The sequence below is a fragment of the Amia ocellicauda genome, chromosome 1 (assembly GCF_036373705.1).
Source record: "Amia ocellicauda isolate fAmiCal2 chromosome 1, fAmiCal2.hap1, whole genome shotgun sequence".
NCBI lineage: Eukaryota > Metazoa > Chordata > Actinopteri > Amiiformes > Amiidae > Amia > Amia ocellicauda.
The window spans coordinates 44,549,116-44,621,204 of record NC_089850.1 but is presented as its reverse complement, the minus strand read 5'-3'; the positions used below and the strand labels follow the sequence as shown (position 1 = coordinate 44,621,204).

The window sequence follows — 72,089 nt, the reverse complement described above, 5'->3', positions numbered from 1 at the left end:
TGTTCACATTAACATTACACACGTCACAAGGGCTCAGTATGGACGGCAACACTTGTTCAGAGTCTGAGAGAGAAGAACAAGTGTATATATTTGGAGATCTGCAGTCTTCTGGTTTTTCTCAAATACTTAACTGCACCCTTAATTTGCTAATACATATGAGCCAAGTAACTATTATGTCTTGGTTCTGAGCAGGTGGAACAGAAAGAGACCCACACAACCTACAGGACTACGTACACAACCAGGGTGCCCCACCACTGCTACCTGCCATGGATCAGGGCCACATCTAAAGCAAATGAAACAAAAATACATTTTAATCAGTTTTCATAGGTTTTAAGATACAAATTCCTGGTTTGTTTACATTATGACACAGAAAGTGCTGTTTAAATCAATCGGGAATTATATCTGTTCAACAATGGAAATCATTAATAATAATAAAATACCTTGACATCTATAAATTACACCGCCCACACGCTGTTTCTTGACCTTGAAAATTCTAAAGGTTATCTTAAAGAAATACATTTGAGGGGAATATCCAGTTACTTGTTTTGGGTTAACCAATGAGTGTTGACCATTTGCAGGACTGAATAAGTGTGAATGTAGTAAATACATGGAAGCAATTATATTGATTAGAGAGGCTGGAAAAGACTTCAAATGAGTCCTGAAAGATGTAACTTAGCAACAGAGCATGGGCTTCGAGACACTGCAGACATTTACTGGATCTTGGCCGCTGTTGCAGTACTACAGTGAGGGAAAAAAGTATTTGATCCCCTGCTGATTTTGTAAGTTTGCCCACTGACAAAGAAATGATCAGTCTATAATTTTAATGGTAGGTGTATTTCAACAGTGAGAGACAGAATAACAACAAAAAAATCAAGAAAAATGCATTTCAAAAAAGTTATAAATTGATTTGCATGTTAATGAGGGAAATAAGTATTTGACCCCTTCGACTTAGTACTTGGTGGCAAAACCCTTGTTGGCAATCACAGAGGTCAGACGTTTCTTGTAGTTGGCCACCAGATTTGCACACATCTCAGGAGGGATTTTGTCCCACTCCTCTTTGCAGATCCTCTCCAAGTCATTAAGGTTTCGAGGCTGAAGTTTGCCAACTCGAACCTTCAGCTCCCTCCACAGATTTTCTATGGGATTAAGGTCTGGAGACTTGCTAGGCCACTCCAGGACCTTAATGTGCTTTTTCTTGAGCCACTCCTTTGTTGCCTTGGCTGTGTGTTTTGGGTCATTGTCATGCTGGAATATCCATCCACGACCCATTTTCAATGCCCTGGCTGAGGGAAGCGTTCTCATGATCATTGAAACTCCACGAGGTGAGATCTTGCATGGAGCCCCAGATCGAGAGAGACTGACAGTTATTTTGTGTTTCTTCCATTTGCGAATAATCGCACCAACTGTTGTCACCTTCTCACCAAGCTGCTTGGCGATGGTTTTGTAGCCCATTCCAGCCTTGTGTAGGTCTACAATCTTGTCCCTGACATCCTTAGACAGCTCTTTGGTCTTGGCCATGGTGGAGAGTTTTGAATCTGATTGATTGATTGCTTCTGTGGACAGGTGTCTTTTATACAGGTAACGAACTGAGATTAGGAGCACTCCCTTTAAGAGAGTGCTCCTAATCTCAGCTCGTTACCTGTATAAAAGACATCTGGGATCCAGAAATCTTGCTGATAGGGGATCAAATACTTATTTCCCTCATTAACACGCAAATCAATTTATAACTTTTTGGGAATGCGTTTTTCTGGATGTTTTTGTTGTTATTCTGTCTCTCACTGTTAAAATACACCTACCATTAAAATTATAGACTGATCATTTCTTTGTCAGTGGGCAAACGTACAAAATCAGCAGGGGATCAAATACTTTTTCCCCTCACTGTATGGGACCAAGCTGATTTCTTTCTGTCTGTTCCAATATTATAAGTTCACTCCAGTTCTACTGAAGTATCGCTAACTCCAGAATGTCCTCGAACCACTGAGACTAAGCAGCTTTGGTTGTGAATGGTCATTATCCTGTAACACAATGTGTGGAGGAATGATGTTAAGTGGTGGCCGGAGAAGATAAAAATGCTCTGGAGTGAGGAGTAGAATGGTTTATTGTGGCCTCTGTGTTGTTAAGACAAAACTATGTACAATCAAATCAACACAACTATCCAAAATGGAAACCATTTACAGTCAGGCAAAAAACAAAATATCTACCCTTTTACACTGCTATCAGCCATAGACTCTTCCTAGCCTAGCTAAACCTTAGCCCCCTTTGAAGGAGGCGGCCCAGGACACTCTCCCAGACACAAGACTACAAGAGTCAGGCATGTGCAATGCTGAGCACACAGCATATACAAATGGACAACATACAAATTTTAAGATTTAACCCCAGCCAATTTCATAGTTTTAACTTCTAAAGCAACACTATAAACTTAAACAGTATTATAATTTTCTGGTCATGTCTTTATGTTGAATATATGCATCTGTTCCTTACAATGAAGACAAGCAAACATGGGTAATGTATGCATGAGTAGCGAACAAAGAATTAGCCACGTTTGTAAATAAATAATGAAATCCTTATTGTATAATTATATTCCCTCAGAAGATCGATTTCACTTTTTTCCGGCTTATAGATTTTTCATTTTGTCTTTTTTTAAACACAAATGTGATTTCTAATTTCAGTAGGATTTTGTGTAATTATAAACAAGTAAAAAGAATATCCTGTTTGCTTCTCTCTCTTGAGAGAGAAGTTTCTATATTATTCAAGAGACTCATGTTACACATAACTCAGAGAGTAAGTCAGATTTGCATACCCATTTGTTAGTTTTGCAGTTGCTTGTAACCATGATCTGCCAGGGTCTATCCAGACAGATAAAGTGTCATAACATCAGCATGCTTCAGGCAAATAGACAATAAAAGGACATAGAGCCAGCTCATAACATGAAAAGAGGTTATAATCTTCCTGTTACAATGAGACAAAATGTTGTGTTATCAGATTTCCAAGGATACGTGTTGCTTTAGCTATTTCTGGTGAATACAGACAATAAAGTCATCATCTGTCATTGTTGTGTAGAAAAAACACTAACCACACTAAGAAACGCATTGTGGAAAGGTGACCTTTCTAATGCTGTGTATTTTTGATTGGAACAAAGTATAGAGTGAGGTGGTGATAGTGGTATTTACCAGCATAAATCAATATGTGCATTAAAGAGAGTTTAGTTTAATTTGGAAGAAGAAAAGAATGGAAGGAAAAGTGCATAAACAGAGAGAAATGTTAAGTTTTAAACATACATACACATACAAACATACCACTGGTTAATGTACTCACGATAATTACGGATGTTTGAGCAGGGCCATAGGCTGTGAATGATTCAGTTCAAAGCGGTGTACAAAAATCCAAAGGTAAGCAATGGCACCCCCTACTGTATGAATAATAAAGAAGACTACAATGGGGGGTTATTTATGTAGCAAATGAAACTCTTGCATATTCATGTATTTGCTTTAAATCTTAATGTGTTATCAGCATAATTGTATCATCTTATGATTTTGTCATAACGTAACACTTTCTTCACGGAAAATGTCATTATGGAAAGATTTTGTGTGTGTTTCTGTTTATTTAACTGATGGTGGTTGAATCCAGACTTGGTGCTATATTGAAATGGGTATAGTATTAGAAAGTAGTGGTCCGTGACATCCATTTCAATAGTTCCCTTTGACATTATCTGGAGAATTCAGGAAATATGCAACCATTTTTTAAAAGATACTTTCAATCAATAATGAATCAGTCTTACAAATTGTTTAATTTTGGTCTAATCTGGTCTAATGTTTTGGTATTTCACAATACATACATTAACAACTTAATATATTTCATGATAATTATGATATTATTCTTCACACGGTTATTTCTGGACATTTCCCATCAAAGTCATAATACTTTTCTACATAGATGTTTTTCCTGATTAAACACTTAGAATGTTATCTTGTCTGTGGGACTGCAACACCTGCAGTTTGTCTGCAGCAATGCCACAATCTTCTTTAAAACACACATTATATTGTAGAACTTCATTTATTTGGTCAATTTTCTCGGCTTTATTCCCCTCCTTGAAAATGTGTCTTTTTAATGCTCACTGATTTGATGTTTCTTGAATGCTCAGTCAACTGCCAGTTTAGACTGCCCTGGGCATCAGGGATTGTGCTGAGTGCAGGGGATAGCCTGTGAAGATATGGATTTTTATTCCTTGTTTTTGACTTGACTAAACATTTTGCCTACTGAAGCCCACTTAATAAGTAGGGAAACTCTTGATTACCTTACTAATTGGCCTGTGATTAACTCCAAGTCCACGGGGGTTAGGATGGGGTTAATACAATTTTGTTTCTAAATGCAATTACACTCTTGATTTTACAAAAAAACTTGCAGCAACCAAACGTTTTTATTCAGATGTTAAATACAAACCTGAATATCAGTGCGGTCAAAAGAAACCCGTTTCCCCACACCCCCCGAGCTACTAGTCCACAATTCATTGCACTTGATGTATTCAGACTCTCAGTGTTTATTGCAACTGACCCAGCACTTGTAATGATGTATAAATTCCAGGACACAAATTACATCCTTCTGATCTCTGGCAGGATTCTACACAGTAATTCCAGTCATTAGGTTTTGTGGATATATTAATTATTTAAATTTGCTCACTTTATCTAGACATAAAATGAGTATCTTCTCACATTTTATTTTGTGAGCTGATAGTGATTTATGTCAGCTGTTATCTAAGGGTAATTGTGTTGGTGTCTTTGTTTATCCTGAAACTAATTAATTGTTGTACAATTTCCAGCACCCCTTTATATTGTTACTATGTGTGGCAGAGATCAGACAGATAGAGTGACTATAAATGGAAAAATACTTTGAAATAAAAACACAAATGGAGCTCCAGTCACAGTTATAATTTCAGTTCCCATAGATTTTGTACATACCTTTGATGTACCCAAGCTTGAAGAAATAATAGCCGAAGACAATTCAGCATTTTTTTCTAATTATGCTTTTTCTTTTCAAGCTTCTTTCCCCACAGATAATATAGGATAGAAAGGGCCAAACACACAAACAAACACACACACACACACACACACACACACACAGCTAGGCAGAAATGTGGAAAATGTAATCAGTAACTTCACCTATGTGGTCTTTGTTGGATATTTGTAAACAACCTAAACTCACACATCCCTTTGGCAAAAAACAGAAACAATACTAGAAAAATTAATAAACATGTAACTAAAGGAGAAAATACATATTCAGTATACTGTAGAAGAAAAAACAAAAGCCTATAATGCTAAAGAATATGAATTTGCATACAAGAATGCATTAATTATATATTTTTCTTTCTTTCTTTATGCACTATAAACAGAAAAGCAAAACCTAAAGAGACAACGTTGTGACTGTTTGACATTCAAATATTACAATTGTATTAATGTTCTTTAATTCATATTAGGTGTCACTCAATTCAGTGTGGGCTATGTATAATTCTATAACATCACCTTTTATTTTTCTGGAGTTATAATTTAACATATCCAAACAGGAGAGAGTTGTATTATCTTCAAGCCCTATTGGGCAAGTTATATAATATAACTGTCTAAGAGTGGCACAGACTGCCAAAATAACCTTGAGGACAGTGAGACATTAAAGATATGAAGCTAGTGCCTCGACATGGCATTTTATACCTCAAGGAGCACTTGGCCAGTCTAAAAATAGACCAAGAGAAAGCATGTTTTCTAAATTCAGGATTAAACACGGACCAGAGAACATTCTAATTACTTGTTCCTTAAGCAGAAATACTTACAACTTGCTGTTGTTTTGCTCAGACAACACCTTTGCTATACTTGACACAATAATGATAGTTTATACTTGTTAATTTAGGAAAAGCTACTGAGATGCAACTGTCAATTCTATGGCCACCCAACATAATATAGCTGTGTTACACAAAATGCAATTGTATAAAAGAAAAAGTAAAAAGAAAAAATGTTTTTTTAATTAAATCATAGCAGTAACAGGGTATTTAACAAAGAACACAATGGAAGTAGAATGATATTATAGTTCCTCTACTTCAACTATTCATCCGTTTCGCAAGATCCTTGACTTCTCAACAGAGAAATTATGTTTCTTAAAGAGAATTCAGTGAGGAGCATTAAACAAGGTATTTTAATATATATCTACATTCCAACAGAAAAGTGTAACTAAACAGATAGATTATAGGCTCAACATTAATTGAATTGGCTGTGCAGAACAGAAAATAGCACAACATGTAGGAAGAATCAAAAGTGGCATACCAAGGGCTTATGATATGTGAATAATAAGGCATTTTAAGTGCTGTTTTAACCATCTTCCAAATCGTTTGTGTAGTGCATACCTTTACGCCATTTACCCCCTTCTCAAGATCCTACACTTTTCAACAGAGAAGGGGATTCTTAAGTGGGATTCAGTGAGGAGGGTGACTCGAGGTACTACATGTACCGTGTAGTAAGAGCATGTGCATTTGGCCCGAAGAGTTGAGGTTCAGTCTTTAAGCCTGCATGACTCTCACAGCCTATACAGCTATAAATAAATGCCCATGAATTTGAGTCTTTATCCACCTTGTGTAAGGACTAGTCCACTGTACTGCACTGACATGTGTACTATTCTGCCACTGTAGACACATGCAGTAACATGTAGATGTTATAGCTGAGTGCCTATAGCCTGCTACTTAATCCATATAGTAACAGCCTATTAGAATTATCTCTGGTTCTATTTTGAGAGACTATGAGATTAAATAAAATGAATACATGAATGCATAGATATCTACATGTATTTTTAACTAATTACCAGTGATCAATTTATCACAATGAAGGTGAAGACTCCAGCGCATACACACATAGGCTATATCTATAAAGACATTATGTGTGTGTGTGTGTTATTATTATTTTATCTGATTAGTTCGACACCAATATTTTATGTTTTTACCTCGCTGAGTTGTTCCCTTCTAGTGCATCAGAAAGAGAGGAATATTTTGAATGGACTGACTAAACTAAGCTCAATCAAATGAATCGAGTCAGTGAGATGAATTGAGCTGCTCATCAGTCTTGGTTCATTTCCTGCACACTGCTGGCTGTCAGCTGACTCCGCGCTGAGCGGTCATGTGACTTTCCAGGAAGCAGAGTGAAAACAGCAGCTCCTCGGCGCAGTCAACACGGATCAGGACTGAACAAGACCCGGCTGCCTTCATTGCTCTGTCGTCCTGAAATACTATCCGCACCAGCATGGCTTGGACGACGTACCAACTCTGCCTGGCTGTAATGATGGTCATCACAGGCTCAATCAACACATTATCTGCCAAGTAAGTGCCTAGGCAAACTGAGGCTGCCGATTCAATAGCTAACATAAGTCATGTAAATTAGTCTACTTGAATAATTAAAATCACAATGATTACACCCAAACAACTGTTTCGAAGTAATAAAGTTGTTGCAGTTATTCTAATACATTGCCCAGTAATATAAAACTCCACGATTGATGTGTAGCTGAGATATCTAAAGTATAGATACTTACTACAGCAGTAATCTGTTTCTCATATATGCACGTCAGGGCAGATGTTTATTGATGTCAATGAAAGTAAACTTGAAATGTGTTTGAAATCTTCCAAGTGTTAATATCCACACACACATACACACACGCATTCATACATGTATATATACATATACATAATGAACTGAAAATAAATAATAATAGGCTTTGGTCAAGTTGCACATCGGTAGTCCCGTGCTAGGTGATACCGCGCTATCTGCTCCATAAGCAATTTCCCACCGCAGCTCTCCACTGATTCATGCTCACCAGACTGCCAGAGAAAGCGCTCTTCACCATGTCTGTGTGCCAGACATCAAATAAAATGACATGCACTGGTTATGGTCATTTTCTCCTCAATTCAATCTTTCATTTTAAATGCACGGACCTATAACAAATTAAACCTCCAAAATCTTGAAGCAAAACAGAATTGATTACTGCAGTTATTTTAAACCTGGTTCATGCAAGATAATTCAGGAACATACCAAAGAAAAGCAGACATGAGGAAACTGATATGAGGAAATGCTTTCAAACAAAGATAGTCCACTATCAAGCCATGGCGTTGGATCCAGTAGACTGGGAATCTGTATGAGGACTGCTCATTCCTCAAACAAATCTACTTCTCCTCATGTTGATATTTTTATGTATTTTAATTTCTATTAATTTTAAGCCTTCAGTTAAAGCTTTAAGTTGATTCAACTTAAGTGGTTGTATGTTTTATATTCTTCTGTTACTAACTAACATCTGGAAGCTGCTTCCAAAATGTTCAATATGAAAAATGTATCTGTTTCTCCACCAAGTATTAAATCAGGGGGGTGCAGACTTATCCAATTATGATATTTCCATTTTGTATTCACAAACCTTTGTGTAAGTGGGAAATCCTTATTTAAATGCAAGACACTCTGAGGCAGTTATGCAACAAAATGTGGAAAAAGTTCAAGGGGGTGTAGACTTTCTATAGGCACTGATATATAATGTGTGTATGTATATATATATATATATATATATATATATATATATATATATATATATATATATATATGTATGTGTGTGTGTGTGTGTGCATAATTTAAATATTGGTAAAGGTCAGAAAATACATTGGTAGACTTCCGAAAGGACCATGGCCACTTCACAGCTCTTGAAGTTGTAAGTCAGTCAGTTCTGTAGTTTCTGGCACACTTTATGTTTCTGGTTTCACAGACTTGAAGACTCTTCATGCAACACTGGCTTGAAATAATACAAGAAAGAAAAATGTGTATATATATTACACATGCTTGAATGACTTTCAGATGTATGATTTCTCTCATTTTACATTGACATAGTAACAGTATATGTTTCCAGTTTAAAGATCTAGTTTCATTTGTCTGCCAGATAGCATAATCACAAGTCACACACATGAAAGACCAAAGTACAACAAGAACCTGCATAGATTCAGAATTTTGACAACATATTTTTTAATTTTTTTATCTCTAACTATTTACAGCACAAGAACATTATAATTAGTTGGTTATAGAGATTTTACCCAGTGTTACAAGTTATTAAATATGTATAGTAAATCTTAAAATCTAGTACTTATTGTATAATGCATATATCCTAACAGAGAGGATGAAACCTTATTTTATTTTTTTACTTTATGAGCTATTTACCTATTTCAGGTAGTCATTGTGTTGATGTAACTGCATTTCCAAGTTCTGATGTTGCACTGATGATTCAGATAAGTGTATACAACTTGCAGGATTTGGCTGCTCCATGATCCTTGCTTTAAAGAAGTTTCATTTTTTTAATTATTATTGCTTCGACCTAATGCACACACATTTCAGGGTAACCTATACAGTAATAAGAGTGCTTAAGGTTCCTCAAAGGGAGCATGTCAAATCATTGAAAGGTATCTAAATTTCTTGTTCATCTTGTATTTTCTTAGTTCATGGGATTGCAGACTGTTTCATATTGGTTTAGACTCATAAGTGTTTGCTTGGTTCCCCCGTGTGGACTTTGCCCATACAGAATCACATGATCAGGTTTTCAATACCAATCCAAGATAATGAGAAGAGACCGTCAAATGAGACTCGAAATATAATTCAATATTTGATGATCAGTAATCAATTTGCAACCACGAATACGAGTGTCAAAAAAGGTTAGGAAGTTCAAATGAATATTGACAGTTTTGTGTTTTTAAGAGGATGGCTCAGTCCTTTTGTGGAGCTTGCCGTCCTCACCAACTTGTGGACGCGGTTAGGAAATTTGTCTTGGCACCTCTCTTGACCATCTCTAATCAGTCCCACTATCAAGTCCCACTATGAAGCAGACCCGTTGAGTCAGGGTCTGTTGACCTTCTTTGTTTGTAGGTATTTGATGGCATTCTAGTCTGATTGAGGTTGTTATGTAAATGCCTGGGCATGATGTTTGAGGTGCCTGATCTGCCACCTTCTATTTTCAGAAACTAACCTGCTTAGAGGCAAAACAGAAATAAGGTCTAAGTCCTTATTTGCTTGTCACTCAAACATGTCAGGATACCAATGTTTCCACAGAAAACTAAAGTTTCTAATGCTGCTTTCCTTGTTTGTATAGATGGGCGGATATGTTCTCAGCAAAAGGTTGCCATGAATCTCCGGACCACAAGTTCTCCCATCCCTTCGTGCAGGTACCCGAGCTAGGGAAACAAAATAACTTGGCTCCATTTCTCATGTACCGTAGGCCTAAAAGATTATCTTTGGGGAAACAAACAAACACATGACATGACCGCAATTTGTCATGGATTCCAAAAGGGATAATTCAATTTTAATATTCATTTATTAAAACATATGAATCTAGTGAATAGAAAGCATTTAAAAGTAGTGTGTTCCTTCAACTGTTTCAGTTAATTAAATCTTTCCGTTTTTGATGTATCATATAGTGTACCTAAATCTATTAATCTATATGTACAATCCCTGTCCACCTTCAGGCAAAACCTGCCATAAGTGCCAATAGCTATGATTAAAACTTTGAATAGTGCATTGTATATATGTAAAAGGGTGTGCAGTTAGGATGTCCTCTGTCCCCAGGAGCGGCCCTAACATGTTGTCTCCTGTAGGCCGTTGGCATGTTCCTGGGAGAGCTCAGCTGCCTCGCGGTGTTCCACATCCTTCTGTGTCATGATCGGCGCAGCCCAGAACCCAAGATCAATCCCGGCCAGGCCTTCAAACCTATTCTCTTTTTCCCACCAGCCATGTGTGATATGACCGCCACCTCCATCATGTATGTTGGTAAGTGCTCAGTTCGTGCTTGCCTTCATTTTCACTGATAGCAGGGTTTACTGGAGTGGTTTCTAGCAGATGGTTTGAAAAGCATTTTTTTTTTTTTTTTTTTTTATCAACTGACATAATGTAAATGTATCAGATTATTTTAAATAATTTGCATATGTTTTCAGTTATGTGCTTCACTAGCACTAAGCCATCTGCTGCATCTGGGGTGAGGATATCTTGTTTGGGAATGGATGTAGTTATTTGCAGACAATGCTGATGTGTTATAACCCTTTTAAACAGTATCACATGCAGGGGCTTGTCATCTGTGTCCTTATAATTGCATAAAAGCTTTTGTCCAATAGAGTACAGGATGTCATCATCCTTGTTTTATCATCTCCTGTTCTTCACTTTATCCTTCTTATCAGTGAACTATGAATATTTTATTTTTCTAGCTCTCAATATGACCAGCGCCTCTAGCTTCCAGATGCTGCGAGGGGCCGTGATTGTCTTCACTGGGCTGCTGTCTGTAGCTTTCCTGGGTCGCAAGCTGGTGGCCAGTCAGTGGACTGGTATCTTCATCACCATTGCAGGGCTGGTTGTGGTGGGTCTTGCTGACTTTGTCAGTGGAGAAAAGGATGAAAAACACAAGCTCAGTGAAGTCATCACCGGTATGGAAACCTCTTTTCATGTAGGGGTGTTACATTGAAATGTCCAAAAACAAATTAAACATTCCAGAATGACAAATTACATTCTAGGAGAAGTATTGTGAGGATATTCATAATTATATCTGCCATAAACCCCTCATGAAGACATATAATGGCTTTGTTCCTTCTCTTATCCCATTGATAGTGTTTAGTATTACTAAATAAGCCCTTTTGTGGATTTTTCTAAGTAAGTTTTTACATCCAGTATGGGCTGTCACAATTTGTAATGATATTCTCCTCCTTCTGACCTTTCACCTTTGACCTGCAGGTGACCTCCTCATTATCATCGCCCAGATTATAGTTTCTGTCCAGATGGTCCTGGAGGAGAAGTTTGTTTACAAGCATGATGTCCACCCTCTGCGGGCGGTGGGTACAGAAGGTACTATTAATTTCTCTTTAAAGGAGGGTCACATTAGGGCCTAAATCACAGAAACTGCAGGAAAGGGTAGGGTAAAATTGGTCACTAATTTCTGTGATGCTCTAAACTCTCCTATGTACAGTGTGTCAGTACAGAGCTCATGCTTTCATTCAGCTTTAGGTAAAGTGAGCCTGGTGATTTAAGGTAACAAAACATGAATTTAGTTGTTTTTTATAATATATAAATAAATGTAAACCAAAATACAATTAAGTAAGTAAATCAATGTGCAGTATGGACAGAAAAAGCTGTTCCACTCCCCCTGGTGGTAATATGTTTACATGCAAGTAAAGACATTATTGTCCACACTTGCAACACAAAAGCAAGTATTTTTTTGTAAGTTTGGTTTATCTTTTAATTTAAATACAACATTAGCCCAGTAAGACAGTTATTATTTTATCCAGTGGAAATAATTCGTGTTTTTACAATTAAAATATATATTCAAATGATACCATAATACTTCAAGAAGCTGTAGAAGAAGCCATAAAGCTTGGTATCATATATCCTTTATTTTATATGACTTTTCTTCTCTGCGATGTCTGTGTGGCCAGTAATACATGAAGGCTGTCCTATAATGACCTGTTTGAAGAGACAAACATCATGCCTCTTCTATCTACTTCCCAGGTTTCTTTGGCTTTGTCATCCTTTCCCTCCTGCTGATTCCCATGTACTTCATCCCTGTGGGTAACTTCGGCAGCAGCCCCAGGCAGGTCCTGGAAGATGCTCTGGATGCCTTCTGTCAGATTGGCCACCAGCCCCTGATCATACTGGCTCTACTGGGAAACATCATCAGCATCGCCTTCTTCAACTTCGCGGGGATCAGTGTCACCAAGGAGATCAGCGCCACCACACGCATGGTCCTGGACAGCCTGCGCACCGTAGTTATCTGGGCTGTGAGCCTGGCTCTCAGCTGGGAGAAGTTCCAGGGGCTGCAGATACTGGGATTCATCATCCTGCTGGTGGGCGCTGCACTCTACAATGGACTGCACAAGCCTCTGTTCGCCCGGCTGCCCTGCTGTGCTCGCTTTCAGGACGGAAACGCCGATGAGGAGGGGCTGCTGTCTGGAAGCACATCATCTGTTAATGAGGACCACTGATTTTTACACTTTCTTTATATGGTGTAGGTGATAAATATATAATATATATATATCCTAGAAGATAAATGACGAAACCCAGATCTGGATCGAAAAACACTGATCTGGTAATACACTAATGCTATTTTTTTAAGAGATGAATGACCTCTGCTTACCCAATCAGATAACAGTAAATACTCCAGTTTGACGAAAACGATGAATACATTGCTCCATTTCTGTTTACACTATTATTCAGATGGCTCTGAGGCCTGGGTGACCTCTGGATGAGATTAAATATGTACGCAGGCTCAAGGGCAACTGGTTGCATCTACACAGCTGAAAATTGACTCAAAGTGCTGTGAAGATAAAGAAAAAAATCAAATTAGGTACGACATTCAAGAGTGTGGCCTTATTGTCACTAGTAGCTTATTTCTTAATATGCAAAACGCTTCCATTTATTATATATATATATGTGAAAAATACCACTACTCCAACAAGAAATAGACCGTTGTTTTTTATTTTATTATTTTTTATCGAATCTATTAATGGCTGGTTTCACAGACCTAGATTAGTACCAGTATTGGATGTCATTAAAAAAGTTTTATTGGGTAGTTTAAGATTAGCCTTAAGGATTAACAATAAGTGCTAAACTTTTGTTTATTCTGAAACAATTGCAGTGTTATTAATTTCTTACAACATTTAGATAATTTATCACGGCTGAAACTGTTCAATGAATACACACAATTAACCAGAAAATGTGTTTTTGTTATATTTTAATAGTCTAGTATTCTTATTGATTCATGCTTATCTCTGAGAGATCACAGTATTTGGAACTGTAATTTTTCTGAAAACTTTACTTTTTTTTCCATGCAAATTTGTTTTTTTTATGAGAGGAGAGAGTTCATACCAAGTAGACATGCATATCTTTTCCTCACAGAGTATTGCTTTCTGTGTATTGTGATATCACAATGTTATTGCTGTTCCTTCACACTGTAATTATTATTGTCCAGAAACACGTCAGATATCTTGACCACGTAATGGTCCTTGCAGTTATGTCTTGTTTGAAGCAATTAAGAATAACAAGGGTGACCACTTTTGCTTGGTTAGTGAGCAGCATTTTGAAAATGTAGCTCCACAGTGCCAATCTGACATAAAATGACAGTTTGAAAAAATAAATATATAAAGTAATACAAACAACATTCATCCCTAATGTCATAAATTAAATAATCTCTGTGAAAAGCAATACTGAATCCCTTTAAACCCTAAATCCCTCTTGACTTAAACCATCTTAACTTATTTTGGGTAAGTACTCCATTACTTGATTTACTTATTATTTTAAGAGATTTTGTATATCCGTTATTGTGTCCCTAATACATGAAGATAAGTTGTAACTCTGCACCTGGACATATATAATTCAATACAATATAATGCGTATCACACAAGGTACCTCGGAGTCTGGGCATGAACCTCGTAGAAAACATAACACACAAATGTCTTGTAAATGTGACCGGGGCTGAAGTTATACAGAACCAAAACTTGGCTATTGTGTCTAGCTTTATGTTTTGGTGAAAAAGTTTTCTGTGGTATGCCGGTAATACATCATTATTATTATATGTGTATGTGGTTATGTAATACCTTTTCTGTTCCTCTGGAGCAGCCCCGTGATTTATTTATTTGTCTAAACCTCACCCTTGAGTGTGTACTTCAGTTATTTACATGAATATACAAGTGGACAAGGTTTATTAGGTACAGCTTTCGGTACTTAAGCCAATCAGCTTTCAGTATGGAGTCAAAGTAGATCATACCAATCTTAAATCACATTTAATGGAGTATATTTGTTTTGAATCACTAGTATCCATGTTTCCTCCTGTGGGTCCTTCAACTGCATAATTTTAAATCAGTAACTGTTATATATGAGTAATAATGTATTGGGATTTAAACATTTAAATGTTTACAGGGATTAAACTCTAGCAAAATGATTAATGTCATATAACGCAGTTTAAATTAGGAACAAAGTTTGCATATGGTTCAGATAAACAAATAAAGGAGATTTGTTTGTATTTTTTTATACAGGCAATATATAATAAAAAAAAAAAAATCTGAAATCTCATCTGCATCGTTTGGTGTTGTAGACTAGTGGGTGTTAGGGTCAGGGGCTTTGTAATTGCTGCGTGGTGGGGGCGTGTCCTCTGGCCTGTGCGTGGGGACGTCTGGGAGCTGTTCCTGACGCGGTGTCCGGCCGGGGAAGTTTCTTGCGACACGTTTAGTTTTTGCGTCTTTGTTGCAGCTACCTGTGCGCCACATTTTTGGTTACATTGTATATTAACTGCGACTTTGCCAAATATAACAACTTGTCTTGTCAGTGGTGACTATAAAATGAACCGCATATCAGATCTAATTGATTTATGTGCTCAAAACAAAAAGGCTTTGCTTTACGCTGCAGCAGTGGGGTTGGGCACGTTAGGACTCGGCTTGTTGTTGAAATCACTGCACAAGAAAAGTCCCAGAAAAGTTTCCCAAGTGGGAGTCGTGTCGGAGCTGATTATCTATGCTGTCAAATCCTGCAAAGGACTCCATGTGCAGAAAGCCGAATGCCTGGAAATGGGCCTCAAATATGGGGAGCTTAAGGACAGGTAAGGAAATAAAAATGTTGTTTCCCTGGATAAGCAACACTTGTTAAGGGACGATTTGCACGGATCTAACTATTATTTTGCTGATGTTCGTCATGTAGTGAAAATGATCGGATGGATGGATTGATTTTCCAGAAGCTATCGGATCAGACGCTGCTACTTTCCAACGTTCAAAGACGATGTGGTGGAAAGTAGCCTACCTATAATTTAAACCGTTGTCAGTCTTTGAAATATTTTGATGACATTAAATACAACCCCCCTGTGACATTAAAATAGCGATTATAGGTGTAAAATATGTTATTAATTTCCTTGAATTCCTTAGGTGTAGTTGCTTAAAATAATCAGTAGTATTTGTTATTATTAAACCGCTGTATTGACATGAATGAGTTAGGAGTCTGTTTCATCTCATTTTCAGCCCTTGCAGTACATATTGGTCAATATTTTTTCTTTTGTTATAGCTAGTAAATATGGTACATTTTTAAGAGGATACAAGGAGTGTCAAAAGCAAATCCAAAATATGTGGATGGGATTCGGGACTTGATACTCTACCAAAAGCATTGTAACATCAGACAGCTAGAAAAAAAGATACACCTGTACCTGAAGAATTGCTTAACATCTTGGCTCTACCCTTGTACCTTGTACTCCACCGCCCTGCTCCCACTTTCTTGTTCAGTGAAAGTGTTTGCTGTAGAGATACAGGGCCAGGAAAGGTAATCCACACAAGTGTATAAACAGCTACAGGCTCCAAAATGTACCAGCCAAAAAAAGACATTGCTTTTTACTATTGCAATTTGTTATTCGTAGTATTTAGCATGTCATCTTGGTCTCGTATGCGATTCTCAATCAATATTATAGTAGTGTGCAGTAATAATGGTAGTAACATTAACTGTATGCAGAAATATGAATTCAACTCTTTCAACACTAAAGTCTAACACATTAGAACTAATAAATTCAGTGGTATTCGCCTTTAAGTGCAAGAAGGATCATTTATTAACGACTTAATATATAAAATAATATAAAGATATATGAATTCAATTTTTAAATTAGAGGAATTAACAATAACAAGTAAAAATAAATAACAGTAGTTATTACTAGTTCATAGTAATATGTTTGCTCAGTCTTCTTCAGACAGTTCCCTCTCAAAGGGGTTTTCCTCCTTGTCTCCCACTATGAAGTCTGGCCTTCTGCTGTGGATGGTGTCTGTGTGCCACAGGTCAATGGCAGCGGAGGGGTCATACTTCTTAATCTCTGGCGAGCTAAGTTGTACCATGAGGAGATCTGACAGGGAGGCAGATGTGAGGTTGGATCTCCAATCAGTCTTGACCTGTATTAAAACAAAAACAAGGAAAAGTGAAATTAGGTGAGTGAATACTTACCTTTTTGGCACTCACAGAGTAAGGATAAAAATGGTAGTCTTTACCTGCTTCATTGTGTTGAAGCCTCACTCGCAATCTGCAGTAGAAACAGGGATAGATAGGACCAGGTCCACCAGGTTGAGGATATCCGAACAATTGGCAAAGGGTGTCAACTTCTAAGTAAATAGCAGTGAACAGAGTATCCATGTTTATCTCACTCAAGGTACTCAACCTATCTAGAAGTTCACATTTCTATAAGCCATTGCAATTCTAACATAATGGCATATACTGCCTATTTTGGACACCTACCGCAACTGGCCAAACTGCCCTAATATTGTTTCAAATTCATATGAATATGTTTAATAATTCATCCTGTCTAATATGCAATATGTGGTGAACATGGGGTTTCTTATTCAAACCTATTCTGACACACTGAACAAACCTGCTGCATTTTCTGGATCTGTCCAGTTCCTAAAACTAGCCAACTTGGTTGCGCACAGGACTCCTGCATCAACGTCTCCAAATCGGTCATTCAAGCTCTGTCTGAGTTTTGAGAGCAGTGTCTACTCTGATGACTTTACTGTCCGGTTGTCATTCTTTGCCACTCCTAACTCCACTCCATCAAACATCAGGCCACTGGTGGCCTTCATCATCGTCCCTTCTCTACAGTAAAAAAAATCTACATTTAATTATTTAAAGATTTGTTCTCTTCTCAATTAATTGACTGGATAGTTTGTAGTCACTCACTCGCCGGGTATCCTATCAAGAAATGGTCCAGAGCTTGGAGGAGGTGGCCAACCCATCGAGTCCCCCCAATTCTTGTGGGTGTGAGGGCCGTTTGGTTGAGAGTCTGGTAGCTCCTAACCAGATTTGCTCTATTGAGTGGACTTGTGTGGTAGAATTCTTCCACTCTGCGAAACATGGGAGTGACCTTGATGGCATCAGAGAAGGCCAGCTCCAGATGGTGAGCCATGCAGTGCACACCCACAACATAAGCCTTGTATCCTCTCAGTCTGGTCACGACACCACTCTTCTCCCCAGTCATGACTGCAGCCCCGTCTGTGGCACAGGCTACTAGCTTTCCCTCCCACCCTTTGCAAGCAGCATCCATTTGACATTTAATAGCCTGGGCTATGTGGGCAGATCTACACTGCATGTCATTTCTGTAGGTGTTCCCCACATCCACCCCTTTCTTCTCATCCAAACTGCAAAAAAAAAAATAGATTATCAATTAACTAAAAAGTATTAACAATACTACAGTGGCCAACACTGTAAACAGAAAACAATTAAACAAAATTAACAAGGTGGATCACGTTCTTTGGTGGGTACTGGGTAATGTTTTATACTATAAAACACAACATGTTAAATCAACTTACTCACATTCATTCGAAGTCCAAATAGGGTCTCGCTTTCTTGTCAATGGCGTGTGCGGTTCGGAAAAGGATGGTCATCTTGTCAGCGGTAGCGCCAGACAGTTTTGTGAGGGCCTTAACTGATGGGGTAGGCTGGAGGGGCAGAGACTGTGCCCTGGCGACTGACATGCAGTCACAGTGACATTGTGAGCTCTTGTGAAATAATATATTCTCCAGTTTCATGGTTGTAGTGCCAACAATGAAGGAATTGCCTCTGACACGACACACACTGCAAAACATAACCCCCTCCTTAAACTCCAGCCATGTTCTTGGAACATCTTCATTGTATCACCACCTTGCACAGATGTTCCTCATTATTTTCAGTAGATGAGATGACTAGGTGGCGCTTGTATTTGCCATGGTAGGAGTGGTCTCCTCGGCCTGAGCGGTTTTGTTTTTCTTTGTTGGGGGCTCCACTCCCGCAGTAAACCTCCACATGATGGCTGGGTTAGCTTAACCTGCCAACAAGTAGGCCTACCTCAGGTTTTACCTAACGTTAATTAACGTTACGTACTACGCACGAGCATGACACATGCAGTGTGGCAGATCCAGCAGATTGAAGTGACCGCAAACCAGCAGCTTTCTCTAGCACGTGAAGGAAATTATTTTTTTCTACCCGCCACTATGGCGTGTAGTCTCCATAATTTACTCGCCAAAGACAAAATGTACCTGCATTTGGCGACTGGCGAGTGCTAATTTTGGACCCTGAACAGCTATACTGAATATTGTGAGTATCAGATGAGCAGTATTAGCCTTTAGAGGATCGAATGTTTGTTGAATTCAGATATGACAGTCATGATAAGTAATTGAACTGTATTAGATTGAGTTGTTTGACTTACACATTACACAGTGGTAGCTCACTCCAGCTCTGCCTTCTCCATCCTTCCCTGAATACCAGTTTCAACTAGAACCATTCATACATTCTCCAGACCCTCGCCTGCCTGTCAGCGTTTCATCTGATCCCTAGACCTTGTAGGCTGCGTTCCTGGATTTATCTGGATTTTAGAGCTACAAATCATACGGCTCTTTGGGACATTGCACCAGCTTCATTAAACTGTCCATCAACTGTGCAGGAGTTGAAACCCCTTTTAAATGGAATGCCATTTCTCCATTGTGCGGCTTTCAGAGAACCACTGACACTTCGTCAGTCAGCTTGAGGAAGTGTGACATTTCTTTGTATGCCAGTTTGCTCGCAGTGGGACAGGGGGCGATATTATATCCAGTGCAACACAAGCCTCAGTCTGGGGCTCCAGGAAGCTGCTCTTCATGAACGGGTGCAACTTCTATAATTTGTACATGATTTGTAAGTGAACTAGTATTTAACTAGTTTGCAGCAATGCCATCACACCCACGGAGTGTTTCTGCATATGTCTTCCAAAATGCTGTGTCTTCAAGGTGCTTTAAAATGTGTTTTAAAGTAATTTTGGTGTTGACCAAAGGTAATATACACTGATCAGCCATAACATTATGACCATCTGCCTAATATTGTGTAGGTCCCCCTTTTGCCACCTAAACAGCACTGACCCGTCGAGGCATGGACTCCACTAGACCTCTGAAGGTGTGCTGTGGTATCTGGCACCAAGACGTTAGCAGCAGATCCTTTAAGTCCTGTAAGTTGCGAGGTGGGGCCTCCATGGATCGGACTTGTTCGTCCAGCACATCCCACAGATGCTCGATTGGATTGAGATCTGGGGAATTTGGACAAAGTCAACACCTTGAACTCGTGATTCATCAGACCAGGCCACCTTCTTCCATTGCTCCGTGGTCCAGTTCTGATGCTCACATGCCCATTGTAGGTGCTTTCGGCAGTGGACAGGGGTCAGCGTTGGCCATATGCAACAAACTGCGATGCACTGTGTGTTCTGACACCTTTCTATCAGAACCAGCATTAACTTTTCCAGCAATTTTAGCTACAGTAGCTCGTCTGTTGGATCAGCCCACACGGGACAGACTTCGCTCCCCACGTGCATCAGTGAGCCTTGGCCGCCCATGACCCTGTCGCCGGTTCACCGCTTTTCCTTCCTTGGAGCACTTTTGATAGGTACTGACCACTGCAGACCGGGAACACCCCACAAGAGCTGCAGTTTTGGAGATGCTCTGACCCAGTCGTCTAGCCATCACAATTTGGCCCTTGTCAAAGTCGCTCAGATCCTCACGCTTGCCCATTTTTCCTGCTTCTAACACATCAACTTTGAGGACAAAATGTTCACTTGCTGCCTAATATATCACACCCACTGACAGGTGCCATGATAATGAGATTATCAGTGTTATTCACTTCACCTGTCAGTGGTCATAATGTTATGGCTGATCGGTGTATTTGCAGTATATGTAAGTTAGTATATATAGTACCCCCCCATTATACTTTAGCATTGCTCGAAGGTGGCTGAAAGTTGTCAAAATCGCAAATCACACCTGCTAACACCTTCAAAACACTAATTGTATGATAGCTAGAAGAACACAGAAGTTATTGATGCATTGGCAACTAATCTTGGGATTGCTGTGCTGGAAAATATTTTAATTAAGCAATATTTAGTTTTTTTTTTTTGATAATGTCTTACCAAATGGTTTTCTTGCATCGTTCGGATTTTAAATCAAGGCAAAATTGCTTATCATGTTATCTTCAATGCAGACACTGGCTGGTGATCACAGAAGATGGTCACCAAGTAACCGGTAGGCAGGAGCCTCGACTGGTGTTGATGTCAGTAACCTCTAGCGATGAAAGCCTGTGTCTGAAGGCCCCAGACATGGAGGAGCTGAATATCCCCCTTAAGCTCTCCAACAAGAATCCAATAGTAAACTGCAGGTTTGTGGTTCTCTACACCGATTTACTTTTATAGTCTGGACTTTCAGTTAATGTGTGTCGTGTAATGGATCAAAGACCACTAATTTAGTTTAATTATACTTCTGGTGGCCCTGTAATGTCCAGTAATATAATATTTGTTTTTATTGTAGTTGAAATTGTACCCAGTACTGCATTCTAATATCAGTGTCCTCCAATGTACTGGACATCTGTGTGCTCTACAAAAATAATGATTGTTGCAGTACATCTGGCCTCTCAATTTAATGTAATAAAAATAAAATGCAGAATAAGTAAACAATAAAAACATTCTTTTACACTATAAATTGTTCCTCTTTGACAGTATTAAGATTTTTTTTAGAAAAAAATATTTTTAGTTTGGCTCCAACCAGTGTGTTTAATATCCAAATGTGTGTAGCATCTCAGCTGTGTAACTCTCTCATGACTCATGTTACCCTGGGAATGCGGCCAGATTTAAATCATGGAGAATCTCACGTTCACGGCACAAATAATGCCTCAAATCGGTGCTGTGTATGAAGATGCGTTTTAGAGGAGTAGCATATGTTGAAGACATTCCAGTCTGCCCAAACAATATCTAGTGCCAGCGTATGTACAGTTCATTTGCTTGTATTAATCACTCGTATCATAAACCAAAAACTATCCTAGCTAGGGAGAACTTAAGAGAAAAACCAAAATGTGCCCACTAACAGGATCTGTCTGAATCTCCTTGGTTTTCCAGCTCCATTCCCTCCCAGAATTCACTTTATTCCTGTACATAATGTTTTCCCCTCATTATTGACGTGGGTAGGACTTGCTACGTATTCCTTTCACTCAGTTGCTTTTTTATCTTCTGTTAAGTATATCTGTCGGTTGCCACAGCATTGCAATAATGAAGTAAAAGCTCCAGGTAACAGTTTCAAGACACTACCCTGTGCGGTGTATGTTTTGTAGGGTTTGGAGTAAAGATATTCAGGGCAGAGATTGTGGAGATGAGGCCTCTCTCTGGATTACACAGTACCTGGCTGGAGAGAGAACCTACCGACTGGTGCAGTTCGAGTCTGATATGAAACCTCGAAGACACCATGAGCATGGTAGCAAGGTAGCATATGTCAAAAATACTTAAGTGTGCAATATAGAGAATGTTATTTACACTTTTAATTTGCAGAGTAAATGTTTCTGCTTAGGCACTGCTTTAAAAGGCATTGTTATACCTGCAATAAATTAACTTGTTCGTATCCAGGTTGTGTATCCTGATGATAGCCCTATAATGTTGCTGTCGGAGGCCTCTCTAGAGGACCTCAACACAAGGCTGGAGCGGAAAGCCACAGTCGGAAACTTCAGGCCGAGTATTGTCGTCTCTGGCTGTGAAGCATTTGCAGAGGTAATGCGATGTGTGCCGGGCAGCTGCGTGGATTAATGAGCACTTCATGACTGCATCGATGTTCAGATACACTCAAGTTACACTTATTTATTACTTAATACTTACTTTGAAATATGATTGAGACAGAGAAAAAATAAAAAGGCATGATACCAACATTATAGATGAGTTTTGCTCATGTATATATTTTTGGTACTATGCACTGGTATGGACACAAGGTGGCAACCCTTCACCACATTTCTATTTTTTTTTTCTTTTAAGAAACTACATCTTCGAATAGAAGCAGAAACTTATTTGCTGGTTTGAACACTAGAAGGCGACATTTCATATATTTGAATTGTTTTAATAAACTTGTTTTAGTGGAAGTAAATACTCATGGGATTGTTGTAAAACTATAAAACATGTTCCTATGATCTGTTGCATAATTAGAAAATATTTTGACAGGTTTCTTCAGAGCCAGTAATCACAACAGCACACACACGTTGATATTTAAAATAACCACTTAATGCGTGGTTGTAAATGCATTAATCTACCCATTTTAAAGTGCATTAGGAGTCCGTGTTATCCTCCTCTAATTCCTTGTAGAAATGTAGGAAACTTGCACCTGCTAGATAAATGGGTGGCATTTCAGTTTTACTTGATTCGCCTTGGCTGTATGCAATTTTGCACTGTCAAGGATTACCGCCACCCTGGTTGTTTCACAGTTGCCAAGTATGTGTTTATTTTGAAATTCCTCGCTACAGTCACTTGTGGGTGATGGTGATGTCAAGTGCTGCATTATTGGGAGTTCTCCCACAATTTCTAATGTAACATTTCATGCCTGGGTATATGTCAATCAGTAAGACAATATAATTGTAGCAAAAACAACTCACTGTGGACCCTCTGATTGGTGTCCTTTTTCTTCCACTTCAGGACTCCTGGGATGAGATACAAATTGGCAGTATGAGGCTCTACCGTGTGATGGCCTGTAGCAGGTAAAGTATTTATTCCTTCTTTGATCTCATTCCAGTAGCTTGATTTTGATTACATTTCATTTGAACTGTCATTTAGATACACTGGTACAAAAATGTATTTTTTGAATTACTTAATTCCACACAAGTAGAGGCCACACCCACATTCGATCAAGGCAAAAATAAATACGTAAAATTACCTGTTAACTTGTCTCTTCAGGTGTATTTTCACAACTGTAGACCCTGAAACTGGTGTGATTGACAGGAAGGAACCATTGGAAACACTTAAGAGGTATTTGCAATTAATGTTTATTAACAGCTCTTCAAATAACTGGATTTGTGTAAATATGTATGCGTGTGTATTAAAAAGGATTCATCGAGCGTCGGGGTACTTTAAATTAACATTTAAAAAAATTCTATGTTATGTTGTTTCATCTTTCATTTCATGCATTTGAAATATCCACTTTTAGAGAAGTCATGAGTTTAGCATATAGCTTGTCAGTGCAGTCCCAATTCTCCCTCAGATATAAATAATTAATATAGATTAGATTTGATGAAAATGCATCTAGCAAAACCAAGCTTCAAGTAATGACAATACCACAAATGTAAACCTTTTTATCAGAGGGTGTATTTGTCAGTCACCCATAAATAGATTAACTTGCAATGTAAGCAGGAATTAGGAAGATACATTGTAATGTAAAGACATTTCGTATGTGAAATATATTCGACCAGCTTAGGTCACGTCTCAAGCCTTCCTCTCCAGATTTACTTTGAACATTTTATTATTGGGCAGATATAAGACCACTGCCAAAGCAAAAACGTCTTTTAATGTCACGCACTGTCAGCTTGATGCTTAAAACAGGTCGTCCAGAAGTATAGCATCTGTTTTTTATTTTAACAAATCGCTTAACATGCTGCCACTCAGCAGTAGTTCAAATCCACAGGTACCACTTTGGATATTTCTGCAGCAGTTTACAGTTAGTGCTTGATAAGCTACACCACAGGTGTGCCACTTTTTTCCACTGTGCTTATTGGTTGATTGATTGATTGATTTATATGAACTGTAAGTTACACTTAGTTAAATATAAAATGACTCAGACTTTCGTTTAGCCCTGTTGAGGAAGGCTCTTTATTCAATAAGAAATGTATTTTTGTGTGTGTGTGTGAGATATATATATATATATATATACATACACACAGTTATGGTAATTCTCCATTAAAAACAAATTAGGTTTTATAAGCTTTCAAGAAGCACTTGAAGACCAGCTCCCTTTCATGTTACTATTGGAGATACTTCTGAAACTATGTATAATTGCACGGTTAGGCACAGATTAAATTCAAACTTTGAACAAACTGCCAACTGCGAGTTACAATCCCTGTCAGGTTTCTATTGGTTATTTGAAATAGGATTAAAACAAATATTTTAAAAATCTGGTGAGTGTCACACACATTAGTTTAAACCTTTTTTAGTTTTTTGTTTTCATAGCAGAATTAATTATTGAATATTTTTTACATAGCTACCGGCTGTGTGACCCATCTGAGAAGCACATTTATAAAACAGCTCCACTGTTTGGACAGTACTACCGTGTTGACAAAACTGGAATCCTTCAAGTTGGAGATCCTGTGTACAAGATAACTTACTGAATGAACAAGGCTGCCCATTACCTTGATTTAATTGCTTTCTCATAGACCACATGCCTTGATTGTCTGCTGCTAGCTTCCTTGTTTGTCCTCTTTATAATCCACACACTTTCTTCTAATAAAATTAACATATTTGTTTGGATTTCACCCAGAGGTGTAATATTATTTTGGATTGTATTTACTGTGGGGCAAGTCAACTTCCTATTATTCTGTCTGAGGAATTCTTTCTTTTGTTATTATAATAGTGAATGTTTTTCAGACTCTGTGATGTGTTTGAAATACCATGAAAACCAGGGAAATTATTACTTTTAGAGCCAAGAACAAGACCATTCTGTTACAAATAGCTGATGTCCACACTACAATAATTAACTTTAAAACTAAGATTGATTTGCTCATTATTCTATATATCTCATAAGCTTAATGGAAAGTTCTCCCAAATGTATTTTCTTTGATAATTACAGAGGAGGAAGTTCTTGTAATGTGTTCACTGACTGTCTAATTTAAGTAATTTATAAAGAAAAAAAAAATCTAATGTGATTTATCTGTGTAAAATACCATCAGTATTGACATGTATATGTACTTTTACTAAATTAATTCTGCCTTTCAAAATAAACATTGTTGCAACATTGTGTTTCCTACTGCTTTTTTATCCTTTCTATTAATTGAGTTTCTAAGTGATTAGTCCTAATGTACTATGCATAGCTCAGCTCCTCTTGGCTGCACAGTTTGCACTTCTGAACTGCTTTAAAAAAATTGTATAATTAAACTCACTTTTCAGACTGCAGTAGCCAATGAAGAACAGTCATTCCATGCTGTTTGGGGTCAAGTTGTACACATATGTGTGTGCTGGTGCTTCTTGACATGGGGATCTATGTTATATAGCAAACCTATCCATATGGTAAAAAAGGGCTCAAAATATCAGTCAGCACCTTGAGTTCCTAGACACCTGCCCTTTCGTTTTACACCCCCGTTTTCCGGTTTTAAATTGTCCCACCTGCTAATTAGTCAGGTTTATTTGTCTTGAGGCATATTATTGCAACAATTAATTGAGGTTTGCCGGCCCGGCCCAAGGGACAGAGAAGCAGCTGCGAAGCTCCCTTGGCAAGGGGCTCTGGACTATATCAACAACGACGGTTCTCCGTAAACAAACCCACAATTGATCACTGCAGAGTCACACAGCTACCACATATCTGAGCCTCGCCGGGGTTTAAGAGCACACTCTCTGTCACGGCCATGCCATAACACCGGGTAACCAATTATTGCATCGCAGAGATTCACTTAATGGGATGTGTGCCAGAACGCAGAGAGAAGAAACAGTAATGGTTTGTTATGATGACCTTTGCATTTCCATTAGTTTTGATGGCTTTTCTTATTTTGCATTAATGTCCACAAGTACTTGGTAGATTTTATTTTACCCTGTGTACATTGACCCGGAGAGCAATTAGTATAGTCATGTCACAAGAGCAGTGTGAAGCTGCTTTAGTCGGATCTGGGACGGTTTTTAATGTAAACAGAGAAGTTGTTAATGCACAGACTTTTAGAATTCCATTATGTTTAAAAAGGCTTCATCAAGCAGTTTTTAAGTTTTATGAAAGGGAAAGGATCATGGCCAAAATTGTATTTCGCCTTTGTTTGCCAGAGCTGATGGCTTGTCATGGAAAGGAAATTACATCAAGCACATTTTTTGTCTGTCTTTATGAGAAGAAAGATTGATTATGGGACATGTTTTTCTGAGTTAAATAGCTTTTCTTGTTTACAGTAGACATTTGGCTGTCTGTTCTTGGAGTAATAAACTTAACTATCATCTAGATCTCTCCCTTCAGTATCGGACAAAACATTGTATTTTATAGGTTTGTTTTTCCCCCGTATCTAAAGACTATTGCTAATTTCTACTACCTGGAAGACTTGGAAATCTATACTGAAACACTGAATATTCTGCTATTGACTACTAATGATGATAGTCCCTTTAAAAACAACAAAATACATCAATATTTGTCTAGGATTTTGCTTGCTTAATTTCAAGGCTGTAACCAATTCAAAGATCAAAATTCAAACTTCATGTAAGCATTTTTATTGGCCAGTGAATTCTTCTCAATGCTAACCTGCCATGATGTACCCTGTACTTTGTTTTAAATATTAATTTGGTGGGTGGATCCAAGCTTGGTTGTAGAATGGGCTGTAGTGAGGCTGTGAGATTAGTGTCCGTATTTGTCCATAAATAAACATCTTGATATCTTTTTGGATCAGCCATCATCCTAGATGGCAGACACTTTCCTCATCCGAATGAAGGGTTTTAACATTCATCTCTCCCATCTCCTCAAATATGTTTCTTTAGTCTTTCCAGTACTATGGAGAGATTTAGAAGTATTTTACAGGCATATCTGAGATACAATGTCAGTAAAATGTATAGCCAGTTATGTTTTCTTTGGATATTAAACGTTTGTATTAGAGAAAATGTTTAAATACTCTACATTTCTTAGTAGAGCTCCAGGGATATTTCTATATTTTCATCTCTCCGTGCATGTCTACATTTTCATTTTCAAAAATGGTATGTATGTATGTATTTCCCATGACCAGTAGTAAGTTGTAGAATTTATTTTTATTAGTTTTCACTTGTTTGTTTTTCCCTCTGACAAATCTGTGTAGTCCTGACAGGCAGTTTCGTGCTACTGGCCTCTTTGAGAGATCTTGGCTGTACCTTCAGCAGTACTGTGAACAAGGTCAATAGACAGAGCTCTAAATATCTAAAAAGAAAACAATCTCTGTCCCACAGGACTCTACCATTGAAAATGATGTTACCAGCCATAATTACATAAGCAGATTAACTCTTTCCATCAGTTTTAAAGACGAAAACAAAGCTTTCTCAGGCTTGGTACGAGATGGCTGGGATTTCTTGTATGTTGGATTGTTTACACAGTTATAAGCTATGTAATTAAATAGGTTGTTTTACTTTTATAAATAGGTCTCTCTGATCCAGAGCTGTTTCTTAAATACACAATGGACCAGGCAATTATAAGAAATATAATATATTGATTGCATTTTCAATACTTGGATTTATTATTATTTGGTTGATTTACAATGTAATTCAGACAACTGTGCTTATGGTATGAACTAATGTACACTGTAATGTGTATTATAAATAATTTTAAACAATGTAAACAGACAGACTTTACAGCGTATACCTCCATATAGAAAAAATGATGTTGTTTCCCTTGTTGCCTGGCAATATCAATGAGTATTCTTGCACAGAACCCATCTTTATTAAAAGTAACAGAGAGAGGTAAATATTGTTGATAATTTATTGATGCCAGACAGTTTTGAGTCTAGTGCACTTTGTGTAATTCATGGATTGATTGTATTTTGGATGGTAACAGAGGTCCTCACAAGGTATTCCCATTTAACTCGCAACCTGTCAAGCAGTTTTCCCTTAGTTAGAATTTATTTTTATGTTCCATACACAGTTTTATATACCGAGTGAGTAAATGTATTGCAAAGGAATTTAATTTGCATTCATACTGTACTTGGTTTCTTCCACCACAAATTTGTTCCATTCACAGAGCCAAGATCTTCCAGTCCCAATTATGTCCATTACTGTTGCTAACCATTTTGTTTTCATCAATCAGCAATAATGTCTTACTTTCACAACCACCAATACTCATATTATATTATACTCCGCAACAGCTTGTGTAAGTGTTTGTGTTTTGTGTGTGTGTGTGTGTGTGGATAGTAGGAACATGGCACGTTTGTCTCCATACCAGAAGTCGAAGGGAATTTAATCATTACCAGTACAACCAAATCTGTGCTAACCTTGATATTAACCTTCTCTGCTGGCCACTGATCACTTGTGCACCACTGCACCTCTCTCAATAAATGATAGCTTGTGGTATAGACTGGATTTGAACTGGTAGCTTCCTGGGCTACCAGCATTTAACTGCATGGGCAACTTGGAAGCCACCTGTGCTAGTTGTAACTCTAGGGTTTGTTGTCCTTGTTCAATGAAGTATGAAATCATGGCCTTTCCTCTTTTGGAAATACGGAAAAAATGCCAATACTGGGAATACCATGTGACAGCACGAATACTGAGGGTAACATCACCAAAACACATTCTGGGAAGGGGTTAGGTAATATTCCTCTGCAATTTTTACATTGACAGCCTTCCATGGGTCACATTGCTTAGACTCACACATTATAATAGCATCCTAGGATATGAAATGTTCCATGTATACCAGGGCCAGGTTCATTGTTAATAGGCCCCCAATAACCAGATAAACATTTTTTTTTTTTTTGGAGGGAGAAAATGGCATGCTGCCATACAGAAGTTAACTAACAATAGCACAAATCCATTAAATTTGTGAAAGTTCCTTCCTAAGGCAAACACAGCCAGAAATAGTCATCTTGGCTCAATTTTCCAGTTTACAGCAGGGAGCAATAATTCCTGGTGTACTAATGGAAATTATTTAATTGCATCCAAGTTTTAGATCCGCTGAGAGATCAGCTAAGACATTATTTCAGTAATTAGTGTTAAAGAATCAGTGTTAAGTCAGTTTTAGTTAATAAACTCAACAAACAAAGAACACCCATTGTACTGGCGGGACACTGCATAATATCGCTGTCAAATCTATTTGATTAATCTATTATTGTCCTATCTTTAACTGCAGAAAAAAATGCATTGTTTAACTCTTGAATTCAAGTTCATAATTCAATAGAGAGGCTGTCGCTATGTTATCGAATGATGCTGTTAAAAAAGAAAAAGTTGATTATAAACTTGGATTATTATTTTCATTAAACTGTCGATCCCTTCAGTTTCATAATAAAATGAAATGTGGTACCGTAAGCAGTAGAGGGCGCTCTACTCATTAAAGTCCCGCAAACTAATTTCTACCCTCGTTTTCATGCTGTTTTATTTAAATAATGTTTTTTGCATGTGATTCAACTTTTATTAACGTTTGTGCATCAACTTCAGAAGTTGTTTTTCCTTTCGTATTGAAAATAAGGAATGAAAGAAAGTCATGACTTAAAGAGAAACTGACCTCATCAGCTTGTTCCTTAAAGTATTTGTCATCGATTTGAACCCTGTTCTGCGTCCAGATGCGTCCACTTAGCGGCTGCCTCTATTTTTATTGTCTGCAAATAAGGAATTTGGTAACGTCAGGTATTTGTTAGTTATGCTTTTATTTTTGGTAATCCTCGACAAGGGCGTCTGCTAATAAATACATAATAATAATAATAATAATAATAATAATAATAATAATAATAATAATAATAATATAATTATATTTGTCGTTTTCCCTTAGAATATAAATGTATTATCGAAAACGTGACCAGCATAACCATAATAATTCCTTAACATACACATCAGAATAAAGTAATATATTTTAATATAATACATTTAATTATATGTAGTTGCATGAGTATTTTAGCACAATGTTATTGTTTGTTAAAGCACACATTTTAAATTCTATAACTACAGAGTGTGCATATATATGTGATTTATTAAGCTACATGGTGCATTTTTGCCTAATAATATTCATATCTGAACGACTCTGAATGTTATCTACCAATACTAGCCAATCCCAACGTAGATCTTATGGTCCATGTCTTTATTCACGAATGTGTTTATTTTTGCCAGTCAATGTTAATTACATACATGTGTCTGTTTAGTGATTTCTGGTCTGTCGAATATGAAGACTTCTGGATGTTGAACGTTTCCTTCTCTGATCTCATCAACACCTGAAAAAACTGAACGAAAAAAAATGTTTTTTAGACATCCTTTTCCCTGGATTGTTTTGTCTGCTTGATCGAGTCTATTGGATACATTGCATTTCTATATTTAACCCTAAAAAATCTCTCTTGGATGCTCAGTGATTATAGGAGGCAGCCCGGGTCACAGACCCTTCCGGATATGAATCAAGCCCTAATGAAGGCAATACAGGGGATAGATAACATTGAGAGGATTGTGTAAACTGTGGACTCGATTCTTGCTAAACTGAGCAACACATTATTTAATAAATAAATACATACATGCATTCATAATATGTTTCTATTATCTATCTATCCATATATATAAATTAAACAACAGTTAAAACATGTTTTCATATATTGTAACTTAATTTAAATATTGAATTATTACCAGCGTGTAATTTATTAGAAAATGACATTGATTTATTATTATTAATAATATTATTATTAAGAACAATTTAACTATTCAAACTATTTTATTGTATGTGTGTATTAAACAAGTGTGTTACAGAAAGTTAATTTTATTATAAATAATATCTACAATTAATTCGTATATACTTTATGTAGGCTGCAGGACTTCCCTAATCTCCCTAGTCATAAAGACTAACTAACCTGTTCCTATTGCATTGTTTTCATTTGTTTTCAATCGGTGTTTGAAACTGCAGAATAAGGCGAAAGTATTTATGTTTTCATTTCTAGAAGGGAATTGATTTCCTCACATTTATTTTTGCTTTTTTTCAATGCATGGGGACGGATTTGCGTCACTATACAATTTGCAGTTCGAGATAAAGTTGCACAAATATTGAAAAAGGAAGTTCTAACAGTTATTATATATTTTTTCTCTCTCCGGAAGAAATAAGGATTTCTGCTGTATCCTAAAATACTCAAACATGCTCTATTTTTGGCCAAATCTAGCAGGCATATCCGCTCATTTAGTTAGAGCCGAAGCCCATCAAAAACAGGATGACCTGAACTTAATAGAAACGCGAGTTTCCTGCCCTCAATGGGCAACAAGAAATGCATCGGGCTTCTTGAAAGATTGTGCTGAAATGCAAGTGTAACATCTCCCGTTTTTCCTCCCTGTCTTAATAAACATGTTTCCAATTAATATGCAGTATTTTCAGAAATGTTAATATTCACGGAAAACTTCTCAAATTCCCCCCTTCCCCAAAAAAAGGTATAAGATTGAAATTGTCATTTTTAGGAAAATATTCACTTTAACATTAAATACATCTTAATTGTATTACTATGATTAGTATTATCATGATTAACTTTATCATATTTACTTATAAACTATAAAATAAACAATGTCCCTATAAATAATTTCAATTTAAGGAACAAGCTTATTTATTTTAAAAATGTTTCTTATTTTAACACTAAAGTGTGTTATCCATTTTACAAAACAATGTGTTTGCATATATATATATATAAACATACAGATATTTACCGTACCTTTATTATATTATTAAATTACTTCGTAATTATTATTTTGTACTGTACACAAAACCAAACATTATTCTGTTATTCTTGTATCTTTCCAAGTAAATATAAACGATATCTATATTACAGCAAACAGAGTTAAATAGGGTGCTGAATATGGTAAATAAATAAGTAAAACAGAAATTTAATTAAAATGTTCAATCTTATCATATCCGAGTCATCGAGATTTCAGTTTATGTTTGTGTCATTGAACTGTTATTTGGTGTATTTTGTTGTTATTTGGCTTGTTTGGTTGTCAGTTGGTTGATTTGGTTTATTTGATTGTTTAGAGGATGTGTAAAGGCTGTTTCGGTCCTTAAATCCTGCTCACATCACCGCACACACGTGTTACCTCTACCTTGGCAGGCTGTGGGCGTGGCCTACAACTGAACCACAGTTCCTATTGGTCTGGGCCGAAACATACGTCCTATTGGTCTGAAAGTGGCCAATCAGCGATCGACGCAGAACTTCTGTCCAGGACTACTTGGACCAGCTGCCAAAGTTGGCGAGTTCCGAGGAAGCGCCCTGGCCCTTTAAGAGAGAATCGGCTATTCTCAACCTTCACTCCAGACACAAGCATGATTCAATAGAGCTTTCTTCTGCAGGATAGAGAAAACACAAGCAACAGGATGTACACCACAGGACTAAACCCCTTTTACGCGTCTAATTTTAGCTTGTGGTCCGCGTATTGCTCCACTGGCTTTGCCTTGGATTCTGTGAAAAAACCGTCGTTTTGCATCGCTGACATCTTACACGTAGGAGACGCCGACAGCCTCCCCGGCTCCTCCGCGCTGGTGTCCCGCCTGGGGGCCCACGCTCAGGTCCACTCCTCGGGGTCACCCCTGCGCCCATCTCCCTTGCCTCCAGATCCGTCTGTTTTCGGCTCCAGGGTGGGTCCCGGCTCGCCCTATCACCGCCACCACGGACTACACGCAGCCGCCTCTGGGTCCCGGGGGCCGCTGAGCTGCTCTGCCCAGGCGCCCGCCACCGCCAGCAAGGATCTCAAGTTTGGGATTGATCGCATATTGTCCACAGAGTTTGACCCGAAAGGAAAAGAGTGCACGACATTAAGAGGTACGGTGATCTTTATTATTATTGCTTACTATAGACAGCTATACGCCGTGCATTGGCAGGATGTGCAAACTGGGTGGCAGTCTTTATGCGTCCACTCCCGTGCCTTGAAATGCATGCATCGGGCTGCGTTGTGCTACAAGTTCAGGATCGATATTGATCAGGCCTGTGGGTGCACATTCAGGGAGCTATTGAAGGAAGTCCTACTGAACATGTTAGAAACATCTCCCGAGTAACTCCTTCTTTCTGTCAGTGCACGCCAGACCTCGGCAGTGACGTTCACTTTCTGCCTCTGCCTTTGCCTCACATTATATATTTCCAGATGGGTCATCAAATACACAGACGTATGTGTTTTAAGAAAAAATATACAGTTAGTTTTGGTCTCTCTCATGTATCCAATTTTCGTCCTTTGTCACAGATTTGACATCCATTGTTAGCTCGAATCGTCAGTCAGGGATCCACGTCTCCATGCAGCCCTCAACGAGCCAGTACTTCGGGTCCATAGAGCCGGGGATCAGCGACCCTCCCTCCATCATGAACCCTATAGGCAGTGGAGCCAGACAGTCAGTTCAGCATCAGTTTCAGGACACCTTCCCAGGTAGAGTAGCTGTCCCATCCAGTACAGCAGGACAGGGATTTTGCATTCACCAGGCTGAGCTGTTGTCTTAATGCAATGGGCCACCTTTCAATCACTGCTGGAAAACACGTCTGTCCATAGTGAATACTGGCTCGATATAAATAGTGCATACACGACTTTATGTACTGTATCTACGTGCATACAAATGTGACCCCCCACCCCCACCCTTTGTCCATTGCCGTGGATAAATGCAATGTAATAGCCGACATGTAAATGCTTATATTTTATTTCATAACTTCAGGTCCATATGCGGTTCTGACGAAAGACACAATGCCCCAGACCTACAAAAGGAAAAGGTCCTGGTCAAGGGCGGTCTTTTCCAATCTCCAAAGGAAAGGACTAGAGAAAAGATTTGAGATTCAGAAGTACGTCACCAAACCGGACCGAAAACAGCTGGCAGCGATGCTCGGCCTGACCGATGCTCAGGTAAGTTTAAACTCGATTCATTTCTGGAAATTGACTTTTTTTTTAACATCCAGAGTCTCTGGGGGTTACTGTGTCTTCAGTTGCATTGCTCACAGTCCTCAAACAGTTCAGACACTGCGGAATGAAATGAAATGCATAGAAATAAAGAGCAGGCTATAAAACCTATGAGGCCGTCTCAGCTATTATATCAACAGGGGATGAAAGGGCTATAAAATTTGATGTGCTTTATATATTTTCTTATTAAGGTCCATGACAAATCCTGACTAGTGGTTTGAGATATTTGACCTTTGATTCACAGCGCAGTCAGATTTTGTTCTTGCGGGGGTTTCCGCTGCTTAACCGTCTTTTCAAAGTGTAATTGGTTAATGTGGCCTCTTGTCTTTTTATTGCAGCCTTGATACGATAGAAAAAAAAAAAATACAATGACAAAGTAATTCGGCCGAACCTATAACTGAACCCTTTAAAACAAATGCTAGTGCCAAGTGCAAAACAACAAAACACGGGAATGCAACCACAATAAAACGAAAAGAAACATAGTTCTCAACATCTGGCTTATAAAATTGTGAAATCGAGAATTGTGAGGAAGTGAAAGTCGTTTATAACGAATAATTGCATACACAACTACCGTGATTCATTATTCTTAGAGCTGCTATTCCAGTTTTATGGTTTGTTGGGCAATACTTCCTAGTACTGCTGAGAAACTATTTTAGAGAATACACTACTACTGGTCTATATGTGTGTGTATAATAATAATAATAATAATAATAATAATAATAATAATAAATGGAAGATGTGCACATACATTTGCATGGATTCATACATACACACAAGGCTCTGCAATAAATGAGATGGTTTGAATGTAATTACAAGTGCGTATACTCGACAGACAAATAATACAGGGTCTTAATTAGTTTGAAATCTGAAAAGCTTTTTCTCTGAACGGTTAACATCACTTTTGCGCAAAAGCAGAAGTCCCGGGTCCTGAACCTCTCCATGTGTCGTGCTTCCTCAGGTCAAAGTGTGGTTCCAGAACAGGAGAATGAAGTGGAGGCACTCGAAGGAGGCCCAGGCCCAGAAAGACAAGGAGAAGGAGCAGCCGGAGAAAGCGCCGGACGCGGAACAGAAGCAGCGCGACTCCGAGTGCGAGTCTGAGGGAAGTGACTCCGAATTGGAGGACGATCCGGATCAGAGTGACATTGAAATCACAGAGCACAATAAAGCAAGCGTCATCAAATCCGGGCTGGCTCCTTTGAGCGCCGAGGAAGCATCTTCCAGCATCACCCCAGCAGAAACGACAGCGTCACCTTCATCACAAATATTGGTATAAAACACTTCTAAAGACACCGTTTCTTTAATTTAATATACATATATGAACACGGACAGTGAAGTGCAAACAGAAACACAAAAGAGATAGAGAGAGACTTCTGGGCGTTATTGTGTGGAATAGATCTGCCAGGAAAAGAAGATGGCACCCATTTCTTTAGCGCAGTTTCACCCGTGATGCCACCAGTTATCATTCGTGTTTACTTTCATATGGAAAGGATTTGTGTCTTTTTTAATGTGATGGATATATATATATTTTATGCTTGGATTGTACTATATTTTGTTTACTATTTGCACTGAGAATTTTGTAAATAAAATGTTTCTTATTGTTCTTATTCAAAAGTATCTTTGTTAACTCTAATGAAAATAAGGGCCTTAGCATTCTTAAACGATACGTAGAACAAAAGCATTTAAATAAAATACTTGAATCCACAGCTAATACTATTAGGCAAGTGTGGTCGATATGCGATGGATAGTGAAGTACGAAATGGCACACATGTAACCGTTTTTATTTGTTTGTTTATATTACAGGTTCATTACGAGTATCTATTTTTATTTGAGGTATTCCATAGGCCTTTGAGTCTTAATTGAGTATGTTTTATTATTATTTTATTTTATCCTTTCAATTTATTTGTAGCCTGTCGGTACGCTTTGATTGACTCTTCAATCAGGTATATAATGGTGCAGGTGGAAACTGATTCACAATTTAGAACTATTAAGATATTACCAAACAAAAAGCTTCAATATAGCAGGAAGGAATGTGCCAAATAAATGGAACTTTTGAAGGGTAGTGAAGGAAAATTAAAAATTAAACTTCAAAATTCAATCAAATTCCAACGCACATAAAACAACCTTTAAAAAAGAAAAAGATTGTACACTAAAGGCCTAAAATTCATAATATTATTTCAAATTTTTATCCTTACAATGTTTTGCAATCCTCAGGGACAAACGTCGACGATCAAGCCAATTAAAAACGGATAGCAAGTTTGCATTATAGAGGGAATAATCTCTTAATCCATCATGTCTTGTGATTGTAATTTTAAGATTTGAGTTTGTCCCCGCGACCCACATGGATAAGCGGTTCCGAAAATGGATGGATGGATGGATGGATGGATTTGAGTTTGTAACGTAATAAATACTTCTGTCTGTTAATAATAATAATAATAATAATAATAATAATAATAATAATAATAATAATAATAGAATCGCATTTTACAGACTATACATATTTTAAAATATCAAATAATTAAATAACACAAAGACACTACAGCCCTCTGAATTTAATAAATAAATAATGTAGGTTACTATTTTAACTGAAATTTAAAAAATCGCATGGTATTAACAGGGAAATAATTATATTAGAGTTTATCATCAACACCATGTAACAATATTTTCACCACGAGAAAATGCAAATTAACCATAATGATCATTGTTTGCCATCGATTATTTTATTGGCAATAAGAGTGTGACCTTTAATTGGTCTAATACATTTCAATGAATTGCGTTTCCTCCAATGGATAAGCAGCTACATACTTACAATATTCATATTGATGATTATATATATATATATATATATATATATATATATATATATATATATATATAATCTTGGTCCCACGCAATATAATTTAGCGCGAACTGTAGACTCTGACACCAACTTGTAATCATTACCGTTGTGTTGCTGTGCAACAAGTGTCCATAAAGTTGAACCAAAGCATTGCAATCTCTAATGAAGTCCATTAAGTGCATTACTGTTGTGCGGGTCCTGTGTGAGGTCCTAGCATGAGCCTTGCGGGGAGTGTACATGATTTGAACCACCTGGTCTTAAAAAGGCATCATTAAAATGCTTAGCCCTGACTAATTGGTGTCAAAGAGTGAGTTAAAATGTGGTCTTAGGATCACATACTAGTGTCTTTTTTTACATTACTGCATTTATTATCAAATGTTCATGGATTTCAGACTGTTTGTCGAAACAAGCCAAGTCTTGAATCATACATCGGTTACACAATAAATTACATTTGCTGTAGCTTTTTCAAGGACATTTTCACGTTAAGTATTTTTGATAATGCGTTTAAATAGTGTGTAATGTCGTTGAATAGGTCCCGTATAAAAGGTTTTATGCTACTCTTTTGGTGATCCGTGTCTCCTGAAGCTACCACTGCCATTTAAATAACACTTTCATACAGTAACTGGTCAGTTACAGTAATGAAAATAGTGTCAGAATGCTTCTGGAGATGTATTAATTCTGTATTATATATAATACAAATCCTAATGTTTGCGTCAAACACAAGGTGCAAACCAACATTAATTCTTCTCTGAAAGGTAATATAGTCAGTCTGTTATCAGTGAGACTGTTTATTTATTTCTGTACGAAATACCGACCGACTTCGATCAATATAAAGCCTACCTTCACCGCAGGGTTTTTAAATCTTTTTCTTAATCTTTCATAAAAATCGTCAACGAAATACAGTGATTTATATATATGTTTGTGTGTATTGCATGTATACACATGTAGATAGATAAATACATTCATGCATACATCTTACACATCCTATACAAACACCCTGAGTCTACAGTTAGTCCTGATGATTTTATAAAGGCATGCGATGAACTAAGCGCAATACTAATATTATGCATCATCTAGACAGGATAACGATGCCACCTTGTCAGGTCTTGCTACTTTACACAACCCATTTGTTCAATATCGGAGTCATAAGCAGCTGATAGATGACAGCTTGGACATCCCTTGGCTCCCAGACCCTTTCCTATAGTCTCCTGTAATCCCTTTCAGCCTTTTCTCTGAAGGATGTGAGCAGTTTGAAATCTTAAAGAAAGCAGAGTGCAGGGCTAAGAAATTTATAGTCTGTGTATATTGTCTGGCTCCAGATATCAGCAACCTAATGGATGGGTATATTTTATGAATCCAGACTCAGATCTGGGAATCAGAAGTCACTCCATTTATGGGGCACTAATGCCTTTCCCTAATCCGCCCGGACAGGCAATAAAACGTGGTGCTAAATGTGCTGTTTGGATATTAAGGATATTTTATTGATCACCCTGATGCCGCAAATAAATAAACAGTTCCTGCTGGATGATCCCTGTGAACACTGTGCTTCATATAAGACAAAGCCCGTATTTATATTTAAGAAACAAAGCAGTCATATTAATTATTATCCCTTACTCTACACACGCAGCCGCAGAAACTCAACACCAGGGAGGGAGAGTTTACTGTGTGTCACGTTGTTGATGCGCAGACCTAGATCACATTGTAATTCACGTATAAATGACCGTGTATTTTCCAAATATAAAATATTAATTAAACAATCATAACAAAACATATGAAAGTATTGCCAGAATAGTTATTATTAATTATTATTATTATTACTATTACTACTAGTACTACTATCAATATGCAGTAGTAGTAATACTGTATTTTCGAGTCTAAAACATGGTAAAATATAGTAATGTTTAGGTTTAGTTTTGTTATTCAGAATAGAGACAAAGATCACAAGATTCATATAAACAATTATTATTATTACACGCTGTAAAGAATGTACACTAATAATAAAACTGAAAACTCTCTCTCTCTCTCTCTGTCTCTCTCTCTCTCTCTCTCTCTCTCACACACACACACACACCACTAATTATTGCTTGTTCTCTGAAAGCCTTCTGTCACACAAAGACAACAGTACGTACATTTAACCAATATTTTGTATGTGTGCATGGGGTTTTAATACATACTTATGCTTTAAATGTAATGTTCAAATATACACGATTAAAATGTATTGCTCTTTATTGATTTAACAAAAAACCGAACTCTCTCTGTTTTACCATAAAAAACATTGTGTTTTACTGTTTGTTATCTAGAGGGAAACATCATAATAATATTATGATGCTATATTGTTTCTGTAAAGTTATATATATATATATATATATATATACGCACACACATACATACATACATACATACATACATACATACATACATACATACATACGCATACATACATACAAGTTGAACGATCTTTTAAGCTGAATTATTTTTAATAAATATTAATGCAATTTGAATGGAAACATTTTTTTTTTTGCATCAACCACGATGGTACAAGTGGATCTAGGCCTATCACTTTAGAATAAATATTTCCACAATACATATTTAATGCGTTTTAGAATGTAATGATTGTAATGTTGAGTGTCTATTGCAATTATCTTACCTACTGCAAATTAAAAACACAGGCCTGTGGTGGTACAGCGAAAATACAGGGAAGTAAAAGTGATTACACTGTGATTTGCGAGTGTTGTAATTGATATAATCCTGGCCAATATACGCAATGTATTATTATTATTATTATTATTATTATTATTATTATTATTATTATTATTATTATTATTATTTTACATCTATAATTTTATATATTAATATACATTTATTTAAACCAAACTTTAACCAATATACAGTACCTCACTCCTAGAATCTTAATCATGACCTTTTTTAATGAATGTACAGATTCCCGACAAATACTACTACTACTACTACTACTACTACTACCACTACCGCTACTAATATATATTTATAGATTCAGGTGATCAAAGTTCAGTGGACAAACTACTAAATAATCGATCTTACAAATAATTTTCAATAAGGAATAAAATAATGAAAGGCAGCCCGACCCGTTGTGTGTGAAAATGGAGTATTTCATCGTGGCCCCCTGAAGACCCCCAGAGGATCTCTCTGTCTAGAGCCGGAAAGAGCCACGACCCCCCGAGATACAGCTTTCCGCCTCACCTCGCATCTTGAATCTCACTTTACCTGCGGATTTGCTTTTTAAATCATCAATGCAGCCCTGAACCCTAAAGAGGTGGAGGAGTAACTCCCGTTTTTATAAAAGCAGGAGGTCTATGGTTGGTTCTTCTTTAGTCAAATGATTTAACTCAAGATATGCAATTTCTGTTTTATTTTATTAGACAGCAGTTGACAATTAGTTTGAAGGACGAATAAGGAAATACTACCGATCTGTCACACATTATTCAAATGAAGGGGAAGGATGTAATGATGACATTAACTTATGTTTTTCTTGAATACTCAAACACGTTTTATGTAGTTTACATAATCTATTTTTAAACACTTCTAAAATAAAAAAAATATATATACAAAATTCTGACCACTGAATTTGAAACCGTCGTAATATGAAAACAAATTTAACCACAAATAAAACGCAATGTAACAAGGTTAAAACAAACTGAAAATAAATACAGTAATTGATTTGTGTTAGACCGACTAACCGTAGGTGTACAATTCAGTACAGTACAGTGTTTCTACTAACTAAACCAAACAAAAACGTTTTTATCCTACTGTGTATTTCATAAAGCGAAATGAGATATATATCCCAAAAAAATAATGTCGGAATTTGCATAAGGCCTGTCGGCTCACATAATTATATGAGGAAATGGGAAATAACCACAAGATATACGACAACTTACATACTAAATTATGGGCACATACACAATAGCGCTTTTTTTCTGCCTATGTTTATATATATATATATATATATATAGATAGATAGATAGATAGATAGATAGATAGATAGATACACACACACACATACATACATACATACATACATACATACATACAGAAATTTGCACTTTTAGAGCCCTTAAATTAATAATACAATGCTTTCTAGTCTGAAGTCTCAATCTATGTTATAAATTAGCAATGTGTGGATAAACACCGCGGCACTATTCTTCTTCTACCAAATAACAGAAACAATTCAGATTCTTAACATAATAATGGAGTTTTTGATTTGTGAACTGTCCTAGTATCTTTTATGACCAGGACAGGAGAAAGTCCATCTGGACCATATTTATTGTCAGACATTTTCCTCCTCTGAAATCAGTTCATGTCCCTTTAGTGAACCAGGAAAATGGAACAAACATGCTGGAAATAATGTTGGTTCTCAATTTTTGTGTTCTGAATATTTAAGACACCTGTAACTAGTTGTTTAGAATAATACATTCCCTTTCAAATGTGAAAATACATTTTCTGTTTCAAATCATACAGACTGCTATCTTAATTTCCCAGTATTCTTAAAAACAAAACAAAAAAGAATGACAAACGTTTGGTCTTTGCCTGTTGCTCTGATAGTTTTTGTAAAATTGTATGTATTAATAACATAATATACATATTACTATTTTGTTGGGCTATTCCTAACAGAATGCCCTTCATTGTAAGGAGAAACTGTGGGTGCAACATCATCATATTTTATCACCATCCCTGCAACCATACAACTTACAAACAGATAATAGTTCCTTGGGAATATTTGAGGTAAAAAGGCACTGTATATGCAGTGTAATTACCCTATATGTGAACCATGCTAAGAAAAAGGTTATTTTGGAGGGGATAGTGTAATAAAGTTATGGACCTTTCCTGCCTGTGTGACAGCCTACACTTGTCAGCATGAAAGAGGGACCATGATTCAGTAGAGATGAATGATGCCTTTATTTATAGTAACTGAAACCCTTAGACCAGTCACTTGAGCTCTGCCTCTGAAATGAAGTCCAATCAAAGGAAAAACAAGTTGAGCCTTATGGACCCCATTCCAACATAAACAATGCTGCAAAGTGTGCAAACTGCAATCATGATTAAATTCCCAGCAAGTGGGGAGTTTTATGGAGCAACTTTTGCTTTATAAAAGGTATACTGTGCACCTTTGTTAATATGTTTCTGTTCTGTATAATTTTTTAGACCAAAAATATTTCTATTTCTTTTTTTGGTTCTGAAGCAATCTCTTTTGATTTGGCCAACCAGGTCTATTCATAACTATTGTCATGGGGTCTGAAAAAACACGAGACTTTCAATGTAGGTGTGTGTCAGGCATGTGTCTCTAGAAATACAGAACAGAATAATGCAAGTATGTGTAATTGTGTCTCACAAATTATCCAGATGTTTTAACTCTGGCCTTGTTCTGCCATTTTGACGTTTTGATATATGGGCTTCATGTGTTATAAACGGAGGTTTTAACTTCAGGCGCACCAGTCAGGTGGCTCCTTTAAGGAATTAAGTGTGTTACTGGGAGGTCTCTGTTTTACCAATTAGGAAGGCAGACCTCTCGGGTTGCACTCTACATTGTGACTTGGACTGACAAATTTACTGTATGGATCAAAGCCTTATCAGCTTTCTTTTCGTTTTATAGCTATTTAACACATGCGACCACAATACAATTAATTTGATAATTTTTTGTTAGCATTCTAAATTGTTCCATTTGTTCCAATTGCTCCCCGCAAAAAACATTATTTGTCTGGAATCCCTGAAATGACTCCTATTGTTATTGTGACTTGAGGACTTCTATACTTTCCAACAGTTATAGAAACATACATCAGCAAGGGATGTGCAAACTACAGGCTAAAGAGTTGTTATGGTAAATATAAACTGAATATTCCACTTAGGACCAAATTTCAAATTCAGATGATTACATAGTTTTGCACTTTTTGTGAAAATATCACTGTGTTTATAGGAAATCTTCCCAAGGGTGCTTTCAGCTCCTTGAATATGCATACATCTCTACATAAAAACTAATAACCCTATTGCAACCATCAGCCTATCCAATCCAATCCCCAACTCTTAACTGTAACTCAAACCTTAATCCTAAAATACAGCTGATGTGTGCAGACCACAAAAGCTACAGACATCTGGATAATCCTGAAACGTATTTAAGTGGAATCATGGTCAATCTACAGTTGTGACCATCTGAGGCTGTGTTCTGCGTTATGTTAAAGGGAAAACAAACAACCATTTTTTAGGTAAGCAATCATCATTTTGCATTTATCTCAAATAAAATTATATCACATTTAATTGTATTTCTCTTTTAAAATTGTTTCAGTTGCATCACAAACATAAAAGAGAAGAGTTAATTCTCATACATATATACACGTCCACATGCCAGGAGTCCTTTTGGTACTGGATTTCTTGCAGACGTGGAAAATGTGAGACTAACATGGCCAATAAAGCAAAGCACAAACCAGTGTGCAGTACCTGTCGGTAATTTTCATAGTGCAGCCTCATTGGGTGTTTTTTAAACTTTGTTGTGGTAAAGTGAATTGGCCTGTTCTTAAAAAAAATGACCTTGCCAGCTGGAAAAAAAAGGTCAATAAAGTTGAAGTTAAAGACGTGTTTCTCTTGGATAGTTCATCATGTTACCATAAATCGAGGGAGATTTTTCATACTTGTCATTTTTCATGGTTTTTTCTAGTCTCCTCCCTTCCTTTCTCACTCCACCTTGGCTCCAAAGCTACCTACTACTGCACTGACTGGGTGACCACAGCTGGCAAGGCACCATTTCAAGGAAAAACCTCTGCACTGCCCTTTCACCGAAGCACTCCCACTGGGTCTGATGGGTTATCCTTGGAAAGCTCACAGACAAGTAAGACCTCTAAGAAGATGCCACCTGGACTTGTCTGCCTGCTAACTTGGTTTTCATCCACTTTTTATAACTATAACTAAGAATGCTCCTAAGATGATTTGCCAGCAGTCAGAAGTTATAATTTGAGGTTCCATGTTTTTTTTACTTTGTGGAAATCTAGAGACTGTTGTATACCCAGCATTTGCATGGCAGTAGCAGAAGACATCAGTTGATTTTTTGTTTTGTTTTTAGAGTAATACGAAGCAAGCATGTCCAAGGCTATGCACAATTAGATTAATCTATTTTAATTTGTTCAAATGTAATCTTTACATTTTTCTGTTAAGTGGTAGTTTGGACACTTTTGTAAACATTCTCTTGAGGACTTTATGGGCCTGTGTGGGGAAAATACGACTATGGCACATGGTACAACTTCAAGGTTCAGGTTGTTGCCTGAAAAGAAAAAGGTGTGAAAATGTTCTTACCCTGAATTCACGTAATGACATTATAACCACAAAATCACCAAAACAACTTGTACATCATGATAATACGCTGAGTATCATGTGACCTGAACTGAGCTCAGAATGATAAGTGATTATTTATTTATAAGTGGTCAGACCACTTATGTTTGTCAACATCAGTCTGCACACAATGACTAAAGTTTAAGTTAAAGAGTTGCCAACTTTCTGTGAGAATTATCATGTATAATTGACACATTTGTGTGTGTAGAGATTCAGTGAATTATATCGTGCTGCAGAAAGTATTCTCTATTATTGTACATATGTGCTCTGTTGTTTTGTTTTTCTGTGTAGAGCATCATCCTGAATATGCATGTGCCATTACGGTTATATGCACCATGTGAGTGCATATAAATGTCAGCCTAGTAATATGATCTAAAACAAAGAAGACTAGATAAAATCTTAATTCAGGGTCCGTTTGTATCAACATAAGATTAAACAATTTCTGAGGACAGCTGGGGTATCCGTTTGAGTGCCACTGTTGAAGTGCTGTGTAAGTGACAAATTCTGTCTGTGTCTAAATTCAGAGGGTTTGCATTCTACAGCAGCCATTATTGGGGATAGTGTATCTCTGGAAACAAGATATTGCCTCTCAGATAATTATAATTTGACTATGGATGTTTGGAATAGGAGGAGACTCTTTGGGGAGTAAAATTAATCTAGACAGATCTATTTAAACGCAAAGAAAGCACTGTAAAGAAACACATAAGGATTCGGGTGAAACACAGGCTCAGTGAATTTACATTGACATTACTGGTACATGTCAGGTCTCAGTTATTTTTGTATTCTTTCTATAATGAAAAGGTAGATGTGTATACAACATACCAGGCCCTCGCCTAATATGTAATTTGGGTTATTTATAAAGTGCTTTAGTTATTCACATTTGTATTTACTTTTTTATGTATTCATTTTGTTCATTAATTGTATTATTTTCCATATTTTTATGTTTGCCACAGGGAACTGGTCATTCCTTGGCACAAACAAAACCTACTTTCTTACAAATCATTAAACTCTGCTATACATTGGTGGTGGTGGAGGTGGGACCCCCAACATGTAAAACGCTTTGAGTGTCTTAGAAAAGCACTATATACGGTAAGTGTAATGATTATATTTTTATTATTATTATAATTATTATATAACAACACATATATTCTGTTGTTGTTTAAGTACAGCATAAACCTTTGAAGCATAATATATTTTGATTTGCTATATCCCTCTGTCTAAATATAGACATACATTTGTTATCTGCAGGCTATGAAATTGTAATAACTACATGAAATTGGGTCCTGTAGCTGTGCTGACCTTACATGTTATTCATTATATGTTTGTATGACATAAATGTATACATTGCTATAGAATTATACCTTGTGTTGCAATAAAAACCCCTACCATTTAAATATGTATTACATAAAAAAAGAACTTACTGTATTACTCAGTGTATTAACCTGAGATGAGTTCACAGTTTTCATCGCTCTATCAGCATTGCACAATATTTATTGGTGTGTTGGAGGATTTAGATGACAAATATGTATAATAAATGTAAGCACAGGTCTTGGCTCAGGATCACACTGGCCTTGGGCTCCACGTGGGGGTGGGGGGAAGGATGTTTGGCTGCAGTTGGCTGGGCACAGTTCACAATACTGACCCCTACTGAGAAAATGCCAGGCAGAGATCAAAGAAGTAAAACTCTGCCCTCCTGAGAGCAATAGCTGGAATATCTGTGGCAGCAGGTGAAAGAAAGGTATGACTGGATGACATGACAGGAACATCGTGATCCTGAAGGTCTGCTCGCACTTTTGAAGGCAACAGAGACGGGAAATTCCAGATCAATGGGTTAAAAATATACACTTTGAAAAAAAAAAAAAAAGTATAATGTGGTAAATAGATTGTTTTATGTGAATCTTCCATGCAAATGTAATGCACTTTGGGCAAGACTCTTCTGCTAATGCTGATACTACTACTATTACTACTGACTACTTACTACTTCTACTACTAATAATAATAATTATTGAGAATTTGCCTGAGGAATTCAGAGTTCTGTAAGTTTGGTCATTCATGCATTCTGGAACAAGATTATTTTCTTTTAGAATAATGTTTTCTTTTACATTCCGTTTGAGCCTTCTGAAGTATGATTGTTTTATATTGTTAATGTTATTGTTGCTAGTTCTTTGACATTTTTATTCCTCCATTTGCCCATACCTGTAACACTAGCTATTCCATTTTATTCTGTATATATTACAGACTCAAGTCATGGAAATGTCTGTGGTGTTCAATGTAGAGTCCCTGCTTTACTTCAAATTGCAATAAAACCTCCTACAGTCCCACACTGCCTATAGTCTTCCATGATTGAATCCTTTCCAGATGCTAAAAACCTATGTGTTGCATAATTAAGAGTGTTTGGGACATTTCAGATATAGAATTATTTTACTGGCCCATATTGTTTGGCATATTTGTCTCAGCTGGCTTGAAATTCCAAATGAATTATTTAAAAACTATGATTCATAGCACATATATATTTTTCTTCTATTTTTTCCAGGACAGGCCCTGTATATATTCTTTCCCTCTTTCTATTTAGCCATAAAGAGTGTTATATATCTGGACAGAGGGTAACATATCTAGCAGGCTGGCATTAGGTTCAATAGGACTTTGAGTGTGATACTGAAATACTGCATGTTTTAATGAGAGGTTCTAGGACATACTCCAGAACTTGAGGTGCTGGACACACATCTGGCACATGTCCAGTCATCTTGTACAGCTCCTTCTATTGTAATACATCATCTGCAAGTAATGCAAGGCTATTTGTGACACCCTACAGTTGAAATGTTAATGGAGTATTTACAGAGAAATAAGTGAAAAGCCTAAATTATTATGGCATGTCTTTAAGATAAGGAGCACTTCTATGCATCAGAGTTTAAGTGCAAAATGTGCATTTTCTTTTTTTTCTCTCAAAATGAAAACTTTTACTTATCAATCAGTCATAAATTTCCTTAAAAAATAATTTTAGTAAGACTTTGTCTTTCAAGGATTGAGGATGCTATATATATATATATATATATATATATATATATATATATATATATATATATATATATATATATATATACACACATAATTCTTTAAGATTATGCTTTTTTTTGTTTTAGGACACAATTAGAAATAATAAGGTGTTAGTGTATTACATGACAGCTCATTTGCACACAGGACACTATGTGAATGTTTAATAAGAATAGTTTACTCTGAAGGGAACTTAATTTGAGACCAAGAGAACCGGAGCTAGTATACACAATCAATAAAATAATAATAATTAAGAACAAGCAAACAAACAAACAAAAAAACATGTAGAACTAAAACGGTTCACAAGTTTGCCACAGGAATTCTTTTTAGTCCTGAACAAAGAACAGAAGAAAATACAGAAGCAAGAACAGATCTAGAAGCTTGAAATAAAAAACAGAACTTGATATGCTTATGAGGTTTAACCTCTGAAAGGAAAGACTGGCAGAAGTCAGTTCTGGGTAATGAAAGTTAAGGCTTAAATCAGTTGTGATCTCATTGACAGCAGCTATGAAACGGTAGGAGGGCAGAGGCCAACTTATGACATCACTACTAACACGGCCCTTGGGTTGAACTCTTTCAAAATGATGTCACTTGAAAAACAACATTTCCGTCCTGAATGCCAGGTGGTTACCTTCAAAGTTGAAGAAGCAGATTGAGAAATACAGAAAGACATTAAAAAAGAAGAAAAAATTGGGAGCATAGTGTTACATTAAGGAGGCCACTAAGCAAATGTAAAGCTGTGGTAGCCAAGAACTGGCGGAAACTTTGTTTAAAGGAAGTGATTGTAACTGAAGTCCAGCATAAAGGCCTCACCAACGAGCAAATAAGCCAGAAGAGTTACATAATGTTACGAAGATGCAATTACCACAGTGTATGAGTAACAGGTCACAAAAAGGGGGGGAGACATTATACGATTACACATACGTCAGTGACAGATTTGTAGCTATGCTTTCTAAAAATGGATTCTTCCAAAATTAAGGAATGGGTCGATGCCAAAACCTGGGACAAAAGGAAAAAAACCTGCCAAGATATTTAGAGGAATGCAATGACACTTGTTGCTGATTTGCATTGAACTGACATTGGTTTGGTGGATTTCTGTCCTTTTCATTTTACATTTCAATGTATCAACATAGACATATTCTTTCCTTATCCAGCTGAACAGAGTGGAAGATGGGGCTCCTGAGGGACCTCATACCTGCCTTCCATTCGCCCACAAGTAGTCTGTGAACACAACATACTATGAACTTCACAGAACACTCCAGAATGATGGTTTCATTCAAACATTAGAATTGAATTTTTATTTTTATTATTTTTCATGTAAATATACATATATATGTATTCCACAAGGCAGATGTAAATGTCTGATAATGACCAGTAGGTGCTGTGTCAGCACTGAACTGTGGTGTGGCTATCATGGGACACACACACACAATAAACATGTGCTCTGAGCTGAAATTTATCATATTTTTTCTTTAAGCTATGAGCTGTATTTGTTGTTCCCTAATTCCAATATTATTTGTGTTTGTCAAAATGATTCACCAAAATATAATTTTGATGATATCATTATTTTGTTACAAAGAATCTCTTTCAGGCCTGCATCTGTAGCAGTTTGGTCAGTTCAAGGTATTTACTTTTATGACTTAATGATTTTTCTCTCTTTGTTGAAATACTATCTTTTTAATTACTTAAATAACTATGAGCTTAATGCAACAAGACACTGTACGATTTAGACTGACCCACATTATCTAGACAGCAAAGTATCCAACCTTGTGTGTGTTAGCATTACTAGGGATTTGGTATCAAAGCTTTTGTATAGCTTGACTTAATATAAACAAGATGTCAAAAGGAGGACCTAAGAGGAGACATTTATAGACACCACAAAGTGCAGAAAATTATAACTGCCTTAAAAAAATGAAGAAGTAGTTACCACAAAGCTGAGACCAGACAATGTGCTGTGGTCTATAATCTTGAAGAAGATAGATATGGTTGAAGTGACAGTTCAACCACCACCAGCCAATATCTGGTCTCTAGGTCAGTAACATAACTTGCATGGAATCGTTGCATTGTAATTTCTCAATTTCAATAGGAGACTATAAATACACAAATGTAGGGATAAACAAATTATACAAGCCTGATGACTTGCATTAAATTAATTATTTCAGCCTGGAACCTGTTTTAGCTGGGTCCATCCAAAATTTAAATATACATAAAATAGTATGAAATATTCCCTATTAGTTAAGTTTGATACTTGACACATCATGAATGGCAAAACGTTGCTTGTGACTTTAGCACAAGCAAGACAAGTCTGCACTGCATGGACAATGCAGACATCTACAGGATGGCATAAGGATTTGAATAAAAGCTGACAGAGCCTTGTCTTGTGAAATGCCATTTTCAAACACAGACATTTAACCACCAAGACGTAGAAACCACAGATAAACAGAACACCAAACGAAAACAAGAATCATTAATTATCTGTTGGGCACTATGTATTAATGTGGGCACTAAAAAGTGCTTTGGCCTAGAGAAACTGACAGGACATGGCAGTGACTGCAAAGCACAGGGTGAGACAGAGGTCAAATCACAGGAGAAACTGAGAACTAGTTAGAAGGAAAACTGAATTGCTGTGAACTGAGCTAATGATCTTGGCCTATACCAGTACATTTTAGTAAACAGATAGTTGTACAGAAGGGTGAAGGGTCAAACAGTAACATGACTGTTTTGGGAAATTGTTTAGCAGACATTGAATGAAATTGGCCCATGTTTGGATGTAATCTAAGTACCAAATGAAAGGAACTATATGTCTTTCAAGCCCTAAATGTGAAGTTCATTGCCCATTGTCACAGTGTAAACAGACGCATCTCATCCAGTGATGAAGGTCATGTGTCACCATACTTAGTAAACATTCCCAGCAATCATCCATCCCTCATGCATAGCTAGTGCAAATATATTTTAAATTATTATTTCATTTTCTACAAGTGTTGTAATTCCAGGAACATCAAGGAGACCGTCTTGTGTTCTCAGTGAAGTGCTATTTTGAATGATTCACAAAAAAGCTAAACATCTCTCTACACACCTCTTGGAACCAAGAGAATGTGTGATTGTATGTGTCACATGACTCCCTCGCAGCATACTGTCCAGATGTGCAGTGCCTGTGAATGCGATGTGTAAAGACATACTTACTTCACAAGACGTTTTCCAAGAGATGCTAAAGAGTGGTTCATTTCCATTATCTTATAAAGAAAACCATTCTAATGATTTTCAAAAACACAAGGGCAAATTGCACACTCGAAATGTGACCTAAGGAAATTATTATTATTTCATTCTTTATCTACCAGTTTATCTTCTTATTTAATAAGAAATATTTTCAATTTCAATCTATGTATGGTTTATGCTGATACTGGACAGAAGCTTAAAATCAATTGTGAACATATGCAAGTCCTGAGTAAACAAGTAATAAACTTTTTTTTTTGCAATTTTTAAATATCTGCATTTTTTTATTTTTTTTTGGAAAACATCTGTACATTGAATGGGGAAGACACAAATACAAATACTCAGACAGGGAGCACTTTTAAAATGCTTTCTCAAACCAGTTGGAAAGGTATGTAATTAGACCACCCTCAGGCCTATCAAGAGTGTGCAAATTGAGCCATTCTTTATGTTCGCTTATCTGATAACAGCGTCATTATCTCGAATAGATTGAGAGGACTAGTATGTGTCAGGCCATATTGACAGAATTTACATGCTGCAGTGTGGAGGAGAGACAGCACCTTGATGTCAACACCCTCCTGTAAGCACACTTCGCACAGACTGATAATGAATTAACAAGGAATGTTTTCCACCGTGTGCCTCATTAAAAAAAGAACACAAATAAGATGTCATCGTAGTTTTTCTTGCTGGTGTTCCAAAATAAATATATTTGATTGAAATGTAGTTGACTGGAATATATCAGCCCTCTGACAGAAGGAGGGGAAGGTAAACTAAATGACAAGACGAGGCCTCCTGCATACTAATCAACATGGCAACCAGATACACGGCCCTGAAGTCCTTTTTGATTGGAGACACACACTCCAATTTTGGTTATATATTATTGTTTATATGACATGTTTTTATATTTATAATAATTTCTCTTGGTAGTACGTCTTTTTTTATTACAATCTAACTAGTTTATTATTCTTTAAGGCCTCTTTATCCTTAGCAGTGCAAACCAGTGACAAGCACAGTAGACTGCCAGCTTAATTCCAGAACATTAACTAATAATAATGTTTAAAGCTAATCTCTTTGGCAGCTTCTGGGAACCATGCATTTTTGTCATACAGCAACTAATGCATAATCTTTTTTTATCATTCACTTTGCTAATGAAAGCAGGAGGCTAATCATTTGTTTTAGAGTGTATAGCAGTTAAACAAAATAATTAATCTTCCTTAGAGGCTTTTTCCTGAGCAGAGGAGTAAAGTAATCCTAATTCAGACATGTTCTCAGGTTTATATCCTCTACCATCAGAGGCAACATTTGTGTGGTAAGATAATATTTGTTTTATTGGATAGCTCATAAACACACCCTACTCTTAAACTCCCTTTTAAATTGAGAGCTATATGGCCACCCAAACTAGCATTTAGAGATATCTGCAAATTATGTTATATCTTCAAATATTTAAAGATATCTGAAATACATTTTGAGATATTGCTAAATGTTACTTTGTATTGCTATAGTGTTAATTTGTAAAACAACCCATTTATCTGAGAATACATATACCGTAAGATTTAAAATAACAGACAGCTGATGAAGTACCCACACATTTAAAATAAAACGAGGGATGACTTGACTTTACGGGTACACTGATAAGTGGACACAAAACAAACGGCAAACTAAAGTTTCAAAAACTATATGAAAACGCTGAGATAATCACTTGGTAGTTCTCCATTACTGCAAACTGTAATGTTAGTAATGATTAAATATATGTAAATGATTATTCAGTGTACAAAAGTTGTATGACTGAGCAACTGGTAAAGCAATAAATGTGTATTCATTCATACACAACACATGTCCACAAATTCCAGTTTGAAGCTTATTTTTTCAAACAATTATTCAGGAGCAGCGGAGCTGATTAATATATAATAGATTAAACATCTTTAAAATCAATTAATAAAATAAAACATTATCTGCATATATATCAATATATAGTGAAGCAAATTCCAAATCTTTGTAACCCAAGTGTTAAAGGGGTCAAAAAGTACAAACCCAAAGGGATTTGTTTGGGAATATATGACACTGCACAGCTGGCCTAATCATCTGTACATATTTTACAATAAAACTTTATGAAGCATCTAGAACCCCAGCTGGTTTTATCAACTAAAACACAGATATTCCCACTACAAGATGCTGTTTTTATTTCCGTTCCATTTCTATTCTTTGTCTTCCATTCGTGTTTTTCAGTGATGAGTGGTTGTATTCTTTGCTTTAGTGCTTTTCACTGAACCTTAATGCAGAAGAGCAGAGCTATTAAAATAACAAAAATAATAATACAAATCCTGCCTGTTTTGTGTGGTGTTGAATAAATTCCTTAACATATATGTGTTTATTTTTATTAGATGATTTTCGTTTCAATTAATTTATTGTACAATGCAGTTAGTATTAGTATAATTATTAATATCTTATTCAAAGTAAAAGTAATAATTTGCTGGAGAGATGTGAGGTGAAAGACACAAATAAAGAAAAACATTTGTATTTATTCCTTCCCAGACTGGAAGAGCACAGAGTGATTTATTTGTGTCCCATTTTAGCTCTTAATTGTAGCTGAAGCCCACAAACCCAGGTTTCACATACCGTTAAATCATTTAGGGTTTAAAACATATATATGCAATTTATGTTGGATGATAATCTGTTATGACTACTGGTTAAGTAGATAACACAGCAAAAGTGCTTACATTCAATGAGTAAGCATTACAGTGGTACTGTGGGCTGCATGCAACAGAATAAGTGATTGTGTAACTGGGGCCTTGTTTGAAATCTGATCACTTTGTCTGTTGTTTTATTCCCAGGGTGCACTTGATACCGACACATAACAAATGGATCAGGTGGCTGTTACCACCCTCAGGAACCCCCAAGTGCCACAAGAAATATCCTCCCATCTCATTACCAACTGGGTACTAATTAAGACAACATTGTAAGGCGGTACCACAATCTGCTCTCAAACGCCACCAGTAATTGCTGGTATGCTTTAGAAATACCATATTTAGAAATGTTGCATTCCTATAATAATAATAATAATAATAATAATAATAATAATAATAATAATAATAATGATGATGATTATTCCATTACTGGAGTAATTGCCTAAACTCCCCTAACAATTGTAGCTCATACATTACATACTGGACTCCTCAGTCCTGTAGCTGTTTTGTTATCTCTAATTTTGAATGCTTTGAAATCAAGTAGTTCATCTCATTCTTGAGAAACATCCAAGTGTTTGCACTACACACTTATCACAGCTTTACATGTCTTCTCAAAACAAACTATTTGTTCTGGTCAAGCCCAGATGAGTGCGCTATTGATTATTAGCTTAAACAAACATCTGGTTTTCATTAAAGAGCACAGAGTGGTGTTGTGCTGGGCAGGACAGCCTCTTAACAGCCATCACTGTGGGCTATTGATAAAATTTAACATATCCTGTAATTACAGCTGAGTGAATTGGAACCAGCAGATTTGAATATACAATTTAAATGTATTGCATCTGCTATTTTACTTATGCATGTGTGTGTATATATATATATATATATATATATATATATATATATATATAGACACCAAACGAGCACAATGGGTCGAATGGCATCCTCTCGTTTGTAAACTTTTCTATGTTCTATGTCCTTATATATATACACACACTGTAACCAATTGAAATTTCATGGGTTTCAGGTTTTCTTTTGTCCATGCACACCCAAAGTGTAAAGTTGTAAAGCATTCTGTGTTTTTTTTTTATCTGCAATTTCTCTATATATGAAGGGTTCTTATTACATGTTGTGGATTAGATACTGCCTTCTTTTAGAAAGTGTAAGTTAATGTCAAAATAAACACCTCACTTAACTAATCACTTTAACAACATAATAACATTAACATATTTGTTTGTTAATAGTAGCATGAAAGCATCGTTTCTTTTTTTTATGGTGTCACCCCTACAGATATATTAAGATAGGTTGAAAGAAACTGTCATTATATGGCTCTATTTGAGATTATGATGCATATTTCTACAATGATAACTTCTATGCTCGCTATCTGGTTACTGACCACATTATTATGCAATTAACCTTAGAGTCTGATTGCCTCACTTTGTTTTCCACATCTACTTCCTTTGCATTATGAAGTTCTCATGGTCAACATGTACCGAAACGCATGCCGTCCTGGGGGTGTAACAGTTAATTTTAACTGAAGGACAGGCGTGCTGATTGCACAGTGAGCTGGTGTGAGACATTTCCATCTTAATTAAACAAGCAGCCTGCTTTCACTGCATACAGCAATCAAGGATGCTGCCTTTTTATGTGTATCGAAAATGTGAAAGGAATGCATTCAATCAATACTATATTAGATATAGTACACAGTGTCACAATCATATGCACACAGTTTTCAGAAGCAAAACTCCTAATAAGGATTATTATGTTTCATACAATGAACAAGCAGAGAATCTCTAGCTGACTATCCAAATGTAATTCTAGTCATTTTTTAAGGAGTGCAATACTTAAATGTTTATGGTAGAACATTCTTGATTTTTGTCCTGTTCTGCTGTTATGTTTTATCCACCTCCAGCCCCAGCTAACAAACTTACATTGTAATTATATTGTCACAACCTTCTGCTTATGTAAAATTGCACTCAGATTTTGTAGACACACAGATACACTACCGGTCAAACGTTTTAGAACACCCCCATTTTTCCAGTTTTTATTGAATAACCTGAAATGGTACAAAGGTAAGTGGTCAACTGACAGAGATAAAAAAACTGAGAAATAATGTACATTTCAGAGTTACATACTGTGTTACTACACCATCCTAAGCAAGTGTTATACGCAGCTCCTGTGCATAGAAGTTACACTGTACTCCTCCAATGCGCACATCGTTTGAAAACTTATTCTCTTGGCTACCAGCGCATTTCATTCTCAAACACATCTGATTTACAGTTTCTGTGTCGCCGCCATCATTCAGAGCTGCTCCGGGGGGGTTGGATTTCTTTCAAACAGGCTTGTTTTGTTCAGAACAACCTAACGATTAATCCTGTATGTATTATTTAATGTTCTATCAAAAACAGAAGTTCAGATCCAATTATATACAATCGATGCATATTAGTACACTGTAAACAGTTTTCGATCTTGACATTTTGAGCTCTCTGCGGGTGTGTGTTGCTTCTACCAAAACCGTGGATGGTCTTGTTTTGATCAGTAGACTGTCTAGTTCCAGAATATGTCATAATTGTCAATATTTTCTGAGATTTTGTATTCCTACTCAAACAATTTCAGAATGCGGAGGGGGGTGGGGGAGGGCGTAAATATGGGGGGGGGGGGGGGTATAAAAAACAAAATTTTCACATCAGATAATGCTTCACATCATTAGAAAGCTGAGAGTCTCAACTTTCATGGGATACCAAACACCTGGCAAACAGTGAAGACTACACATGGGATTAAAGAGAAGCACACAGATTTAATGCCACAGAGGTTTGTCAGCAGGGCAGGGGTAGTCAATTATTTTTTGTCAGGGTCCAAATTTCTTGGTCAAGGTATAGTCAAGGTCCAGACTCCAGAGTGGGGGTCCGGGGGCCAAAATCTCCATGAAATCAGGCAGATTTGGACTCCAACATACCTTTGCTTCACAATCACATATCAACTGGGATTATACATGCAAACTAGACATGGTTCTGATGCTTGTCAATCACAGATATTTCACTGGAGCTAATTGTAACGGGTGAGGATGCACCATTTTCTATTTGTGTGCCTGTGTCTTCAATTGAAATCATCGGTTTCCACCACTGTAGGAGTTTCTAGGTGAATGCAAGCTATGGCACAGTGAGCCCCCCACTCCCTGGTCATGTGAATGCATTTTTATATTATGGAGGCGAGGTTGAAATATATCCACACAACAAACGACCTGCAGTTTAGTTGTTTATTTATATAAATCAGGAAAACAAACCAAATACCTGCTTTTTTACAAGTACAAAGTACCGATCTTGCCCCAGTCTAGAACACGTACAGAGACGCCGAACCGGGAATCTGCGCGCAACCAGCTCACTGACTGAATCCCGTATTAATACATCACATCCTACTGGATAATAACCAGGAAGGGCTGCTACTGGGTTCACACAATAACAAGCACTGAGTGCAACAAACCTCCACAACAATACATTGGAATACAAATCAATCATGATAATAAGTTAATTAAAATTATTCTTGCGGTCTGCCTATTGTGTCCCGCTGGCGTAAGGGCTTACATTTAGTTAAACACAACGATTGCATGATTTATTTTTCACCTCCAATTGTTTATTTGTGCTATGCTTTAATATCAGAGTACATTGAGACATTAAACTACGTAAATCTCAATAAAAACTGCAAAAATGTAGGTGTTTTAAATCTTTTCACTGGTAGTGTATGTCAGCTAAAATAAAGGCAACTATTTTTTTTTTAAACCATGCTGTAATATTTATATCTGATAAGTCAAATAAAAATAACAAAAATAAATAATGGAAGACGCGTTTTGAAAGGGACATGTTTGTTCTGAACAAGAAAGATAAATGCTAGCATTCCCAACCTGTCTTTTAAAAGCACACACTCTACCCTTCAGCAAACTGACAAATAATTGTTCACACCCCCAGACTCCCACTTATCACCGTCAAAGGCAACGGATTATTGACTTTGCTGTACTGGATATCTACAGGGACCACTTGACTAAACAAAGGCATAGAAAACTAAATTAAGGGCAGTTCGAAATATATATATATATATATTTTCTACATGGAGTACTGTATGCACAGTGTCAATGTAAGCAAGAAAATTACATTAGGCATGTGGCACACTGCTGTTATAATCTATTGGAAGTACTGGGTTGAATTACATATTAAACAGATTAAAGATAATTAAATATGTAGTACAGTATGTATGCAATGACTGTGTTACATAGACATTGTTTTCAAATAGTTTTAATGTTCAAATGCTTTCAATATTAATATATTTTTCTTTCAGTGAGCTTGTCCCATTCTGGAAAGAGTTCAACTGTGTAAAACGTTTCACTTTTTCATGTGTTTGCAGCTCTGGTTATGTAAGAGTGTGCTATATATATATAACCATGTAACCTGGAGGAGCTTGAGACATACAGCATGGAGGAGTAATTGAATATTCCTCCTGAGAAGTTGATGAACTTGTTAAAAGGCAACATGAAGCACCTCCTCCTTTTTATCAAAGTGAAAGCAGATTTTGATCACATTTCTGTGGGCTGAATGAATTCTAACATTGTATCATTAGAAACACATGTAACAATTTTCGATAGAAAGGCTCTGAATATATTTGGCGATTACAGTAAATATACACAACTGAGCTGCCCTTATCTTATCGATGGCAACAACCATTTGGATAATACTTTTGTCCTTCTGTCATCCAATGAAAATCAACTCTGCCTGCCAGACTGCAAAATGACTCCTCAGACCATGACACCATGACTTACAGCTGCTTTGAGAAGTTTCATATCCCAGACTTCATCAGGTTTTCTCCATAAATATGCTGTCCAGAATTGATGTATTAAGAAAACCTGCACCCAGCTGTCCACAGCAGAGACCCACAAGTCATACAGTTTCTCCTCGGACTCCAGAGTCCACAGCATGTTTGTCTTTTGGTTTTAGTATCTTAGATTGTTTAATTTGGTTTTGTCATTTTTATTTCTTCACTATACTGAGTGAAATTCATTGCATTAGATCCTTTTTTTTGTGTGTGTGAAACTTAATTTGTCCAGTATTTCTCATTTTACTGTACTTTTGAGTCCAGCAGAAACCCTACTCCTTCTGGCAAGTCTTTGCTTAACTTAACTGTGACCTTGTGTCTTAAATGACATAACTGTTAATCACCGTGTCATGATTTACAGAGACAACTCTTGGTATTTCTCTGTAGGATTTTCCTTACTCATAGTAGTCAATATTTCTTCCTCTTCACATGTGTCAATATTTTGTGATTTCCTGGTCTTGGCTTCTTCAACTGCTGTATAAGCAATAAATCCTGCCAGTCAAGGATTAGATCTGCTCAACGGACTGTGAAAATAGCACATTTAACCAAAGTGTGAATTAACTGGGTGTGGTGAAGTTAATATCAAATGCCGTGTGTCATACAGGTCACAGGTTTAAGTAACCAGGGCTGTCAACAAGGCCTACTTGCTGGAAAACAGAGGCGTTAAGTAGACCACTATCCACATGTGCCGCACCATTGTAAACAGCTGTTTTGGTTATTTGTTTGGTTGTGGTTGACAACACTTATTTGGAACGTACATTTTTTATTTGTCGGTATTAAGTCATAATTATCAACAGGGCTAAGTATATAGGTATTTTATTATAGAGTGAGGTGTACGAAAGGGGACTTATTAATGCAAACGCCATATGATTGCTCCATAGGATGAAGCATTCCCAGTAATGTGGGTGGGGATGCTGAGAGGGCAGGCAGAGGTGATAGACAATCTAGTTAAGCCGTGATGCTTTATGGCCTACTAATGAACTACATTTTACAGCTAAGCTCCCTAAACCTGTCTCTTCCAGTGATTGATTAAGATATTTCCAGGGATAGACAGCTGTTGATAGGGAGTGCCCAGTGGTAAATGAGATAACAAGTACTAATGCATAGTGGACCAAGATAACCCTGATAAAACAATGATGAAACCCTTATGAAGATATACTGTCTTATTTACATTTTTCTAGTCTAATGTATATTTAAAAAAAAAAGGCTACATCTCCTCCCCTCCCCCTTTTTCCTTAACGTCTGAAACCATGTTCAATCATGGATTGAGTATCTTTAGCCCTGTGATTCGTAATGTACTAAGTCATTTTGGTAATTTCATGAATGCACTCTGACAGGCTTTTAAAGGCACAGCAGACCCTCCCAAAGATACTTAACTGCAACCCAAGTGACCAAAAATTAAAAAAATGATATACAGTAAAAAGAAAGAAAAGAAAAACAGAAATTATCTGGCTACATTTATTATTACATAAACAGAGATGTTTTAAGTGAAGATAACATTAAATATTGAGTTGGAAAAAAAGGTAGTTTACATTCTCAGTGGAGTAGTCTTGATAAAAGGCCAAAAGAAATATGAGCCGCTTTAAATGCGAGCATTAAGATTATTTATTAGACTCCCATTCTGTTCGGCAGCTTTCGAGATTTTCCCAAACAAAAGACAGGCCCTGCTTAAAATGGCTGGATCATTCTAAGCCGATAATCAAATAAAACACCATATTTTCAGACTAATAAGTACACAAAGTTCTATAACTCCCCTGATTAGGCATATTGCCCTTCTTCTTCTTCTTCGAAAAGTCAGCTTGATTTACACAGCACCGTTTGGAAATGCTTTCTTTGGGGAGCAGAGATTTCATAATTCTTTTGTGTACGTCTGGAAATCCTCCACTCATACTGATTTTTAACCAATTTATGTCCCCTGAAGTGACCTCAGGAATTAATGAGGTTCTTGCTGTCAGTTGTACCAATCACAAGGTCAAGTAAATCATTCTTTAGTCCGCAGTCCTCCTGGTTCGTCCTGTCTCTGCGACTCCATATCCCTCAATATCAGACAGGCCGAGGCCGATGAAATACCGCTTTGCCGACACGTCCTGTCCATTTGCTCGGACATATTTTAGGCTCTGCTCGCCAGTCTGCTGTAAACTTGGCTTTAATGGCGTCTGTAATGACTGATAAATGAGCTCCGAAAAAGGCAATGGGCCAGAGGGTCACCTTTTTCAAATGTATGCTTTTCTTCTTTACTGAAATGTTTTAAGTGCTTTTTCCTTCCAGTGGATTTGTCTGGAAGGAAGACAATGCTTTAGCTTGCTGTACATAAAAAAATGAAGAAATAATGACATTTAAATTATTTAATGCAGTATATTCTACTGTACTGGTGCTTTTCCTGCATTTACTTTTCTAATGTGTTGCATAAATCTTAAACCACAGTTGATGCTCCTCAGCTCCCCAAGGAACACTTGCATAAGAGTTACACACTGAATTATGCAGAAGCGTGCAGGTTGTTATATAATAGGATTTGTGAATGTACAATTTAAAATGCCTAGAATGTACTTATAGGAAGATTTGTTTCCTAAGCAGACAGCATCAGATTTGGGAATTGTTCTCAATAACATTTTCTCAAGTAATTGTGGTGACGGCTCATGGGACAGTGTTTGCATTTCAAAACAAACTGTCCTGGCCATTTTCTAGCAGCAAACAATCAGAAGCACAAACAGCTAAGGTAAAACTAATAACAAGCAGTGTTATTAGGAGCATGCAAATTGGAAAGAAAAAAAGGGAAGATTGACAATGATGTGAAACATCTTCTGGTTTTAATTTCTAAGTATTTAGTTTTTGAAGAAAGTTTTTTATTTTTCTTAATTTTCTCAGTTGAGGCTTTAGTTGCTTAAATTAAATGCAAATCTTTTCTCATTAGGAGATCACTTGCTGGGCATACTTGTCTCAGCTAACAGAACTTGTGTCTGAACAATGTTTTGTCTCCACCAGTGTTACAACATGCTAATTCTTGTATGACCTGTGTGCTCTTCGACCTGTAGTTCAGTGAATGTGTGTGTTGTCTTCCTCCACTTATAGAGATAACAGATAGGATTTCAAGCCATGACATAGGTTTGTATGTATTACACACACACACACACGTACACACACACACACACACACACACACACACACACACACACACACACACAAAGGTGCATAAAAAATGCTTCAAACAGCAATCCCATCTTATAAATAATAATAATAATATTAATAATAATAAAACTTTGAAAAAAGTTTAGTGAAATAAAATTGGCTTGACATTTTGGTTTTAAGTATTGAATTAGTACTGAAACCTTTTTAATGGCTCCATATATAATGAAGTCTGAATGTGTAAGGATGAAAGTAAGGACATCTTTTAGAAATCTTATCACTGCAAACCTTTAACATGATTTTCTTTTGTAAACATTTGAACATTCTTTGCCGACGTTCACTTATTCCACCCAGCTGACATCCGCAGAAACAGCAGGCTGTCTTCATGTTCTTGGCATGATCAGAAATATTCAGTCTTTTGTGTTTACCAGCACTAATAAAACTATACTGTTGTTTTTTAAAATCATACGTTACTTCTTCATCTCAGTCTCACTTTATCATTTGCATTATATGTTAATGTTTACACTATATAATTTTTAAAGCACAATTTGTCTTTCTTTTTTCTAACACTTGGATTAGTCAGGGTGACATTGCTTCGAATAAATCTGAACTGTCTGCAATTACAACCATTACATACTTCAGCCACTCTTAAAATAAACTACACGATGATGTCATCTGCACACTGAAAAGAAGCAGCCTCGGGATTTTTGGCTTGGTATCTTCTGTGGAACATCTTGATGGCTGTAATTACTGTCATGTTTTGAGAACTATGAAAGGCGCCAGAGGTCCAAATAAAACATAAAACGGCTTTGATATAATAAATGTTACCCTCTTTGTTTAAAAATACGGTGACCCGACTGCTAAAAATTCTGAGAAAGATAACTAAGTCCTGCTGAGTTTTTTTTTTTAATAGAGTGATAAAGACAAAAGGAAGTCAATGACATGCTGTCATTGGAAGTGTTACACTAACTGCTGTCTACATTTTTTTAAATTATTAATTAAATATATTTTCAGATTTATTTCACTTTTAAAGCACATTTTTGGGGGTTATTTTTAAAGCAATTTGTGTTATTTTTAGAGTTAGCTTAAGTTAAGGATTTCAGAATCTTATTTCTGAAGCAGACATGAAAATACCTGATTAATGATATCTTTGCTGTTAAGAACCAGCCAGAATTCCCAAGATTTATTGTCTTTATAGCCTGAGATCACATGGTCTTAGAGATGAAGCCAAGGTTGGCCTTACTACAACTGTTTGGGAGGTTTTCTAATGAGACTCAGTTCTGCTGGTTGACCAGTACTTTGCAATAAATTTGTGATATTACAGCATGGTCGCCGGAGATGGCACTCTACAGAAGGTGTGGTTCCTTGGATGGGACATATCTTACAGTCCTTCTGGCTCCTTTTTAACAGAGCAATTGAGAACAGGGGTAGGTTTAGAATCAATCGTTATTGACTGACATCTATTGACACAAAAGAATCCCAACAAGCAATTGCAGGATGGTTAAACTGCAGTGGCCCCTTAGTATGGCTGTCTTACATGTTACTCCAAACCTGTTATGTGGGAGTCTGAACAGCTGGTCACATGGGTCTCTATGACATGTTGTTTACTTGAGCTATCGGCCAGGGGTCTGAAGACAGCAATATAATACTCATAAGTAATCTTTATTGTGTTGACTGCAAAGATCCTGCTGACTAAAAGGTGATTTCAGTGCGCAGTCCACAGATAAAGCTGATGTGCAAAATAAAAGCATATTTTTCATCTTGACAGATATTTATTAAACCTTCTAACAGGTAAATGAGAAATTAAAGTTCTCTTCAGCAAATTTAGTTTTATATGGAATTTTGAAAGATATACTTTGAACATCATTAAGTAATATCATAAAAAAAACACAGACACATCATCTTTGGGATAGTATAATGTATTTTCCAGGAAAGAAACTGCTTCTCCATTTCATGAATCTCCTTTAACCCACAATTTAAGGAAGGAAGATCTAATACTGGGTATCTAAAATACCAAGCCACAACATTTCAAAAATAAGTAATGAGAGAATCTTCATGAAAAGGGATACATTTCTATAATACTAGAAATACTCAAGCTGACTAAGTAACTATCTAAATATCGATGCACTTTAGTCAGACTTGAGCACTTTCACAGTTACTTAACCGAAGAAAATGAACATTAAAATAATTGTGTCTGTTGAACACATAATAGGTTTGTATTATTCTGATTTATTAATTGCATCTAGTAGTCACATAGCATACCATATATTAAAACCATCCAATGTTGTTGCTTTATAATTATCAATACACAGTACATTTCCACACCATTATTCTGGTTTATTTTGGGATAAAACTAAGGCTGGGATTAAATAAAAACTTTGACACACCCACTAATAGAAAACTACAGAACTGTACTCATTTGCGGCTGCATTTTTGGTAAGATGCCACTTTCTTCTAATCATAAATGTAACCGCTATGATGTACAGGTTTGTGGTTTGCTATTAGCGGGTGGGTCCAACGTTTGATTTAATCCGGCCCTATGTCTAGTCCTGTTGTCTGGAAACAATCGATGTTGAACTCATTGGCAATCAAATAAGAAGTGGGCCCATTCATAAATACTGCAAGAATGTCATCAGCTGATTGTGACCAGCAGTGGCGGCTGGTTGGGTTGGATTAAATCGGCACAGTTTCTCTTGGCTCGTTGCTATCTAGAGGCAGGTTTAAAGTTTAAAGTTCATTCAATATAAGAGTTGTAAAACCCTCTGCTGAGGAAATGTATTTCCTTGATAGCGTAATAAATATGGTAAGCCATCTGGCTGAACGCCTCAGTGCAGCCAACATCTACATGAAAGCACCTATATTGATATAACTCTACTAAACCTGCCTTACCCCACAGCTGGGAAACACTGCAGCTTGTGTGTGCAGGAAGAAAAATGGGTTTTCTGAAGCTCTGCGAGAAGTCATAGAAATATATACACACTCACATACAAAAACATATATAATTTTATATTTTTATTCTATTTTTTAAGTTTTGCTTATATAAATAAAAATAAATTGCTGGAAATAAGTATTCACATCAGTTCAGTTTTTAAGTTCTTTATAACAAGCCTAAGGTGAAAAAGACATTCACACAAGCGATCATCGATTTTGTGCAACACTGACATTAGTAAGATTTAATTTTGTATTTGTCCAGCAGATAATATTTCCTTATGCAATGACCAGTGTTATTATAAAATATCAAGTTTCAGTGGTTACATTATCTCATATCATATTTCACTGGTCTATGAAAAAAGCAGGTGGTAAACATTTACCCTACAAAACATCAGGATTTCAGAAAGCAATATCTTTACTTTGCCAGTTTAAATGTTTCTGTGTGAAAGTTGTTAATCAATTTCTAGATCTATATTTAAAATATTCTCTGCTTAACATGTTACTTGTAGCTTTGGACAACAATTTCATGTTCAAAATGCTAGTTATAATTGTATGCAGCAACTGACATTGAATGGACCAAACATTTCATATCATTAATAATAATTATATAATTGGAGTAAAAACATAAATCATGTTGCAGATTCAGTGAAGCAAATCATATTAACATATGCATTAAGCAGTAACCTAAACATGCCTTGCAATCTCTACAAAGGCATCCATAAGCACAGCATTCATTTATACATAGTTTTTTTTCCTTTTTTGCAGGAATGCAAGCTATGTATAAACTTGCCAAATTTCAAAAGTGTCAGGTGTTGTGAATGAAACCTAGACAGGACGATGAAAGCACAGCACACTGCCTGTCTGTCAGATGATGTGATTAAGATATGGCGTTTTTGCTACAGAACCACCTGTTCACTTCAAAGTTACTCTATAGGCCTATAGGAGAGCTGCCGATAAGCCAGAAGTAATTCAGAGAAGGGTGAAAACTACTATTTATTACATCAGAGCAATGGAAAATGAAAACATAATAAGGAGAGATGTAGATCAATTAAACAAAAAAACATTACATTTTGCAGTCTGACATTCCTTAAAATAATGGAAATGTTGTATATAAGGTGTATAATAATAATAATAATAATAATAATAATAATAATAATAATAATAATAATAATAATAATAATAATAATGTGAGTATGTGGTTGAAATTCTGATTTGGCTCTTAAAACTATGAAGTAAAATTGAGACTTTGCAGTAACCTGGAGCAATAGTATGTACTGCAAAATATGCAAAAATATTTTTATACTGTATTGTTTCTTGAAAAAGGGGAAACAAAATAAGGAAGATAATGGTATATTTTTTTGAATACAGAAACAACGTCTTGGATTATTATAAATATAACAGTGACCACTTTGTCTTTGAGAATGCCAGAACAGCCATTAAAGAAAAGTTTGCAGATCACTTCAGTTTTTCAAGTTTGTTATTCTTCAATAATAATGTTGCATTTGGATAAGATGAGAGATAATAATCCAGTTTCAAAAATGGAACGGGGATATGTAATTACAGTTCCTCCAAGTGGAATAAATGTGGCTACAATATTACAACTTTAAACAAAAGATTTACAAGATAAAGCCATGTATGTGCAAAACAGAATCATTTCTATATATGGTCAATAAAATTATAAGTTGTAGTTTGGCAAGGAAAATGAATTAATCATTTTATGACAGAAACCACTCAAGTTTTATGTTGATTCAATTTAACAATTAAATTGAATTCTGAAGTCCCACAGAGTTTACCCACAAAACACAGCTCCCTTTAGCATTCATCCAAGGCTAGAACTCTTCTTTGTCTGCAAAAAGTTTGTTTTCAAAATTATGAATTAACCCACATTTTGCAGCAATAGACTACAATAATCAGTCGGTTTACACTACAACACATTGTATTTTGGAAGAGACTGATACGTAATATAGTATATTTTACCAATGTTTTAGTTTATGTGGCTCAGAAAATAGATATATATGCTGATTTATTTTGACAAGGGTGTTTGTATTTGTAAACAATTCACAGGCAAGTTACATCAGTTCTGAATACATGTTTTCATTATGTTCCCAATAGCTTTTCACATTTCTATTAAGCAATATTGTAAGCACATGAAACGGACAAGGTTATGTCATGGGTATACTGAGAGCTTGCTGCCTATAAATCTGTCATGGCTCCCCAGCTGAATATGCTGCATCAGTGTTGCACATGGTCCTGATTGATTAAAGGGTGTAACCTAGGATGGAAACACATAGAAAGTATGAAATATGCCTGGCTTGAATCAAAACATTAACTCAAAAACAGCATTTTAAAAGACAATGACTGGGTCGCAGCCATTTGTTTGTTAGAGGAGTATGGATTCAGTCTTGCACACGTTTGCATATTATTCACAGTGCTGTGTCACCAGTCTTTCCAACAGGGACAGGTTTCTCTTCGAGTCCTATTGGAAACGCACTTGTGGAATAACAATGCTGTGCTGTGCTGGTCACTGAAAATGAGCACAGCTGGGAAAAGCCTTGAGTGGAATACTTTTAATGCAGGATTTAAAGAAATATATCTGTGTTTTCATGGTGTACCTACAGGAAGGCACCGTGGTCTACATATCATGGCAATGGAATTATTTTCGAAGGAGGCTGTGATTTGGTGTGGAAGAGCCCTTCAGAGCATTCAAAGCCACACACATCTGAACTATGATTTATGGAGCAGGGCAAATCCCCTTTACAAAAATTAATAGTAGGAAATGCAAGAAAAGTCTGATTACTTGTCCAAAATATACTTTGCTTGTATTCCAAAGCCTGGGTGGCCTCCTCTCCTCTCTTTTGGTTTTCTGCTTTATTGTCATTGCTTTCTTTCACATGACAAAACCTTACCACAAGTTTAGTTTCGGTGAGACAAAAAAATTATTAGATGTTTTTCATATAAACACAAACTATGAAATGTATGCTTATGAAAAATATTTTCCATACTCATAAAAAAAAACTTGTTTTGTTAAAAAAAACTTTTAAAAAAAGCTTCTTTACTTGAAAAAACAGGATACATTGTAGGAAAAGTGTGTTTTAAGTTGCTTGAACTGATTTTTAATTCCACTAACCAGCTTGGCAGTTACTGTTTCAGAGATGTTTTAAAGATTTTTAAGTATGAAAATTGAATACTAAATCATTTTGCTGCTTTTCTGTGGTACCATGATTAAGTAATAATTTGAAAATTAAAGTGCAATGCAGTAGGTTCACCATAGCTGAAGTGGGTAACAGTACACATGGTATATATTAAATGAAAACACATCTTGGATAAAGGCATTTTACTTAAAGTAGTATTAAAGTTAAGATGAAAGATTTTTTTCCCTCTAACAATTTTAAACAGTGATTCTTTCAAGGTTGGTTTCAAACTCTTCATAGTATTAACAGTTGCTCCTTTTCATATTTATATTTTTTGACAAGCAAGATACTTTCAGCTTTGGCATTATTTTAATAAAATTAATTCATTTTTTTCTGCCTTGATCTCTGGAGATCAAGGGAAGAATCCACTGACTCACATATTGGCAGGTCAGGTAACCATATTGTTACAAAACCCAGAGAAACCATAGAAGTTACATTTAATATGGTTGAAACTTAACAACTGAATATTATATTAACAGTGCAAGATTGAAAATGTGTATTAAGAGAAACATCAAAAAACTAATGTGGTAACATTAGAATTTGAAAATCTGATAAGGGCATATACATAAAGGTATAAATATCCACTTATGTTTCTAGTTTCAGTCAGCAGTCTAATAGCACTTGCTTCATACTGCTATATTTCGATCATCTTCGGTAAGTTTTAATGTGTACAATTTAAAATTCTTTCCATATTTTTTTGTATCCCACCTTAAATCATATGTAAGAAACAAAGACCTACGTGAAGAATATCATAAAGCTGGATATGGAACCAGTAGCTGAACATTTATAAATCAAAACCGGTGCCATAAAGAACTACAGCAATAAGATGAATACAATTTGCTATCCAACAGGATATCCCTACGAGTCACTTGGCAGAATTTGAACATCATACTATTACATTTCTGATGAGGTTAACAGATAGCATTTTACTTTTTTCAGCAGCTGAAGAATAGGTGATATAAGTTTTTCACAACCTCTTGCAGAGTCGAGCAGTATGCACACTTCCTTCCTCACCCTTATAGCAGGCCCTCTTTCTCAAAGGGGTTTCTCGACCTTTCCCTCCCCTAAATATAATCCCTTACTAGTACTTCAGAATGATGCATACAAATGCATAACGAAAATGCAAAAAAAAAAAAAAACAAGACAGCTCGGGTCTTCGCTCAGGAAATTGCAAGAAAAAGTAAACAGTTACAGTCTCCTACATTGTGCAGCACTGCAGAAGGGTGACTGCTTAGTTTGGCTGAAGTCAAAATAAACAGTCTTGGTCAAAATAAATATAGCTCTCCTGCACCCTTGCTTTAAATGTACAATGAACAACAGGGAAGACAATGATCTGAATAGAAATCATTGGACACGATGTAAGAGATTCACATTTTTCATTTAAACAAGATTTAACATTGTGTAGAACATCTTCCATTCCTGCTTAGACAATCTGAAGTGCGAAACCCTGGGCAGTAGTTCATGGCATGACTTGCAACAGAGCACCATTCTTCAGTACTGTGCTGCTGTTGAACAACACTTAAGCTTCCTATCACTTTTAACTCAAATTGCCTCCAGATATCCAGTTAACCCGCGTATCCGCAAGGTTGCCAAGCCTGTTACTATTAGGAATGATCCCAAGTGAATAGAAAAAAGGAAAGCGTTTTAACAATACAAGATTCCATGCCGTAAAAAGAAACTGACAAGAAATGTATTTTGCGTTAGAGAGAACGAGTCGATTATAATATTTACAGTCCCATCTGTTCAAAGCAGAATGAAAAATACTTTTTGTAACCAGTGAGATCTGTGATGGATTTCGCAGGGAAGCTGTTTTTCTCCCCGTGTATAGGCACTTGAAAAGAATGTTTTCCTTATTGCTTTCTTGGAAATCATTTCACAGACACTGGTAGCACAAGCATAATTTTAAAATTCTCAGGTCTGAGGTAGCCCATTAAAAACACTCATAAACGCTGATTTTGCCAGTGGGATGTGGGATTGTATTTCCATTTTGGCAGAAATAGACGTATTTAAAGTGTGGTTAACCCTCTGTTGAAAAGCAAACTCACAGTCATTTTGCCGTGGAAAGGCAGCAGTTGTGTGTAAATATATTTGTCAGCTTGATCATTTCTGAAAGGTTTTAACACAGGATGCTGAGCAATGATGATGATGATGATTTTTTACCCAGAAAATAAATAAAACAAACAAAACAACAATGACAAGACAGTAATGTGCCACCTGCAAGGTATGACCCTCATATCTGGATGTGGTGGAAATGGTCTATAGGAAACCCATCAGACTCTTCTCTGCAGTGTCATACATGTGCGATTACACTATTGCTTGTATTCACCTTCACAGTAGGATTACATGCACGATAGAATTAAAACTGGCTTTGCACTAACTAGTTAATAAAACCGTGCATTGGGATTTTTTTTGGCATCCTACGGCAACCACCTTCCCTTATTTACCTACTATTTAATATATTTATGGCCAAGTTATATAGTTCAAAGCATTCAATTATGTCTGAGCAAGACAGATTAATATTGTAATAAAATTGTATTACTGGATTATTTTAAGAAATGCAAAAACAGGTTACAAAAACCAATTTGTATTGGGGGAAAATAAATATGTATTTTAAATCTATTAGGTGAGAGAATTTATGAAGTTTTCCATTAGGTTTTATAGCATGCTGTAATAGTATATGGCTATGGCAGAAATACAGATGACTTTCCTTTCCTTTAAGTCTTTCTCATCTCTATATAGTACAATATATATATTTGTTTTTGTAAATGACACACACTGTGATTTTATTTGGAAATTTACATACAATTTTACCTGACTAATTGTAAATAGCAGAATGAAGAAACACTAAGAGAACATAAAACATACAACTGAGTAGAAATGAAACAGACAGTGGGAAGAGAATGACCTCAAGCGATGATTTTCAAATTCAGGGGAAATCATAATTTCCTTTGCAAACTGAAAATAAAATGATAGTTCCTCTATCATAGCAGGTATCACTGCTATACACCAAACACATTTTGCAATTTATATATTTTTATGTGATTTTAACAAAGCAATGACAGTTATCAATTGCTTTGTATAGAGCAGAATTATTACAAAATGTCTTATAATGAGGCGAAAATGCAAACCAGATATAGTGCTAAACTCTTAACACTTTAATAACCAAAATTAGGAAGTGGTGACAATGTGCAATCTTCAGAATAAGGAACCCAAGTTGTTGTTGTGGTATTAATACAGTTACTTGAAGCAAATTTAAGTTGCAGATAATACTGTGGTCATTTTCTGCCAATTAATTCTGAGAAACTTAATTCCAGATCACAACACCAATATTTCAGCTGGTGTAATGTATCTTTAATTATATTTTAATACATTTTTAAAACTATATTGCTTATTCAATGTAGTCTTCAAATACAGCACTGCGTGGCATTTAACATATGATCAGGAGAGACTCATATTTTAATCCAAACAAAGTGTAATAACAATTGGGGAAGTAACCTTATAAGATCAAAACTGCTTGCAGTAACAAGTTGATGACCACGGGGGAACATATATGTGACCCTATGCATAAAGATTATGCACAATAGAGAAGCTGATTTTATTGCAACTAATAAAAGGAATATGAATTGCAAAACTTCATTAAGATTCTCATGAAGCCAGTTAAATTACATATTTTAATCAAAAGCATTGCAATTATTACAACACACTATTACACACTTATTACAATATGTTTGGGAGCACAGATGACTTCACATTGCATTGGCGTTGGATGTGTCTTTGAATTTGTCAACAGGCCTTCTAACTCCTTCACTGGAATGCTGCAGTGACAATAAACATACAAAAGCAATAACTGTCCATGTGCACAGCAGAAACGACGATGTTTAAGATGAGTTTAGTTAAACAGTTGTATATTTAAAAAAGAAGGAGAGTCTTAAAGAATGCAATATTGGTCGTTTCCTGTATCAAATGTAACCAGGGAGTGCAGTGGAATCTGCAGGATTTGAAGAGTGCTTGCGGTCCATTCATCAAAGTCAGTACAACGGTCTAATTTGTAGTACAGCTGTTTTTCTATATGATGTGTTGAAACGCTCAATCAGAAAATAGGCCAGACCAACTTGTGTCTCCAGTTTATGTAAAACATTCAAAACTTTAATGGTCAATTCAGGGGAAAGCATTGCCTATAACTAGATTGGCTCTTGTTTAAAGTAATTTTGAACAGGGGCATTTTCAGTAGCAGTAAAAATCAGCTGTTCTAATTTGTAAACGTGAAAGAAAATAATATTAGCGAAGGACTGCAGTGAAAGGAGG

At 36.4% G+C, this 72,089-nt stretch overlaps 3 protein-coding genes across 4 annotated transcripts; all 3 read left to right on the top strand.

The window, feature by feature from the left end:
• Positions 1-7,153: 7,153 nt before the first annotated feature.
• On the top strand, positions 7,154-14,670 carry slc35f6 (solute carrier family 35 member F6). Its single transcript, XM_066706326.1, has 6 exons — positions 7,154-7,348; positions 10,138-10,210; positions 10,640-10,811; positions 11,243-11,458; positions 11,763-11,873; positions 12,534-14,670. The coding sequence occupies exons 1-6, from the start codon at positions 7,272-7,274 to the stop codon at positions 13,004-13,006; spliced, it is 1,122 nt and encodes a 373-aa protein (XP_066562423.1). The 5' UTR covers positions 7,154-7,271; the 3' UTR covers positions 13,007-14,670.
• Positions 14,671-15,186: 516 nt separating this feature from the next.
• Positions 15,187-25,771, top strand: marc1 (mitochondrial amidoxime reducing component 1). The gene is made up of 7 exons (XM_066706340.1): positions 15,187-15,615; positions 21,009-21,182; positions 22,128-22,275; positions 22,417-22,557; positions 23,467-23,528; positions 23,725-23,796; positions 25,022-25,771. The coding sequence occupies exons 1-7, from the start codon at positions 15,359-15,361 to the stop codon at positions 25,146-25,148; spliced, it is 981 nt and encodes a 326-aa protein (XP_066562437.1). The 5' UTR covers positions 15,187-15,358; the 3' UTR covers positions 25,149-25,771.
• Positions 25,772-32,878: 7,107 nt separating this feature from the next.
• hlx1 (H2.0-like homeo box 1 (Drosophila)) lies at positions 32,879-36,151 on the top strand. 2 transcript variants are annotated; one of them, XM_066706304.1, is made up of 4 exons: positions 32,879-33,437; positions 33,853-34,032; positions 34,313-34,497; positions 35,510-36,151. In XM_066706304.1, exons 1-4 carry the CDS (start codon positions 32,993-32,995, stop codon positions 35,822-35,824), a joined length of 1,125 nt encoding a protein of 374 aa, XP_066562401.1. In that variant the 5' UTR covers positions 32,879-32,992; the 3' UTR covers positions 35,825-36,151. The 2 variants fall into 2 exon arrangements, with proteins under 2 accessions (XP_066562401.1, XP_066562410.1); XM_066706313.1 differs by lacking the exon at positions 33,853-34,032.
• Positions 36,152-72,089: the final 35,938 nt, after the last annotated feature.

Coding starts and splice junctions, on each gene's coding strand:
- hlx1 (XM_066706304.1), top strand. CDS start 32,993: ATGTACACCACAGGACTAAACCCCTTTTACGCGTCTAATTTTAGCTTG. Junction 34,033..34,312: donor GTTTCAGGACACCTTCCCAG/GTAGAGTAGCTG, acceptor TCATAACTTCAG/GTCCATATGCGGTTCTGACG. Junction 34,498..35,509: donor TCGGCCTGACCGATGCTCAG/GTAAGTTTAAAC, acceptor GTGCTTCCTCAG/GTCAAAGTGTGGTTCCAGAA.
- slc35f6 (XM_066706326.1), top strand. CDS start 7,272: ATGGCTTGGACGACGTACCAACTCTGCCTGGCTGTAATGATGGTCATC. Junction 7,349..10,137: donor ATCAACACATTATCTGCCAA/GTAAGTGCCTAG, acceptor TTGTTTGTATAG/ATGGGCGGATATGTTCTCAG. Junction 11,874..12,533: donor GCGGGCGGTGGGTACAGAAG/GTACTATTAATT, acceptor TCTACTTCCCAG/GTTTCTTTGGCTTTGTCATC.
- marc1 (XM_066706340.1), top strand. CDS start 15,359: ATGAACCGCATATCAGATCTAATTGATTTATGTGCTCAAAACAAAAAG. Junction 21,183..22,127: donor AATCCAATAGTAAACTGCAG/GTTTGTGGTTCT, acceptor TATGTTTTGTAG/GGTTTGGAGTAAAGATATTC. Junction 23,797..25,021: donor CCATTGGAAACACTTAAGAG/GTATTTGCAATT, acceptor TTTTTTACATAG/CTACCGGCTGTGTGACCCAT.